This window comes from Bidens hawaiensis, unplaced genomic scaffold (assembly GCF_021521415.1).
Source record: "Bidens hawaiensis isolate Kalapana, Puna unplaced genomic scaffold, B.hawaiensis_p1.1 tig00025990_1, whole genome shotgun sequence".
NCBI lineage: Eukaryota > Viridiplantae > Streptophyta > Magnoliopsida > Asterales > Asteraceae > Bidens > Bidens hawaiensis.
In genome coordinates this window covers 89,673-150,620 of record NW_027494178.1, presented here as the reverse complement: position 1 = coordinate 150,620, position 60,948 = coordinate 89,673, and the positions used below count along the sequence as shown (strand labels likewise).

Sequence of the window (60,948 nt, the reverse complement as noted above, 5' to 3'; positions counted from 1 at the left end):
AATTAAATTATTATAATTGAAAAATATTAAGAACTTATTTATTTTTTAACTTATTTTTTGTGTCTTGAATTTTTATCCTACACAAGTACAATTTATCATACACAAGTACAATTTATTCATACATTAAAATTTCTTTCTATCCAAATTTCTTCCAACTCAATATATAAATATCCATTAACACGTAGTTACATTGTGATAAATAATATAAAAAACTATTTTACATGTGTTAGCATTAAATATCAACAAAAAAAATACAACATACACAAAAATATATAGCCTACACTTGTTCTGAGAATAAGAAAACATATAACATACACACAAAATTCATCATCAATAAAATATACATGTACACGAAAACGTATAACCTACACATGAAAACTGTATCATACACAAATACAATTTATTCATACATTAAAAAAATTTCTATTTAAAACCAATTTCTTCGAACTCAACTTATAAAACCAATTTCTTCGAACTCAACTTATCAATATCCGTCAACACGTGGTTACATTGTGATGATTAATACAAAAACCTATCTTACATATGTTTGCATTAAATGTGAAATATACATCATACACAATAACATATAACCCACACTTATTCTAAGAATAAGAAAACACAACCTACACACGTGTAGGATATGTGTATATTTGTGTAGTTTATATAATTGTTGATGTCGAATTTAATATGTAGGTTGTATGTTTTTTTGTATATGGTATGTTTTTATTGCTCAAAACAAGTTTAGGTTATATAATTTCGTGTAGGTTGTATATTTATTGTTTATATTTAATGGACACATTTGTATGATATTTTTTTATTATTTATGAAAACTAAATTAGTGTTTTTATCTTTTTAATTATTTTAGTTAAATTATATAGATATATTAATCAGAGAAGGATTTATTATGGTTATATTAGTTGTATTAATTGGAGAGAGAGTGTGCATTTACTGTTACATTTATATCTTTTTCATTTATATTTAAACTTTTAAAACATAAAATAAAACTAGTGACTCATATTCATTTTTCGCATTTCTCGCAGTAATTTCATTTCTTCCTTAAACTTAAACCTAATATATATATATATATGCACACACACCACACACACCACAATATAATAATATTCTTCAAAGGTTTGCCGCCGGCAAATCTTCATCACCCCCTATCGCGGGGGGGGGGGGGGGGTCATTTTGTAGCCCCAACCACCCCATTACTCGCCCCCATTACGCACACTCTTATTCACTCACTTTCTATGTTTCTCTCATATGTATACACATGTCAGTTATATGATGAATGCTAGACTAAATGAAGCATTGAAGGGTAGTCATAAGACTTTGGCCTCGGATCCCCTCTAACATGATCTAGATCTCTAATCACTAAGAAGACGAAGTGTGTTGGTCAATTTCTTGTAGCAACATCTTTGATTACACCACGTCACCAATTCGCTACGAGCCATAATCTTGATTGGCTACATTTAACATCTCCATTTGGCCACGGGCCACGTCTACATCAATTTAAACACAAAAGAACACTTTGACAAACCACAGTGATCCTATTAAATTTAGTTGAGTAAACACGATTGGACTCTCTGTCTAACCAAAGCGATCCCATTAAAACTAGTCGGGTAAACACCACTGGGCGTCACGACGTGCTAGAGCGACCATATAAAACGAAGTGTGATGTACTTGAGAAGTCATGTTTGCGAGACTAACTAACTAAATTTTATGGATAAACTATAAACCTCGCACTGAGTTCGTACTCAATCTCGTTTTTTTTTTGAACAGAGAATTTCATTAAACACAAAGGCCGGACCTCAAATGAAGGACCGAACCAGAACTTACAAACCATACAAAGGGTATTTAACCCAATCGTTCCAAACCACATTTTTGTACCTAGTTCGATGTTTAAACCAAAAAAAGGATAAAACTTTCGCCCTCGCCACCTTGTCCACAACCCGAGAGGACGAACCTTGAAACACCTTCTTATTTCGCTCGTTCCAAATAACCCAACAAGAAACCATCAAGATACCTCTTAAAGTCTTCATCTTCCACTTAGGACCCTTAGCCACAAAGTCCATATTCATAATATCCTTAATTGTTCGAAACATGCCTCCATTTATCCTACACCATTTCCAAATAAAGCTCCAAACTCCAAAAGAAGCACCGCAATCAACTAACAGATGCTGCAATGTTTTGTAGCCTGTGTCGCATAAGGGACAAGACATGTCCGAAATGTTAATCATCCTTCTAGCTAGCGCATCACGGGTCGGCAAACGATCCAGGATCATTCTCCAAACAAAGACATTAACTTTAATCGGGGCCCAAGACTCCCACTTGAAAACCGAATTAGGCCTTGTAGAACCGCCCTCTCCCAACCATTTTTTAACAGCCGCAACACTAAACAACCCATCTTTATCAGGTTCCCAAACCCACTTATCTTTCCCCCCAACGAATCTAACCTGAGAGAGCAAGAAGACAACCTCTTGCGCTTCAGAAATGGTCTGTACAGTGTTCGTTTCCATCACCCACGAGTCTGCCAGCACAGCTTTAGTATCGATCTGCATCAATCGCATGCCCACTTTATCATTTTTCTTCTTGTCCGATTCAAACAGCCCTGGCCATATGTCTTTTAACGGCACCGGGCCCAGCCATAAATCCAACCAGAAACGAAGAGAATCCCCATTCCCAAGCTTGCCCCTAATTTGGGATTTTAGCGAAATCCCGTTTATAACCACCTTATCCAAATGACTAACAATATTCTTCCAACATCCAGGGATAGAGTTTTTAATCGGAAGAAATACCCACCGATTCCTACCTCCATGAAGGCACTCAATCTCGTTTAATCTCAAACTTAGTTCAACTTTAAATAAAAGACGTCATGAATATAACATAAAATAACTCTAGGGACCTTAAAAACCACTAATGATATACCATGAGGTCATCTCCGTAATATCTCTTTACATCCTTCAACTTCAATCAACCATGTCGCTTGCTAACCTAAGCCATCAACACTTCCCATCCAAAGAGCACCTGCTAACCTAAGCCTGGGCGCATATTAGTAATAATTAGTCATCCGCACCATACGCCGAATCACCATGCCCTTAAACCTTCTCAAACTCACCTCATCTATTTACATCCACAACCACCACCACCACCATCATTTATGGCTTCGCCGGCCAATTACCATCGCAAAACATAAAACACCGTCTCCAACCTCCGGCTGGTGGAGATTAACCAGATTTGCACCTCAACCGCAGGCTATTAATAATAATAATAATAACAAATTAGGGTTTCGTGGCTCTAAAACATTCAGATATTATTGTTCTGTTAATATGGAATCGGTTAGCAGTGATAACAGAAATGGGAAACGGATAACGGAAACTGACCGTATGCCTACGGTGCCGTCGGACGATGACGGACATCTTAAACCTCCTCAACAGAATCCGTCTGCGAAGCTGCTTACATTGCCCACGATATTAACGATTGCTCGAGTCGCATCCGTTCCGATTTTGATTAGCAGTATGTTTATTTTATCCCGTGTTGATTGATCATTGAAAATGTTTGAATTGTAGCTCGATTATTGATGAATATTATAATATTATAGAATTGTTTCAATTAGGGGTCAGAAAACCTTTACCGTTAGCCGAAATTAACCGATAACATGAGATTAGCGAACCGTTATGGTCTAGGTTTTTTAGTTAACCAATCAATCGGTTATGGTCTAGGGCGTCTCATAACCGAACGTTAACTGAAACTGAACCGAAAAGAATTAAAGCATGCTTACGTCAAGAATCTCGAGATGAATATATGTATATATATGTGGATTGGTATATGTGATAATTTTGTAACGAAAAAACTTGAGAATATGTATAATTAACTTCATGCGACTGATTCTTTTCTCATGTTCATTTAGTCAAATTGTAGTTCAAACTTGGCTTGGTTAATCAACCGAAAATAACTGAATCCAAACCATATTGAGCTTTATAACTGATTAACAGAAACCGAAGTTTGGTTATGGTTAAGGAAATCTAGTAAGCGAAGCTAGCAGTTATGGTTTGGTTAACGGTAGAAACCGATCAGAACTGCAATTTGTACACCACTAGTTTGAATTGTGGACATGTTAATGTTAACACCTAGAAATTGGAGAATTTGGTTCAACAGATGAGTTTATTTATAATTTTGCTAGTTTCGTTGGCGCTACAATGAATTTTGTTAAAGCATGATGTGCAAGATGTAGTGGATTTAATGAAACTAACATATTATTATTTTTCTTTTTGGTTCTCTAGCTTTTTACATGGACAGTCGGTTAGGAGCAAATGCTACCACAGGTATTTTCATTGCTGCATCAGTTACAGATTGGCTCGATGGCTATTTAGCAAGAAGAGTATGCATTTTCATGTTCTTGAACTTTAAAGATTCACAAGATGGATCTTTTCATTTCACAAACTAATGATTCACGGTTTTATTGCAAATTGTAGATGAACTTGGGAACGGCATTTGGTGCATTTTTGGATCCGGTGGCTGATAAGGTACACCTTTGCTACTTTAGACATTAACTCATATATTATGTTTTGTAGGTTTATAAAGTTGTATGATTGTTTGTGGTTGCAGCTTATGGTTGCTGCTACATTGGTCATGTTATGTACAAGACCTCCAGAAGCTGCTATGTTTGGGCAGCTACCATGGTTGCTGATTGTACCCGCTATTGCGATAATTGGCAGAGAGGTAAATTCTTAACTTTAGCACATTGTTAACACAGATGCAAGATACTGATACTTGTTTTATGAGTATGGTTTATCAACTAGGGGGAGACATCAAAGCATAGTGTTTTGTCATTATATTGCCGTCTTTTTGTTTCACTAATTGATGTTTTAGCTCTTCTTCAATGGCACCTATCAAGTTTTGGTATTTACAAATCTTTGTAGATTTTTATTTGATTAGATGTGAATGCATGATATTAAGTACATAGTAGCTAGTACATACTCAGAAGCATATTCATGAAATTTAAATGAATTTATGAATATTAAATTCATTAATGATGTATGGCAGATAACAATGTCCGCGGTTAGAGAATGGGCTGCTTCTCAAGGGAGTAAACTTTCAGAGGTTTTATTTTAAACATTTTTCAAATCTCTATTCATATTTTATAGTTTTTGTTCATGTATTCAAGGATAATGCATGTTTTTCCAGGCAGTTGCTGTAAATAATTTGGGAAAGTGGAAAACAGCCACTCAAATGACTTCATTGACTATGCTTCTTGTTATCAGAGACAGCAGGTATGTTCCATTTGACTTTTTAGATACAAAAAAGTAATAAATTATTGTTTTGTTAAACTTAATGAGGGTTTTTGAATACCGAAAACTATCCAGTTTTAAAGACGCAGCGTTCATGGGTGCAACGGGTGTCGGTCTTCTTTACATATCAGCTATGTTAGCCGTATGGTCATTGGTAGTGTATATGAAGAAGATATGGAAAGTAATGCTGATGTAACACCTTTTATAGTTAGTGCTGACAAATATGCTGTTCTTGAAGCCCAAATGGCAAAAGCTACTTTTCTACCCAGCAATTACATGTAATTTTTTTGTTTGTTTGTTTGGAAGCTCAGTTGTTCACTAGTTTTATTGACGTAATACATAAAGAAACAATTTTGTGGTGCATATAGTTGTATTCTTGGTATACCTAGAAATTATTATTATTATTATTATTATTATTGTGAATTGCTAATTAAACCTGATTTCTGATCAATATCATTGCTTTTTATCACTAGTCTCATATAGACGTGCACAAAAAAACGGTTCCGGAACCTAACTGGTGGAACTGAACCGGAACCGGTTCCAGTTCCTACCCGATTTGGGTATTTTTGTACCCGAAAATCGTACCCGGTTCTCCTATTTGTATGTCCCCATCGGTTCCAACCCGGTTCCTACCCGGTTCTTAATTGTAACCGGTTCGGTTCGTACCCGAAAAAACTGGTTCCGGCGGGTTTTTTTGAAGAGTCAAACAAAAGTCAAAGTAGCCGTTGGAACCGGTTCCAACGGTAATATAGCCGTTGGAACCGGTTTTTGAGACACCAAATAGCCGTTGTAACCGGTTCCAACGGTAATATAGCCGTTGGAACCGGTTTTTGAGAGACAATAGAGCCGTTGTAACCGGTTCCAACGGTAATATAGCCGTTGGAACCGGTTTTTGATGCTCGAAACCTATATATATCTTGTTTTCCACCACTTGTTTCACCACCAAACTCAAAAACAAACTAAAATACTACTCATTTAGCAAACTCGTTCCGTTACCCGACCATCCAACTAAATATTATTATGGCACCCATCAAAAAAACTAACAAGAAGGCTAAGAAGAGTGTTTTTGTTGCCCCCGTTCCTGTTACGGAGGACCCAATGGTTGTTACGGTAGTCAACCATAACCGCAACGAAGACATATGGAAGAATTGGGATTTGATTGTGGATGACGAAGGTTATCAAAAGGCTCGTTGCAAACTATGTGGTTCAATATTAAAGCACGATTCCAACTCTACTTTGAGAAAGCACATCGAGAAGCCATATTGCAAGGCGTTGAAAGGGATTGGCGCGACCGATCAAATTGACTTGGGTAAAGATGGTACACTATTTCGTTACAACACGACTCAAGTTCAAGATAGAATGGCAAAGTTCGTTATTCAACGAGGTTTGCCGTTTAACCACTTTGATGACCCGGATTTGACGTCGTTGATTCGCGAAACTCTACAACCGAGATACACACATGTAAGTCGTACTACCTTAAGATGTCATTGTATCAGGTTGTGGGAGTGTGCTAAAAAAGAGTTAATCGAGTCTTTTCATTCTTTAGAAGCCATGGTTAGTTTAACTACCGATGTTTGGTCGGCACCACACGGGTTGCCCGAATCATACATATGTGTCACCGCTCATTGGGTTGATCCGGTGACATGGCAATTGATGAAACGCACCATCGCTTTTGAAAACTTCCCATTCCCACATACCGCCGAAAAATTGTTTGAATTACTTGATGAAGTTATAACGACTTACAACTTGAGAAATAAAATATTTTCGATTTCGTTTGACAACGCTTCAAACAATACTAAGGCGGCTGAAAAATTTATCATTAAATATTCACCACCTTGTTTCGGGGATTTTTTTCATGTTCGATGTGTTGCACATATCATCAACTTGGTTGTTCAAATAGGTCTTGACAATGAAAACATTTGTGATGATTTAAAATACTTTAGACTTATGTTACAAGATGTCTTCAAAAGTGGTAAAAGAAGACATCTTGAATATAAGAACTATTGCAAGTCGATTGAAAGAAAGTATTTGGGGCCGAATTGGGACGTTCCAACCCGTTGGAACTCAACTTGTCATATGTTAAAGTGTGTTTTGCCCAACGCCAAACTTTACAAGCTTTTCATAACAATCTTGTTGAAGAACGCGAGGCCGATATGTTTCCGGAAAGTGTTTGGGTCCAAGTCGGTTATTTGTTGAAGTATCTTGACGTGTTCAAAAAGTCAACAACAAAATTATCGGGAGTCTATTACCCTACTAGTTGTTGGGTTTTGCAAGAATTGTACTATATGTCTTGTGTTTTTAAAAGCTTTGCGGAGAAGAACAAACTCTTCAAGAATATTGTTGCGGTGATGAAAGAAAAGTTCATAAAATATTTTGAAAACATACCGCCGGTCTTTACTTGTGCCGCCGCATTAAACCCCTATTGGAATGTTAATGGGGTTAAAACAACGATTGAGGAAATATTCGACAACTTAGGTATGCACGAGATCGACCCGAAGTTGTCGACGGAAGAGAAGGACAAGTTCAACAAAACACTTCAAGACCTTTATGACCATTATTTTCAAATGTATGGTCCAAGCACGAGATCGTCTTTTGTGAAAAAAACAACTAGTAGGCCGTGCAATGACCCACTTATAAACTTGATGAATGGGATTCGTGAATCGGCATCTAAGAGGCAAAGAGGAAACACACCAACTAGCGAACTTGGTCGATACAGTGGAGCAAACTATGTTGAGGGCGCAACGGTCGACGAAATTCGCAATATTGATTTGTTGGCTTGGTGGAAAGGTAAACAAAACGAATTTCCCATTCTATCCGCCATGGCTCGTGATTTGCTTGCCGTACAAGCCTCAACGGTTGCTTTCGAATCGGTTTTTTCTCTTAGTGGGAGGGTGTTATCTATGCGAAGAACAAAATTAACTCCCGAGTCTCTAGAGGTTTGCATTTGCCTAAATGACCATTTGGATGCGGTGGATCGTGTACAACACAAGGCGAACTTTGAAGACGAAATATCAATAGAGCGTCATATTCATGATGAGGAGGCGGAGGACGGGGTTTCTTCCGATAACGAAGACGAGGGTGAAGACGAGAATGAAGACGAAGAAGAGTTGTAATTATTTGTTTTAGTAAAATTATTTGTAACTTGTTCAACTAATATTTAGTTTTGATTTGTTTTATTATAATTACTTTTGTTACTCATGATTAATTTTTTGTTACTTTTTTAATAACGACGAACATTTTATTTATTTAAACAATAACTATTACAAACATTATTAAAACATAAACGATACTAAACATAACAACTAAAACTTAAAAAACAAAGTCCGTCATTTTAATCCGGGAATACTTATTTTTGGGTTGTAGAGCCGGACGACTCTCCCACTTCCGTTTTTTTAGCATCCAAACTTCTTTTCTCTCGACAATACTTATTCGTATGTTTTCGTAATGTCGAGTTGGACCCTGCTTTAAGAAACTTCGAGCAATATTTGCAACGTGCCATCTCATGTGAGTCGGTCATGAGACACAAATCGTAATGAACCCAAACATTGGGGCATCTTGTTGTTTCGATCACCATAACAACGTCATCATTAGTTGCCATTTGTTGTCGGTTTAAGGTTAATTATGGTTTGGAGTGTGTTTTATAGTTTTGGAAGTGGTTTAACAAGTACACAAACAAACCTTGCTATTTAGAGTAAAAAAATAACCTATTTATAGTTAAAAAACCGGTTCCAACGGTCAAAAACGGCTATATAGCCGTTGGAACCGGTTCCTAACGGCTATAATATTTGAATTTCAAAAAAAACCGGTGGAACCGGTTTTTACGTAAAAACCGGTCCCGGTTCATACCCTACCCGGTTCCTAAAAGTTAGCATATCTGGGCATCGGTTCGGGTCGGGAACCGAACCGGTTCTTGACTGGAACCGGTGCCATTTTACAACCCGGTGTGAAAAAACCGGTTCCGCACCGGTTCGGGTATTCCAGGTGAACCCGATTTGTGCACGTCTAGTCTCACATCCAGCCAGGAACTAGTTACATAACCAGTCTGGTTGAGTCCATTTGAGCTGATGGTTTGGCCCGATTTTTGAATTTTTTCTAAAAAAATTTCATTTATTGATTTATTTTCTATTTATTCAAGGGTTTGTTATGTTCTAATGTTGTGTATTCTATAATCATATCATTTTAAAATTATTATTGATTTTATCAGATTTTAAAAAGACTGTCAGATGGTTTGATGACTGATCATTGTATTTTGTGGTGTTTTAAATCAAGGGTTTAGGAACAATGACGCTGTCTTTTTGCAGCCATGTGTGGCGTCCTTGGCTGCCTAGCCAGCCAATCTGTCTCACTTATGATCAAAATCACAGATTTCGTCTAGTCATGGACTTACACACCGGTGACGCATTTGATGTGCAAACACATCTAGGCATACATACACGTTTCTAACTGCCGAGTTGTCTATGATGAGATCCAAACTAACCACTAAACATCCTAATATAAAAATGATTAATAACTATTTAACTAATATTTATGACCCGCACGTTATGACAAAGTCATTAAACTATACCAAAAGCATATGTGAAAATGTTAAACCACGTACATGCATTGAATCCATTAACTCGCATGTAAAACATAAAAACAAAAAAGTTCTTATGATACTATAGGTGGTTTGGTGAAGTTTTACAAAATGAAAAGGTATAATAATATAGAAATGTATATTTCCTATAGTTAAAATTCTCATATTTATTTTGGTAAGAAAGCCGTTTTTTCGAGAAAAAAAAAGGTTGTATTATGTTATAAAGCAAAAATTAAATAGGAAAAGAGAAAATAATAAGGCAAACCAATCAAAAGTATTAAATTGAGTAAATTTATCAAACCAATCAAAAGTATTAGAATTGAATAATAAATTTGTTAAAGACACAAAATCTTGAAATTAATATATATAGTTTAATTTGTTAAGCAAGCCAATAATGGAGTATTCATGATCCTTGCAATTTTTTTAAATTACTGCGTTGCGACGTACGACGTCTTTGTGTGTTTACATGTTGGGAAAATTAGACCAAATTAATCCCGGAGGAGGGTTGGGTTGGTGGAGGTTGGGAGCGGTGGTGAACTTCTCCTCTATCTATGTGAAGAAAATGAATGACTAAATATGTTATGTGTAGGATAATTGCCAAAAACATATATGTTTAAGCCACTTGTATAATTAGCTTGAAAGCTTAGACAATTAATGAATAGTTAAATTTGTGAGAGGAGTAGATTTTGGTTTATAATATATATATATAACTAGTTTTTATCTCCTGTATTACGGTGGTTGTTTTATATTATTTGTTCTAATATTTATTTATTTATTTATTTATATTTTTTTATTGTATATAAGTTAATAATATACTTATGGTTTGGTGATAAATTGTTTTCACTAATAAATGAGATGTTATAACCCGATTTAAAAGCTATACGGTTTTTATGAGACCCAAGACCCGTTTATTTCTTTTACTATAAAATTGATTTTTTTAATTATAAATAATATTTATAAAGGTTAATAATATACTTATGGTTTGATGAGACCCAAAACCCGTTTATTTTTTTACTATAAAATTGGTTTTTTTAATTTAAATAATATATATATCTTTATTAAAATAAATAAGATATTAATTTTAGTATATCCTATTTTATAGGATTTTTACATCAATAATTTGGTGAGAGTAATTTTTAATTTAATGAGATGTTATAACCCGTTTAAGGGATATCTGGGTTTGGAAACCTCCATTCACAAATCAAGCAAATCTGGTGACTCCAAAAAAGGGGGAGCGAGCGCATCGCGACACATAGGATTTTTATGTTTTCGTTTATATATATTATAGATTATAATTAAGATAGTTAATTTTACTAAAAAAATAGTGTGACCACCTGACCACATAAATAGTTGTATGAGCAAAGTGGTTGACACAAAACACTAAGGCGAAGTGAAGTCATCGGAATATAATCAGATACGGTTGGTTTGTTACTGGTACAGCATCATCAAAATGTCTGCGTTGAATCTAAGTTGTTATTATTACTTAATATCTCATTCTCCACCACTATCATCAAAGAATATCACCTCTAATCGTAGTAATAATAATAATAATAATAATAATCTATCTTCTATCTCCACCACACACCCCTTAGCATTTCATCACAAAAGACCTCTTAATAATAATAATCATAATAATAATCTGTTACTAGTTCTAGCAACAACAATGGCTACTAGGTAACTCTATACTCTCAGTTATTATTGGGGAAATTTGGCCCAAAAGTTTTGTATTTGAACCATGATTGTGGATTATCTGTTGCTGATGTTTGTTTTGATTTTTATTGGTTGTTGACAGTGTGCAAGATGATCTTCCACCAGCTCTTGATTCTACTTCAAAACCACCTTCAGTTTTTTATGGAACCACTAGGTACGGTTATATGTCCATCACCTGTTTGATGAAATGCCTGAATGAAACTTGTTTAGGTGGTCTGGTCTCCTAAAACTAGGACCGGCAATCGGGTCGGGTCGGAATGTGTCGACTAAAAAGGGGTTTTGTTTAAAAAATATATAGTTTAAAAAAAAGTCGGTTACGTGTGTTTAAAAGTTGGTTACGCGCATTCCAGTGCCGGTTACATGTACCCGAGCTGAGAAACGGCCAAACGCGCGTAACCTGGCCATGTACACGCTTAAGCGGCATTGGTTACGCGTGTTTAAATGCCGGTTACGCGACCGGACCAGAAAATGCGCGTAGCACAGCCCCGGTACACGCTTCACTCAGCGCTTGATGTGTAACTGGCTCTGCACGAGTAACCAGCGCCATTTACGCTGGGGCCAAAACAATTCAAAGTTTTCTGTCGGTATTTGGAGCTCATTTTATTTAAATTCAAGCTCAATTTGCTCTGGTTACAGTTTTTTAGATATGGAGCTGACGTTCCCATATGCGTTCTAACCTAATTATCTGAAGTATGTTTACTTTTTTGTTAGGCTGTACATATCTTACACTTGCCCGTATGCACAACGTGCGTGGATTACCCGGAACTGCAAGGCTTTCCCTCTTTCTCTTACATTCACCATTACTTAAAAATTCACTTTGATCAAATTTATCATGTGGATTAATTACAAAAATTCAATTTTTTTGTTTAAAACGTGAACAGGGATTGCAGGAAACGATTAAACTAATTCCGATTGATCTAAAGAACAGACCGGATTGGTACAAGGAGAAAGTTTATCCACCAAACAAGGTGATTTTCTTGCAAAAGTTTTATGTTTTATAAGTGTTTCTTCATGATCATAATCATGCTACTTGTAATGTGTATATAAAATTTAGTTGCTTGTGGTGTGTTGTTATGTCATAGGTGCCAGCTTTAGAACACAATAATGAAGTTAAGGGAGAAAGTCTTGATCTCATCAAGTATATTGACGCTAACTTTGAAGGACCGTCACTCTATCCGGAGGTAAGCTTTCATCTTTTGGATTTAAGCTATATAGGATTAAATTCATTTAGTAGTTATAAGTTTATGACGATAAAACTGCAATATAGGATACTATCAAGCAAGAGTTTGGAGAGGAGTTGCTTTCATACACTGATACATTCTATAAATCCGCCACCACCTCATTTAAGGGAGGCGGGGTTGATGATGCCGGTATCTTATCCATCGTTTCTATATTTAAATACCTGTCAGTATAATAGTAAAATTAAAAACCACATATGGCGTGGTCTTTTGGAATTGCAACAGCTGCTGCATTTGATTATATCGAGAAGGCTCTTTCCAAGTTCGACGATGGACCGTTTTTCCTAGGTCAATTCAGCCTGGTGAGTAATTTATTTTCAACTTATGATGTTGGTCCATAGGGACCATGGTTATCTTAAATATATATTGTGTACAGGTAGATATAGCTTATGCTCCTTTCATTGAAAGATTTCAGCCATACTTGCTAGATGTAAAGAATTATGATATTAAAGTGGGCAGGCCAAAACTTGCAGCCTGGATCGAGGTACTATTCTCGCTTTCATGATTTCTACCTTACGCAAGATTTGTTGTACTTTCAAGTCTAGTGTTTCTGGTTTCTGTCCTCGCAGAAAATAAGACACTGAATCTACATTACTCAAGCAAATTTGGTTTCTCTTGCAGGAAATGAACAAAAACGATGATTTCAACCAAACCAGACGGGATCCAAAGGAACTTGTAGAGAGCTACAAAAAACGTTATCTGGTACCTATTAACAGTCTACTGTCTTAAGTTTCTGTGTTCACGAAGTCTATTTAAACTAAAATAACTAATTATGTTAGAAATATGTTTATTCTTGAGTATCGGGTGTTTGTGATCCATGCAGTCTCCAGCATAAGGTTCAGGTTCTGCCAATCAGTCACACAATGAGATGCAGGAACATTGCATGGACAAGGAAACCAGATTGTATCCTTTGTATGCTAACTGAGAATAATGTTACATAGGATATTTGTGCAAGGTACCGTTGGGAGAATAATGCTAAGTTATTGTGTTTAAACTATTTTCTAGCAGGCTACGATTTTTGGTCAGTACAATAATTAAGTTTTTACCATATTCTATAAAGCAACCCATCACAACAGAATAAGCAAAGTTTCAATCCATTGTGCATCAAGTTTCATTGTCATGTAAAGATTGTTCACAAACTATCACCACCATTCACCCCTTGTTCACAAAGGAAAAAAACAATCCAATCTCTTTACCCAAAAGAAGAGAAAATAAGGTTACACAAATGTAAGTAACATCAACGCTAATCGATTACCACAGCAAGAATCTTTCACTAGAAACCGGGCTAGAAAATCATATGGTTTCCCGAGTGCGACTAAATGTCTTAAGGGTTATCGCATCCACTACAAAAGATTACATGTGAGATGGTATATGTAAAATATAGGAATTTTCACACTTGATTTTAAATTCATGAAACTGATTTTTAACTAAGTAGTGAATAGTGATGAGATGAGGCTGATCTAGACAAACCTGGATCGAAACTCCAAGCCCGGAATATTCAGACAAAGGCTCAGGAATCGGCCCATTCTAGGTTCGATATTATTATACGGCCAATATGGAAAGAACATTACCGGACAAGGGAAGAAAATGCTCTTTGAATAGAAAGGCTTGGAGGTGAGGAAGGAAGCCGCGACATATGGTCGCATGTCCTGAAGACCTTGTGGATGGCCATGCGCAAAAAGCCTTTATAAAGTGACCAAACCATATTAACGAAAGTATGACATAATCTTCTCTTGGATATGAAGTATTTATAATTTATTGTAGAATAATGAAAATCACGTAAATTGTGTATAGAAGTACAATCACGTAAATACAAAGGAACCACAATCAAATATAAAAAAAAGTATAATAACACTAATAATATTTTTCTAATATTTATATTGTGATTGTGATATAAATAGGCAAAAGTGTGATGTGGAAGATGCGTGCGTGCAAGTGCAAGTGCAAGTGCAAGTGCAAGTGTAGATAAGTTTTGAATCTATTTGAGAATACTATTTGTAAACGCAATCCTGATTTAACTATTTAAGGACAAGCACGCGTGGCATGTCATCTATATCCATCCATCATCGTCAAGTGCCAACTAAAACCTATTAATAATATTTTATTAATTCATTCCCAAACAATATTAACAAAGACTCCTTCCGTTCCGATGATGCCTATGCTGAAGGTTTCAGTTTCAAATTCAACAATTAACAAAGTCTTCTTCTTGTCTTCTTCTCTACGATCAACAAATCATCATCTGTCATCCATCACTAACAACCTCTTCATGTCTCTCCCAACACTCAATCATCACAAACTTAAACTTTCCATTGCTGCCTCTCATGGATCCCAACAACATTACTATTATTCATCATCATCCCAGGTATATTATAATATAGCTGTATTCAAACATATATATATATATATATATATATATATATACTTGTAGTAATTATCAGCCAATAATTACTTTAAATGATCACACAGGAATTAGATGGTGGTGGTGGTGATCATTCATTCTTTAGGAGTGTGCTTTCAAATATGGAACAAGTATATCTCAATCGAAACCCGACTGCTACCAAAATATTGGAACTTGTCCACTCCACAGATGCTAACCAAATATGCTATGATCATCTTGCATTTCGCACATTCGGTGTAAGTATATATATTATATATATATATATATATATATTACTCATAACTGTGTGACATGTTATAATAATTTATTATATAGGTGAATGGTCATGGGATTGAGTCTATGTCAAAGCTGTTCCTAGATTTTGGTTATACCCAACGCGAAGAGTTAAGGTTTCCGAAAAAGAAGCTAAAAGCACTCTGGTTTTCTCCTCCTCCTGTTAGTAGTAGATCAAGTGGCAGCGGCAGTGGCTTTGATGGACCGCTGCCTAGAGTCTTCATCTCAGAGCTCCTTGTTGATCAAATGAGTCAACAAGCCCAGGTTTGCGTTGTTGATCATTAATAGTGCTTATCTGTGTTGTAGAACTCGCTAGGCACTAGTTGCGTTTAATCAGATTGGAATATATATGTAAAATTTCAAATATACATATATATACCAAATTTTGACCGATTTTGACTAAATAGCGATTAATTGATGACTAGTCGATATGGAGTTTATTTTGATTATGGTGACTTAGTCATTGTGTTGATAGGACATAATAAGAAAATACACGGGGCTATCGGGTGCTGGACATAAACACAGTGCCCTATCAAGTGCTCTAGGTTGTTTGACATGGCCGAAGCCATCACATAGCGAATTCCAGCAGTTAGCCAAGTTGGGTTGTTTACGATATATGTGTGTATATATATTGTTGTCTTGTTCATAATTAAACTGGTTCCAATCCATGTAGAGAAAGCGAGTATGCTGCGTGGACTCTGGTCAACGGATACGCATTGAATCATGTAACCATATCCATTCACAGGCTTAAACCCCCCTTGAACGACATCGACAACCTTAATCATTTCATTCAAGACAAAGGCTTCAAGTTGAACTCTGAAGGGGGTGTTCTTAAGGGTTAGTTTCGTTTTCCTTACGTTTTACAATATTGCAAAACAACGTCCAGAGTATGATTATAACATAGTTTGGATGCGGCTGTGACAGTGAGCCCAGACGGTCTGCTACTTCAAAGTTCGACGGTTGCAGATTCTGTACCATTTGAATTTTCTGATGGCTTCGAGGAACAAGTCCCTTGCTCGTACATAGAGTTTGCCCAACGTCTTGTACTGCCACAGTACAAAGACTTGCCTCAAGATAAGGTAATGTCGGGTCGGGTGGTCTTTCTTTCTGTCTTTCTTTATTTCTGCGTGTTGAATTCGTTTTGTGTTGTGTAGGTTGAGGAGGTTCATAGAAGAGATGGTTTTGAGGTGGGCAATGCTGACAAGATATTTGAAAGCACCTCACAAGATCAGTTAACAAGGAGAGCTTGATTTGGTGTTATGTGTTTTGTTTAGTTAATGTTTGATGTTACTAGAATAAACCAGATCAGATGTTAAGTTGTTTGGAACTAAACCTTATATTCGTCTGCCAGATGCGACCGGTTTTTACTTTAAGGGATTGGTTTCTAAGTCCTACCATTAGAAGATAAATTTTTGGCTAATCTAAAATTTATTTCTTAGTAGTAGTAGTACTAGTAGTAATACTAATAGTAATAATACTAATAATAATAATAATACTAATAATAGTAATAGTAATAGTAATAGTAATAATAATAATAATACTAATAATAATAATAGTAATAATAATAGTAATAGTAATAATAATAGTAATAGTAATACTAATAGTAATAGTAATAGTAATAGTAATAATAATAATAATAGTAATACTAATAATAATAATAGTAATAGTAATAATAGTAATAATACTAGTACTAGTAAGAGTAATAGTAACCACCACCACCACCACCACTATCAGTAATGAAGTAACCTCTTCAATTTAAGCCCTTCTGTCTCTGTTTTCAACTTATGATATTTGTGCAAGATATTGTTGTCAGTATAAATCTATTTCTTTGTCAAACTGGTCAACAACAAATGATCAATACAATAATTAAACCATCACAAGAGAATATAACACACCAAGCTTTCAAGTTTCAAGCATATTTCAAAAAAAATGAGCCAAGAATCAATCCATTGTGCATCAAGCTTCAAAGTATATGTAAAGATTGTTCACAAACTATCACCACAATTTACCCTTTGTTTACAAAGGAAAAAACATAATCAAACTCTTTACCCAAAAGAAAGAGAGAGAAAAAAATAGTCACACAAATGTAAGTAATATGGACACCAATCGATTACCGAAGCAAGAATTCTTCATTAGAAACCGGGCTAGATAGAAGATCAAACGGTTTCCCGAGTGCATCTTTCAAGATGGTAATCTGGCCTTCTTTCATCAACACGTCTTCGTCTAAAGCTTCTACTTTCTTCTTCAACATGATAATTTCAGACTTCAGCAGCATGTTATTCTCGCTGCATTGCTGAACATTTTCCCATAACATGTCTCGTTCTTCGGACACTTTTGGTAGTATCCCGTTGACCATCGATAACTCCTTTTTGAAATCTTGTAGATTGGTTTGCAGGTGATATATGTTTTCATCTTTCTTGATCACCTATTCAAAAACAAAAAATACCACAACTTATAAATATAATATTCTATTGTAAATGTTGTATTACCATCAACAATAAAAACATTATAATAACGACCATTACCTCGAGTTCAAGGTCTTTCATCTTGTGTGTAACGCAAGAAAGGTTATCCATGGCGTTTTGCACTTCACATCTCAGAACATCGTTTCCTCTGACGGCTGTTGCCAGCTCAGCCTCGAGTCGTTCCACATCGACTTCTTTTGAGTACAATTTCTCCCTCAGTAAACTCGTCATCAAAGCTTCGGCTTTCAAATCAGATTTCATAACGTCCTGAACAAGTTAAACAAAAGATTCAAAACTGAACTAAGAGCATCATTATTATACATACAATATATGCTTGACCTCAAGAAGCATAAAGTCAACTTTACCTCAGAACACTCCTTATCTGCGGTTGACTTTTCTTGCAGCACATCAGATACATTCTGCAGACTTCTTTTTAGGCTTTCGACTCCTCTTTTAAACCCTTGAACTTTCATATCTGATTCCATGATAAACTGGCTATCCAAGCCGTTCTGTAATCCCTTTTCTTTAATATTTTCAATCAACTTTGAACATAGGCTGACACTATCATGAATCATGGACATTCCTTTATTTTGCAAGCAATGAACTCGGCTCCACAATTCTTCATCAAGCTTAAAGGTTGAAAAGCAACCACCTTCTGAACTTGCTTTTAAACGGTGTAAAAGGTTTATATTCTCGTGTCGAAGAGAATCAACTTCAAGCCTATATGATTCCACTTCTTTCCTTAAACTTTGTTCCACCCCGGTTAACCTCAACTGCTCACTTTGCAACTTTGACCGTTGGTCTTGGTCAAAGATCCTTGCTTCTTTCTCGAGACTTTCACGCAACCCTTCAATGGTTTTATCTTGTTCATTGGAAGTTCTAACAAGTCTTGTGACAACTTTATGCAATTCTTTGCACTCTTTATCTTTAGCCTCAAAGTTTCTTTTGAATAGTTCTCTATCTTCTTCAGCCGCTTTATATTTATCTTTTAATTCTAAAAGATCTTGATGAAGGTTTTGTTTCTCTTTGACTGCTTCCTCCATCTTTATGGTCAAATCTTTGACTTGTTGACCCGAATGCACAACTTTGCTTTGATTATCCAATGCTTTTTCACCAAGTGTCGAGACTTCTCTTTGAAGAGACACGTTTTGTTCTGCAAGTTCCCGTACTCTTTCCCGAAGCCTTTGTTCTTCCAGTTTATACTTCTCGAGCTTCATTGACCACTCGGTTGACCTTCTATCTAACTCTTTCTCCAAAGTCAACTGCAACTCGTTTTTCTCTTTTTCAAGTTTTCGTGTACGAAAATCCAGTTCAGCTTTCAGTAATGTAACCTCATCAACATCTTCAGATTCTTCATAATCCAAAACCCTAGTACAATTATCATCAAGGCCACAATTCTTTTCACCAACACTCGGTACACAATTTTGGGACCCAGAGTAAACATCTTCAAGTGTGACGGGAATATCACGGTCAAACTCATTCGAGTCAACCCTAGGCAAAGCACGAGACTGAGAAAGTCTTTCGATAACATGTTTTGCTAGTTTTCTTGGGGACTCATGTGCAGCTGTGTTCTCGACCCACTCTCGTGTAGACCTATAGAGTTTAGACTCTTGACTCGAGTCTCTAAATGAATGTGATCTAGGCTTTTTAGTCAAACCACTATCAGCATACCGTGGCGGTTTTTTTCCACCTCCGGTTGGTTGACCAACATGGTTTCTTGTGTTGGCATTGATCTGTCTGGGAATCTGTTCCTGATGTTGTTCACCATCAATGTATCGGTCTAATACTTTGTTTGAGCAATACGATGATGTTTCGGATACATGATTATCAATTCTACCGAGATTCAGTTCCTCTAATCTTTGTGCAGTATCTGCTGCAGCATCTTGAAACCAATTTGATCTTATAGGCCTCTCGGGTGTAAGAGCACGACTGTCGAACAATAAAAAGGTTCAAACTTATTTTTAACTTAACATAGACAAGCATACTCCATTTTCATTAAACAACTAAATTTAATAAAACTGTTTACCTCGAAGGACGAGAAGCAGATGGCTTTCGAGAGATATTACTGCTGCTGCTACAAGGAGAGTCGGTTTGATTTCTTAGCAGTCCACCATCCGGAAAAGTAGCAGAAGAATATGATCGACTCCTTCTAAGAAACGGATTGTTTTGATTTTGATTATGATCTTCATACGCAGCAGCCTTTTTGGATCTGGATTGTCTCTCTTTTGATGGAGACGGCACTAGATTGTTCGATTCATTGTTAGATGCAGATGCCTTGAAAAAGAACAGTTTCTTCATCATTTTGACCCTCGTAAATTCTCAGTCAAAAACCAAATCACAAAACGATCTGAAATTATAACGAAATTGATTAGTAGGTTAGTCGAATACTCGAATCACGATATAAAGACCATATAAATATCTTTAAGTAACACACACACAAAAATTGAGTTTCTTGAAAAATGATTCAATATACAACCAAAAAACCAGAATTAATAAATTTCAAGACTTCAAATCTTGAATCCCCAAATTAATAACAAAAAACATGCTGACATTGACTTCAGAAAAAAACCCTTTTTATAAACATAAAAACAAACCCTAAAAGAATCAATCAACGTGTATTTGATGCAGAATTGAATATATCATGTGTCAGTCAGTAGCTTTTCTAATAATTTCTACATAATTAGTTAATTACCAAACAATTAATCTTGGAATAAAAAGACAAAACTTCCCTCATCTTCTCCACTCTAAAACCCTAAACCAGAATTCACTAAAACCCTAATATAATAATTCATATACCAATTACATCAAGAAACACAATAAACAGAGATTAAAAAGATTTAACGGTTACCTTAACGGAAAATTATGCATCAAGAATTAAAAAAGGTTTGAAATTTGAATCATCAACGGTTGATTAATACTCTTAATTTGTTTCCATAATTACCCAAATATTCAAAATCAAGTAATTAATTTAATAACAATAACAGTAATAATAATAATTATACACATTTATATAATTATATATATATATTGCAATGTCGTGAAGGGTATGAAGAGTTACCGGAGCAGGTGGCCGGCGGCGAGTGTTGTAGAGAGAGAAAGTGAAGAGAGAGAGAGTAAAGATGGAAGTGAAAGAGAAAAGATGATGACTGCTTTTGTGAAAAAGACAGGGACTGGAAATGGAGGGAGGGGTAAGTTGAGGGGGTGGTTTTGTAAGTTTTATATAGAATTTGAATGTTTGGAGCGTATACTTTTGGGGTGTGGTGATCGAGAGTGCACGGGTGCAGGAGGTGTTTTGGTGTACCTGCGTCTTGTGATTTTTTTTATTTCAAAATATTTTGTGATGTTTATGTCATAATTTTGGTTGCTAAATATTCAAAGAAATAATAAAAAAAGTCATGTTATACATATTGGACATCAAGTTATCATTTGTGAATTATAAAATAATATTATTTTATTGATAGTGAGATGACAAAATTCAAGACATACTTTAAATAAACTAAATAAACTCATGTATTATTATTTTTTCTCGTGTATACAAGGAGAAAATAACACGAGTATTCATCACTTCATGTATTATATCAGAAAGTTCTGTTATTGTAGTGTCTCAACGATTGTCAAGTGATAGTCGACATTATGATTTCACAGGAAAACGCCCAAGCCAACGTGGCCCTGAATAAGACAATATAGTCTGGCCATAATGGGGAATCGGGTCTCTCTAAAAAGTCTATTTTATTTAAAAAAGAGAGATCACAATTATTTGAAGTGTGGAATTTAGGCAATAAGTATCACCTATTAATAACTTACTTATCACGTATGATGTAAATTATTGTGTGTGTATTTTTTTTTATTTTATTCTTGATAAGTATTTTTATGTATAATTGTTGGATGTTGCAGAACATTTTCAACTTCAAAAAGTACTAATGATTATAGTGCAATTTTATAACATATTAATAAAAAGAAAAAGGCCAATAGACAATATAATTTTACTTAAATTATGGTGCTAGTTTATATTTTTATAAGAGTACAGTCTACCAAAAAGCAATGAAGCTTTATTTTGGATAACGAATGTCATGATTTATAGCTCTAAAGATTTCTCTCTCAAATATATTCATCATATGTCAATTTGGTGTTATCTTTATACATCAGAAAATTACAATATTTATATTACGTTATATGACTTATTGAATTTTGTTAACTGTTTAGATATACAAAAGGGTAAATATCATTCTTTTATGAATATACATGATTTTTCTTGTTGTCATAAAAACATGACATTCACTTTTTTGAAAGACATTTCATCTATGATAAATTGATATTTTCTAAATACTTGTATAACATTTAAGGAAAAATATTAAAAATTAAGTCAAATGACCACCTAAGATAACCACTTGGTCTTAGTGGCAATGCAGGTTATTTTCTCTTAAATATACCTGTTAGGCTGTTACAATTTAAGTATGGAAAGTATTTTATAATATAAACAAAATCAAATCCGATTTGAACATTATTTATTTTCCCAATCAATCATTTATTCTACTTAATGGCAGGAGCGGCTTATGACTTATGCATGTATTGTAAAAGCATTCAAACCCAAAAAGTATGGCATTTGGAACCATTATGTCTATCTTTGGCCATTATGTACGACCTTACTTGAACAGGATCTGTTCTATAGGCTCGTATCGTTGCCGGTTCCATCTTATGGGTCTAGGCGTTGTCACACGGTTGTCTGACAGACAAATATTATTTTTCGCCATCTCCACTTTGGTGGGATGTTAAAGGCTTAGGCCTTTGGGTGAGAGGTCCAGGGTTCGATCCCTGGCAATGGCGGTTTATTGTAAATAGTAGGAGGCAAGCTTAAACATTCAAAAAAAAAAAAAAAAAAAATGATGCAACATATCATCATCATCATCCATATGGGGTCCATGCATGGGTTTCATTTACCTTAAAGACATGAAGCCCATATTTAATGATTCTGATCCTCCCACTAATCATGGTTTTAAGGATCCACTTTTCATCATTACAAATACAGCCCTTCAACTATAAACATAAAACAAAAAAAGTCCTTTAATTTTTATTATCCCAATTTGTAATAAAAAAGTTTAGACCATTTACAAACTGCAAAAACATAATTTTTAAGTAAAAAACACTTCAAAGTTTACATCCAAATGACATTAATCAAATCAAAAACCATTAAAAAAACAAGATTGCATCATGATCAACAAACCTAATGTTTCCTTCGTTTAACATCCCTTGAAATCTCGCTCTTCGTCTTCAAATACTCTCTCAAATCTTAAGTAACACCACCAAGCCCGATAGACGTGAAAAAATTAATAGCAAACCGCGTGTTCTCAACATTATCTCGCGGGAAAACCGATTCAAAATCAACCTCCATTCTCGGATCCATTAGCCTCTCCTTCAACCCACAAATCCCAAGGATATCAGCCAACTCTTGGAACAAAAACTTAATAAAAATACGTGATGATGATGTCGTGTCTTCCTCTGTAAGCCGAATATAACACAATATGTCCCAACTCAAACTACCCGTAGCCAACAGGTGTGCGAAAAAATAAGCCAAATTTCTAATATTATTTGTTTGTAGCCTATGAACCAATGCATATTGCTTCACAAAGCATTCTTCAAAACCTTCTTCGTACACTTTATTTTTGTTACATAGCCTTTCTCCAAGAAGCCCGAAAAACCGCCTATATGTTTTCTCTTGACCGCAACATTCGATTATCATGACGCATGTTTCGGTTTCTTGACCGCGACACGGTTTGATATTTAAGAGCTTGTGACCGGCTTCTTCGTGACCAACATTATTCATTAGTGTTAGATATATTGTTCTTCTCAGGTTAACCATGTTTGTATCGTAATTGTTTACGATCGTTTCGTGTTTCGCGGGAAGTGGCTGAGTCATCTTCGATCGATATATGTTACTCGAACGAAAAAGTGTGGGGAGGGTTTAGGTTTATGTTTATGAATGTTTAATACCCGTGTGTGTATATATATATGAATGCCGTTAGAAAATAATATGGAAAGTTAGCTTAAGGCCCAAGAAATAATAAACAAAAGGATTAACCGACTAAGTAAATAATACATTAATACAAACAAAACTATGTCACCGACTATATTTTATTTTAAATTTTAGTTGTACAATGAATATTAAAAATACATTTTTTGTGGTTGAAAAGTTTTGAAAAATTTTTAAAAATAGGAAAATATTAAAGGGGTGTAATGGTTTATAGGAGAGAGAATCTTTTTTTGAGTTTCTAGGTGTTCCGCCATTTGAAATGGCGGAACCTACCATGATAGCATAACCTGTCAGAAACTGTCTAGTGACATGGACGTTAATTTTGTGTTCCGACATTTCAAATGGCGGAAGTGAAATAAAAACCACTTGTTCCGCCATTTGAAATGGCGGAACACAATTTTTACCCCTTACAGGCTGCCCCTATACATTTTTCTCACTTCCGCCATTTGAAATGGCGTAAGTGAACAGTATTATCCTGACACATCTGACGAGGGGCTGCTGACCAAAAAACTATTCACTTCCGTCATTTGAAATGGCGGATGTGAACAGTACCGACAAGTAATGACCTGACATTTTATTATGATATTTTAAATGCTTAAATTAACTACTTAAATTACCTATGATATTTTATTATAAAGTATTTGAATTATAGGTATGGCTACTAAACAAATTATACTCGTAAACACTCGCCTGAAGACGCATTAAAACACCGATTTGTCATATTTGTCATTTTCAAAAAAAAATTATAGGTATGGTTACTAAACAAATTAAAACACCTATTTAAAATATACTTTATTGAGTCTTAATTACGTATGATATTTTTATATATAAAGTAATAATACATTTTTATTTATAAATTTTACTGTTCAGTTACGCCATTTGAAATGACATGAGTGAATATTATATTAAAATAGTGTGTAAGTTTAAATATGTGGTCAAGAAAGCATGCATAAAAAGGTGTCATAAAGTCACTGTTCACTTTCGCCATTTGAAATGGCGGAAGTGAATAGTGTGGTCAAAAAGGTGCCAGAAAGGTCATGTCAGGTCATTACTTGTCGGTACTGTTCACATCCGCCATTTCAAATGACGGAAGTGAATAGTTTTTTGGTCAGCAGTCCCTCGTCAGATGTGTCAGGATAATATTGTTCACTTACGCCATTTCAAGTGACGGAAGTGAGAAAAATGTATAGGGGCAGCCTATAAGGGGTAAAAATTGTGTTCCGCCATTTCAAATGGCGGAACATGTGGTTTTTATTTCACTTCCGCCATTTGAAATGGCGGAACACAAAATTAACGTCCATGTCACCAGACAGTTTCTGACTGGTTATGCTATCATGGTCGGTTCCGCCATTTCAAATGGCGGAACACCTAAAAACCAAAAAAAAAATTCTCTCTCCTATAAACCATTACACCCCTATAATATTTCCTAATTTTAAAAATTTTTCAAAAGTTTAATGTGCAAAGTTATTACTTGAACTCTGTTTAAAAAGAGTACAGCTGATTCATAAAATGAATAAAAAAACTTGCCCAAAAATAGTATTTCGTAAAGAAAGTTGAGGGGTAGTGCACTCCTCAGCATATACTAGATCTACCTTTGCTCCGGTCAAACCAATTTTGTTTTCTTTTTTTTTAATTTAATTTTTTATTTGCAATCCGTGTATTCGACTTATATTTAGTGTACATTATATACCAATGGGACTTTTTTTTCTTTCTATTTGCAAGTCATAATTTGAACAAATGTTGTTAAAACATGACCGAGTCGATTGGAATGGAAACCAGACCTTAATCGGTTTAGTTGTATAGTTTTGAACTTATAAAAATGTATAAAAAAATGTTTTACCAAATAACGTTTTTATATTCCTAGCTGGCTAATTTCCTTTGAACGAAGTGGGTAAATTTGCAGTTTTGTCAATTAAGGATGGGTAAATATGCAATTAAAATTATGGTTTGGGTAAATATGGGAAAATGGTCACTATATAATCAATTACTAATAAAATAAATTAAAATGAGTAAATTTGCAATTTTTGTAGTAAAGGATGGGTAAATATGCAACTTTAGAGAAGGGAAAATATGTAATTATGAATTATCTGTTTTTTTAAGGATATAAATTTGGGTTAGGGTAATAATCAAGCCATCAAAGTAGGCAGCTGGTAAGAAAAACAAATTTTGGTAAAATGTGTGAATGGCCTTCTGATTCTAAAAGATTGATAGGTGATCCAACAGTATACAATGATCTAAATGCAACAGATTCATAGCTTTTTTAGCGAGTTCAAGGAATGTGAATTAATTTGTTGAACACCATACTTGAAACGGGTTATAAAGTTTAATTGCTATACACAAGTTAATCAATATACAACAAAAACAGTTCAATATATGAGATCTCTATAAATTACAAACTACTGTAATCAAACATGTTTTATTTGGATCAGGTAAGGTGTTGGTTTTGTTTATAAAGGGTGGTTCCTCCATGACACAAAATCTATCATTTAACAAATAACACACGCAAGGCAATTAAACACAAGATAAATCAAGTTGCTCAGTTATCTTCATTAACACAAAACACAACATCAAAATCAAGAAACTTATGGTTCACAATATTTCCTTTATCTTTCACAAGACTCAAATTTAAATTACTACTTCAAGGGTCCGGTCCATCCATATCAATGATCCCCCCATTTACCCAGACTCGCTGGGGTCAGGTGAACCATTGTTCACAACATCTTCATCCTCAATAGGAGTCCCATTGTCCCTAGCCACCGGGCTCGGGCTCCTGCTGTGCCCGTTTTCCTCAGCAGGGCTCCTATTATCTGGGCTGCGAACATCATCTTCTACAGGGCTCCTCCTTGGTGATGGTGACGGGCTATGTTTCCTTGCTTTGGGTGACTCTGGTGAAGCCCGGCTCCTCCTCGGGCTTCTTGACCTTCTTTCTGCACGTTCAACGCTACGTTCTCGTTTTGCAGGTGACCTAGATCGGCTAAAGAAATAAACAAAAGTTAACACATATAAAAGATACAATAAATCCCATATATAAAGTTTAAGATTAAGGAAAACTAACCTGCGGCTGCGGCTCCTGCTCCTGCTTACACTACGACTCTCATTTCTTCCACGCCGAGGTGGTGGGGACGGGGTGCGAGAGTAACTCCTTCCACGCCTGCATACAGTTCAGTAAAATAAATAATTCCATTAATAAAACGAAAATTATTTAAATAAAATAACTTACTTTACTTTCTTGGGACTGTTCTGACAATTCCTTTCTATATGACCCTGTTCTCCACAACGATAGCACTTATTCTTCCAATCACCAGCTTTGCAGTCCCGGGCCCAATGACCATCAAGTCCACAGTTGAAGCACCGGCCTGATCCTGGTGGAGGACCTCTGCCAAGAAACTCACGAGAGCCGCCATGGCCATGGCCGCCACCCCGCCGCCACCATCGCTTCCTCGAGGAAGCTATTACATATCAAAGAATGTAAACATGTCATGATATTATCGGGTATGTTTTTGTTATCGAGGCATAAAAAAATTCAGATATCATTACCCCTTTTGCAAATTCCACCACAATACGACTTCCATCAACATCACGACCGTTCAAGCTATATCTTGCATCATCAGCATCTCTAGGGTCTTTGAATTCCTATAAAACATATATACACCAAAAGCAAAAACAGCCGTGAAATCTATCAAAAGTACCCCAAAAAAAACATTTTCTCTAGAGCTACAGAAGTACATACCACAAAGGCGAAGTCACGCTTCATGTCCACGTCACGAATTCTGCGTTAAAGGGGTGGCAGAAACAGTAAGGCCATCAAGACATTAAGCACCAAAGGGCGGAAACTTCGCCCCTCAAAGATCAACTAAACACCACTTTCAGATTGAAGCCATTTTCCATCAAAAAAAACACGCAAAACATTTATAGAAAGAATCGCCAAAGTCTCCTACACAATCTGCGTGGATAACGACTCTTTCCACCAAAAGGCAACCTCTCACCATTTACCTTCAGAAATATCATTCGGGTTAAGTTTCCTATTTTCTATAAAAACAGAGTTTGTTGAGTATCAAAATTATGCCAATTATGGCAATGGTTTAGCTTCCTACACACCTTCTAGTAGAATATCCCCACCTAGGTCTAACTACTCGAAACCAAATATATGAACACTAAGCCAACTTTTAACAACCCAAAACGATAAACTTTCCATGAGGCAACGAGACATAAACATGAGAGACAACTTCATTTGACTATACCAGCAAGACTAATATCATAAGAATACCTTAAACAATTGGTAGTTGAATTGTTAACTTTCTTACCTTCCGTATCTGCTAAAGATGTCTTCCAAATCGCGTGATCTTGTACGTGAAGACAAGTGTCCAACATAAAGGCGGGTAGTTGCTTGGCGATCATTATAGCGATCGTTATAGCGATCATTATAGCGTGGCATATTCCCTAAAACAACGCAGCCTTTAAAAAAACAATAACCAAAAAAACATCAACTGAAAGCAAGGAAATTAAAAAACCACTTAGCAGCGCATATAATACAAGAATCTCACTTAATAGACAATTCACAGTGCATATAATCACCTATGATGTCTTCGGTTCACACTCTTCAACGAACAATTAGAGTATTAGACACAACAACACATCTTCTAATCACATCCTATAGCAACCAAATAAGCATACAATCCATGTAACAAACTATATGTATGCACTGCGCTCTACCACTCATGCACCAAACCAAAACAAAAACTGACAGTTTGGTTTTATTTTCTTGTACCAAAACCAAAAATACCGAACCGAACATATAAATTCTTATTTTAAAATTTAAATTTCCATAATTTATAACTAACAAAAACATTTAGATCCAAATTCATTATTTTTAAACTTTTTTTATAACTCCAAAACCACCATTTCGGGTTTTGGTTCGGTCTTAGCCCCAATAACCAAACCAACACATGGACACCCCTAGATTTAAAGACATCAAGAACCGTAACCATAACTCGATAAAGCCAAACTATTTATTCCTAACTATATACAAATGTTACAGATCCACCAAAATAAACACAAATTAAACTTAATAGGTCAATCAAACTACGCATATCAATTTCACATCACAAACAATCTAATCCTTTAATATAATCAACACATAACGTATTAATTCAATCAATAGCTACAAAAACAACACCGAAACCCTAACGGGTCCAGATCCGTACACAGCGAAGCAAAATCCCCAAATTGAATTGGATAAAATATTCAGATCTAAAATTAAAGTCACACATAAGTACATAAACATGAAGAATTAGATGCACGAACACATAGAAGTAGGTAACGGTAGGTTAGGTTACCTGATGTAGTCGAGTCGTACAACCCTAGATTTGATTCGTTGCTGGCTGTTCAGTTGACTCAACTTTTGTTTATATAGCGGCATAAGATCCGGATTCGGTATCCATGGGCCGTGGGTCGGTTATCACCCGAATTCGGTTTGTTTTCATTTTAATTAATACATTTTACAATTAATAATTATAATATATATTTTTTAATAATAATTATTATTATTATTATTAAGACTTTGCATCATACTCCGAGATCCTGGCCGGTCATTCCCCACAACAGAAGATTGAATGGAACATGGGATAAGATTGTAAAAATTGATAAATCGTTATCGGAAATACAGGTTTCATTAGCCAATTCCATAAAAGGCCATGTAGGAGATGGACATAAGGTTCGATTCTGGTTAGATGTGTGGCTCATCGACGACATTTTAAAAAACAAATTCCCAAAATTGTTTGCGTTAGAAGCGGTTAAGTCATGTAATGTAGCTATCGTTATGAGGTTATTGATGGTGTGTGTTCGATGAAATGGAATTGGAAACTCAGCCCGTTTATGGAGAGGTGATAGTAGAACTGATGGAGTTGTTACACTTGTTGTACTATTTCAGATTTAAAGGGGGTGAAGACTCTTGGGTGTGGGGTGGCGATGTTTCGGGAGTGTTTTTTGTTGCGGCAATGAAAAAGTTGGTATATAGAACAGAGCCGATTTCATCTAGTCATATTTTAGAGTGGAATAATTGGGTCCCGTTGAAAGTGAACGCAATTGTTTGGCGGGCCATGTTGAACCGGCTTCCAACGTGTGATAATTTGAAAAAAAGGAAAATCATGATTAGTCCGGACATGTGTAGTAATTGTTTGGCAGCGGGGAATCGGTGGACCATGTTTTTTCGTCATGTTATGTAGCGACGACGGTGTGGCATGGAGTTGGTAGATGGTGCATCATACAACCCTTTCATTCTAATGGGCTTAAAGACATTTTTTAGGCTGTGGAACAGATAACAGAAATGGGTTATAAGAGGAAAATGGTGTCCGCTATTGTTATGGTAGTGATTTGGTGTTTATGGAAAGTTAGAAATGAGTGCATATTCGAAAACAAGCCGATAAAGATTGATAAGTAGCTTGGAGATATTAAGGTGCTGAGTTTCTTATGGATAAAAAATAGAGCAAATTGTTTAGATTTGGATTGGAACAAATGGAAATCATTGGTTGTGTAAGGTTTTGTGGTCTTGTTTGTTGTCGGCCCTTACTATCTTCTCGGTAGGAATGGTTTCGGCTTTGTTTTAATGAAATTTATTGTTAAAAAAAAATAATGCACAATTGGGTTAAAGCTTAAACAAATAAATCCGTTGAGTAGTGAGAGATAACGTAACTAGAAATTGCATGCTCTGATCTTCACTAATGATTTTTTTTAAGTGTTAAAAAGAATCTTATAATCATTGCCTAAGCTTATCCAACCTTCTCACAGAGTCACAACCCACCTCATGCATAGGCGGAGTGGTATACACGTGAATGTATGTCGGCGTGCGTTGGATCCCATCACGCTCACGGTTATAATATGCACCCTTATAGCATATACTTGTCATAGTAATTAATTACTTTAAACCTTCATTTTGCTTACTTTCTATATGTCTGGGTATATATGTAAAATTATAGTTTTAACATTTAAGTATGTATAGAGAATAATAGTTTTAAATCTTATAAGAAAGTGTTAGATAACATTAAACAATAGAATAAATTTATTATGCTACACATTATATTATCTCTTAAACTGTATGGGATACATGAGAGCAGTGTTCTTTTAGCAAATCGAAAATTGCGACTACACAACTGGTCCATTGATTACTCTTCATACATCTTTAGTTGGACATGTCGATCTGAAGCCAGCCGGTTAAACCATAAATATTTTGACAAATTAATGACAAAGTTTTAAAAAGAACTTAATTTATGATACCATCTTGTTTTTTTTTTTAAATTTGTTTGACCAGTGAGCCTATAAGATGACTAGTTTAATGATCTGTCATGTTACTTATTGAGTGTAAAAAGTAGCGGATCTAATTTGGCACAATGATACACAGGTTTTTTGCTATTAGACAAAATTGACTTCACAATCACAAGTCTCGAGTTCTATCGACCCCGAGTCAAACTGAGTAATGACCTTTCACTAAGCTAAAAATCAAACAATCTACGACCTGGTTACGTGTAGTTCAAACAGTAGTCAAAAGTTGGCCAAACAAGGTTTCAAGTCTAGAACAAGACCCAGAACCAAACTTAATCAAATTCTTACCTTGCTACCTGTTTCAGTTTACCTTGTTTACACCACATCAACATTAACCTCACATCACAAAATAAAATCATTGTTCAAATTTGGAAACTTTGTCAAATTTTTCAAGTTTTTGAAAACTTAACTCAAACTACGGCCTAGACTTCGCTAAACAAAGTTTCAAGTCTAGAACCAGACCCAGAACCAAGCATGGCAAAATAACCCCTCAACATTAATCCCACATAACAATATAAAATGATTGTTTAACTTTTACAAGCTTAAGTAACCTAATGCATATAAAATTTGGAAACTCATATATTTTTCACTTCTATTTAGACTGATCCTCCCCAGGCCCTACTAATAGCTTTGTTATTAGTAGGATTTCACTGGATATGGTTGTTCGTGTTGTTGTTTAGATATTAGACTGATCGTGTTTGTTTCAAAGTTTGGCAATAGTTTCTCAGCCATGTGGAAGCAGATTCAAGGATCCGAAGCTCCCCAGTGAGTAAATCTCGAGCCAGCTGCATCCTTTGTGTGTTTTGCTCAGAACTGTAGTGAGTTAGAGACTGCAAAATAGTTATAGCAACGAAAATTACCAATTAAGCATGCAACAAAACAGGTGCATTTTAAACTGGTAACTGATATACCAATGATTTATCATCCATTAACATGAACACAAAAACTATATTGACTAATATTCAGAACAAAATCATGTCAACTGCAATTCTTTGGAATAAAAGCTATGGGATTAATTTACCTCAAGAGCTGCATTATAATTTTCAATCATGTGACTGAATCTTGAATGCAATAACCGATGCGCTTCCACTTCTCTATCCCTGTTCTTCAAAAGAATTCTAGCCAAACGGCCATCATTTTGTGTTGCTTCCGTAGCCAATTCTTGCAACTCTGTAGAGCACACAAGCATTTTCATATTTTTTTTAATTTGTATGAAATAATATCTTCAGATATTGGGTTGATATTTGACTAACAGTATATCAATATCAGCAGACATAATGAAAATAGAGCAGAATAAAGTAACATTTCAGTCAAACTAACGAAATAACATTTGGGAAAAATAAATTCAGCAATGTAGATAATTACTGTTTAATTTAAAAAACACAATTTTTAACATATATACATATCTGAGACCTTGGGGAGAAGTGCAAGATAGAACACGAGCAAGTGCACGAAGTGACTGTGGGATTCCCCTCCCTTTGCCACTTGAAGACTTCACTTCCCTGTAATATAACAAGGACCAAATTTGTAAATATGTCACTACTCGCTAGCATACAATATTAACATGAACAGATACCTACATCACCATGAAGCCATTTTCCTGCGAGCTTAAATCATTAGCATCTTTCAAAGATGGTGTTGTGTATCTATGCAAAAGATCCAACTTCAATGCATGCAGGTGGTCATGCTGACGTGCATTGACCTCAACTTTGACCTGATCATATTTGTTGTGAGGAATTATAAATCCAAAGTCCAATAAAAGTCTGGCATTGGAAAACTTCCCATATCTTATAAGAACCTCATCACCAGGAGCATAATTTTCATCAGCAATAACCTGTAGAATGCACACTGATTAGTGATTTAATTATTTATGGATATTAAAGACATCGGTTTGCCGGTGATTACCTCTGAGACTTGTTTGAAGTCATCACTCAAGACATCTGTTTCTGAACATGCATCATGGTTAAAGAAATCTGCAAACGGAATCTAAAAAAGTGTTTATTCACTGAAGAGTTTCTACAGTATGACAATATTTAGAAAGAAATGGAACTTTAAAAGAAATTATAAACAGTTACAAAATGTTAAAGAGAGATCACATTAGGATACCATTGAAACACCCCGTGTGCTGATCCAAGCTCGAGATTCAACTGAATGATTTACAAGAAGTATCAAAAAACAGCATACATGCATGTATGCTTATATTAGGATACCATGAATATATTGGGCATAAAAAGGGAATATGATAAGATGTTATACCTAGATTATATGCATGCTTAAATTTGTGCAATGTGACACCTTCAAAGTATTCAGGAAATTGGTCAAGAACCTGCATTAAAGTAATAAGAGTATTAAAACCAATTGTTTAGTTCTTAAGCGTCTAGTGATTGGTTATTATAAAAAAAATTTCAATGAATAATTAGTGAGCTCTTTAACGGACATACATGTTTTAAGGAGGAGAAGTCCTTTTCAATTTGAGCTTTATGCTTCAATGTTTCATAATATAGAGAACTTATCTTTATCATTTCCAGTTCCTCATCACTCCAAAATATCTACAAGTGTTCATAATAAATAACAAACAAGAACGACAAAAAACAGAAGTAAAACATGGTTATTAAGTGTGTGACTAAGCCAAAAGGAAAGAAGAAAATACCGTGCTATGCATATCCGCAAGACGCGGCAAAGAGCTTATGTAAGGGGCCCATTCAGAAGCCTGCAGTAGGAAAAAGAAGATAAACAAGGAACCGCTTTTGTCAGACGCGTAATAGCATGCTATATATAAATAAAAACATGTAATAATAAAAGGACATTACACACAAGATCTTATTACCTGACCAAGACTTTGATGTAGTAAGTTGAGCAAAGCAAGCTTTGCAACATTGCTGACTTCCTCCCCCAACAAAGAACTTATTGAAGGATGTAGATTATCTGGAGCCAATTGCTACAAAAAAAATATAAAAATCACAGACAATATAGTACTGGGATGTTAAAAAAAATCATAAAATCATACCACACTGTAAGGAACCTTCAATATACAATCACCCGCTTGTACCGGTTTACAGGCAAACAATGACCTGTCAATTAGGGGCGTGCAGAAAACTGAATTAACCGACCCATAAGTCCATAACCAAAATAACCGATGAAACCGAGGATATAATTGAACCGTAGCAAAAATTTGTGCGCCGGTTTAATGATTTTATGAAAAACCAATAATAATGGGTACCCGCCAAAACCGAACCGATTATATGTATTTTTTTAAATGCTATGTAATATACTAAAGATAAATATGTGTAATAACAATATATGCCATTAATAAAAAACTTCAAGCCAAACGCTCACGCCCAATATATTGTTTTTAGCTAGGCCCGAATTCATGGTTAACAAACCTGCTGTAGCCATAACCAAGCGGTCATGGTTATGGTTGGTTATCCATTATCCGACATCTCGGTTATGGTTATCGGCAAAACCGACCCATGCACACCCCTATCGTCAATTACCTGCCATAAACTGACTTCCCAATGGAAAGAACGGACGAAATTTCCGCCCCGGACTTTTGCCTTAACCACGGCAAGAAACCGGCACACTCCTCATCTACATTCTGGAGTGCCTGAATTAAGTTAACTCATTGAGTCATTTTATCAAACAGTTGGTGTGCATGGAATAATAAGAGCCCTCTATGGCTTCAATGGTTGAGTTAACTACAAACCTTATGTGGATAAGATGAACTGGAGGAGTTGCACCTGACGCGAATGCAGTACCGGCTTGGCGCCAAAAGTGGCCGTTGAATTCGAACACTAACTAGAGTTAGCATTGAGGTGTCAGTTGACTAGTTGAGGCTATTTCTGGTAAATGGCTCCAGGGCTATTTTGCATAAACCCTGACCCGGGTTGTGTTTGCGGGTTAATTGTGTAGCCGAATTTTGTGATTCGTGATCGGGTGGTTATGAGCCTGTCACCCGATCGGTTAGTTGATAAGCAAAATTAATGAAATTTAATTTCGAAATCTCATTTATGTTGTTGAACACTTGACGTTCTATTATTTGATAAAGATGTTAAATTTCACTTTTATTTTAGACTTTCAAAACTTCACTTTCAAAAACAGGCAATTCGGGCTATGGACGCCCAGCCCACACTTTAACAAGTGTATTGTGAGTTAATTAGGTTTAACTAGATATTAAAAAAAGTCACGTCATAGACATTGGACTTTAACCAGCCCACACTTTAACAAGTGTATTGTGAGTTAATTAGGTTTAACTAGATATTAAAAAAAAAAGAAGATATGATTGGTTGTTAGTAGGTGTGGATCCCATGATTCATATCTTTTGAGCTCTTGGATGCTAACAAGTTAACAGGAAAGGAGGGGAAAGAGGGGTGGTGCCCAAGTTCTTTTCGAGCGTGGTGTAGCAGGTGTTAACATACCTATGTGGCATGTTTGGCGCCCCACTTCTTATTCCACAACAAACGGTCTTAGTTAGTAATTTAGGACTGTTCAAAGGGTAAGACCCGACCCTTTTACCTAATACCTTACCCAGACCCTTTACCCTTTTAGGAAGAAACGTGGACCCGAGACCCTACCCTCTAACCAATAAAAGGGTCGGGTATAAATAAGGGTTTTAAGGGTCCAACTATTTACCCTTTAAGACAATAATCACATCTAATTTTCCGCATTACTAGTGGCATATCTCATAAATGACTTTAATATATGAATCCCAAAAGAATTATACTTTCATTTAATAACATAGTAAAGTCTAATTTCGAAATTTTAAATATCATTTAAACTTATGCAAATAATATTTACATTCACAAATTACGTGTAGAGAACAATTCAGTAATTTCTTTATATATGTTTCCATTTAGTAGTATGATCATTCATTTTTATTTTTCTTAGTAGTTGGAAAATTTTTAATGAATCATATATGAAATACAAGCGTCTCATAAATTTCAGATTAATCGTCAATCTGATGTATATCCATCTAGTAAACGGGTCAAGGGTTTGAAAAGGGGTCGGACCCTTGAAACCTTTTTACCCTTTACCCGACCCATATTATTTATTCAGGTCTAATTAAGGGCTTTAAGAGTCAGGTAACCAGATTTCAAGGGTCTAACCCTTATCTTGATCACCCCTAGTTAGTATTCTCCAAGTAATGTTTAAGCTACTCTTTATCCTTACACAGGAACCATGCCAACCTTCACTAATAGTTTTAATTTTATCGGATGTCCCCGTTGGGATTTAAGCTCCTCGTGTATTGATTCTTATAATAATGGCCTATGCAATAAAATCTCTAAATCTTTTAGCCCAAACTTTATAATCATAAATCATAACATACACAAACACACGTAAAACATATTATCATAAAAATATATGAATAAAACGTGTCAAGATAGCTCGAGCCAAAGTGCCAAACTACCCCACCAAGACACATATTAACATGTACCGAAACAACTCGTTTGTTTTCTTCAAATGGTCTAAAACGACTCGTTAACATGTCGAGATATGGACCTTTACTAGAATAACAAACATATTTCAAAATTCAAATGCAGAAAAAGATATCATTATTTACCACCTCAAATATTACAACTTTCTCTTATTTTGTACAAATAATTCATCTGTCACAAAAACAAATTACAGAACACAACTGTATCAGTATCATCAGTCTAGTAACTTGTTTCATGAGGACGGCCAAATGCTAACCTTTTCCTTCTCAACCTTACAGTATATCGCCGTAGCCGCGGCCACAAAATACACCTGAATAAATATAATCGATGGCGTATGGTATTTTATCACACTCTCTCCAGTAGCCAGTTCCACCAACACCAACGCTGCCAACCCGAGTGCCGCAACACGCCCGTTCATCCTCTCCGAATACGGGCTGAACCCGAAATCCACCTTCAGTCCACCTGATGTCGGCTCCTTCAACGGCACCGGCGGGAGAAACAAGTTTCCCCCGCCCGAAGATTTCTTCCCGGTTTTCTTGCTTTTTCGGGCGTCGGCTTTCTTCCCGGTCCCACTACGGTAACGCAAGCGAACCTGCGAGTAAGAGGAGCAATTACCGAACCGTTAACCCAAAAGCAACCACAATGAACCGAATTAATCAAAAATCAGTTATCGTTTTCTTTATTACCCTTGGTTAGCCAAAATTAACTAATCGAAATTAACCAAACCAAATCATTCATACTTGTATATGGTTTTAGCTTTTATACATTCGTTTCATGTAACTCATGTTATATACCATTTCATGTAATTCTACTTCGGATTGAGAAAACGGTAACGGGTACTTTTGGTATCAATTCGGTACCCATTTTTTAAATTTAAGGATTGGTAGTACTAACATTTTACCCATTTTGGTTCGTACCGGACTACAGGTACTGTACAGCACCGAACATTTTCAATAACCGTACGCATATTTGATGATTTTTCAGTATTGGTATTTTCGGCATTGGAAGCCTTGAGGGTGGGCAATATGGACGCCCTGCGGGGCAGGTGTTTTTGGGGCACGAAAATTTTAAAACACAATATTATATATATTTAGAATGCTCGAACTCTTTACACCCACTATTTTATATACTCAAACACTTTATAGTCTCTTTATAACTTTAATTGTTATTTAAATAAAATAGTTTAAATTATTTAGTACACTTAGACAAAAATTTCCGGTTGGCCGGCCCTGATTTTCGGCATCAGTAATTTCGGTGTCCTTAATTTCTACTTTCATTTTATATATTTATATCTCCATTTCATTTCATATATTTCTAAACAAAAATAATTATTCAAGCAACTTATTACTCTTAACAAATTTAAAAATGGTGAATTTAACAACTTATTACGACACATAATTAACTTGTAGAATATAGGCTAATCCAAACACTTAAAAAGAGCTTAATAATAGAAAATAAGCTATAAACTACTTTAAAATTTAAGCATAAGCAAAAAATTAAAAGCTAGACCAAACACCCCCTAATTTTGTAATTTAACCGAAATGAACCGAAAACCGAGAACTAACTTAATAAAACAAACCAATTGGTTAATTCAGTTGAGGCTATTAACCAAACCGTACACACCGGACACCCCTACCTGCGAGAGACGGTCATCGAAGCTCCCAGGCTCGGATGATTCAGTAGTAGGTTCGGAGGAGTCTTCAGGAGTTGCTTTGGTGGTGAATAAGAGGGTTTGGGGCGGTGGCGCGTGACGTTTAAGTGTGGAAAGAGCGAGTGGTGATGAGAGTAGAGGGTTTGAGGAAGCCATTGCTGCCAATTGTTTGTGTGTGGAGTGTGGACCGTGTGGTTGCTTTCGGTGTGGATAATAAGACTTGTTTATTTAGTCTTCTTGTTTTTTATTTATTTATGTTTTTTGTGTACACAAAAATTTAAAAACTGGATTTGGGCTTTTGTCTATAATAGTATTGTGAACTTGTATTGGCCCATATGTAGTATGTGAAATAAGTGTTTATCAAGTGAGGGTAGTTTGAAACATATTATTTGTAAGGTCCTGAACCCGGTAGCCCTACTTTAACATCGGATTTACTCATAAACACAGTTCTTACAATCATAGTTAATTAAAACTTTACGCGAAAACGTTAATTTAAATCATTCGTTACAAAACATTAAATCTTTTCTTTGATAACATAACACAAAACATTATATTTAACATCATTTCTTCCGTCTTCAGATGCCAGCCGTTCAATCCATACCATGTGCCATCCTCATGCTAACTCTTTGGTCAAATCACCTGCGTGCATACTAAAAGTCAGCTACGCTGAGTGAGTTCTAGTTAATCAGGCAACATACAATTCTTTCTCGTACATTTCTACACGTATCCGAAGACACGTATTAATACTGTAACCTTGTATAAATATCCATAAGATGGACGCCACATAACATCTAACAAAAAGAACTATTACTTTTACTATGCTATCCATTAAAGTAACATTATGCTTTCCATTAGAGAAACACTAAGCTTTCAATTTGAGGAACACCATGCTTTCCATTAGAGGAACACTAAGCTTTCAATTTGAGGAACACTATGTTTTCCATTAGAGGAACACTAAGCTTTCCATTTGAGGAACACTATGTTTTCCATTTGATGAACACTATGCTTTCCATTTGAGGAACATTATGATTTCCATTAGAGGAACACAATATATATTATCCGTAGAGGGAACTCTCTACATACTTTATTATTTAGTATCCATATAAGGAGACGATCATTATTCTTGGCAATATGTGCAATATCCGCATATCGTTCACATACCAACAAGTTTTCATCCATAATGCTCATACATACTCCATACATTATATATACCATTAATATCTTTATTTATAACCTGACGGTACGCGCAATATCCGAAGATCGTTCACATACCGATAAGCAATCATTCATATCTATCACATATATCATATATGGCATACACTTACCACTTAAGGTAAGTGTATTAACTAATCACATCGAGTATGCGCACAGCCCCGAAAACATAACAAGGAATGGGGCTAGAAACTCATCTGAACTATGTTTCTTTGCTACGTTAATTGTTAATCCTTTCTTTAGTTAAGCTCTGCTAATTGTATATAAGTTACACATATCAATACTCGTCTGATCTAATCTAATGGCCTTGTATTAGATATTTTTACTTAGCATAGTTATGGCTTTCCTTTATTTTAACATTCTAGTATTTCATCTCCTTAGGTCCTTACGAGCATGCCATCAAGTGTATACACGTATATGTATACATTTTCAGGTCGCCATGTATCCGGGTCTCAATATAAGCGAACTTAGATATAAGCGGACTTAGATATAAGCAAACTTGTATATAAGAGAACTTAGATATAAGCGAACTTAGATATAGGCGAACTTGTATATAAGCGAACTTGTATATAAGCGAAGTTAGATATAAGCGAACTTGTATATAAGCGAACTTGTATATAAGCGAACTTAGATATAAGCGAACTTGTATATAAGCGAGCTTGTCATCAGGCGAACTTATATGTGACGAACTTAACCAGCAGGCGAACTTATCCAGCAAGCGAACTTAACGTGCAGCAGCTACGGGTTTGGTTTTAACAACATTTAAACCTTCGATATGATATTAACCATTCCCATAAACGTTCCCACAGCCATTTCCGGATAAGTCTTGACCCGGGGAACCATAGAGTTTGGACCTTTAGTCTTAAAACGTTCAAAACTAGATTTAAGGTTTATTTTAAACGAGCCGTGCATAGCCATGGATTCGTCAGGTTCATTTTAACATCAAGTTTGCTACTTTAATACCCGATCATACCCGATCTATTCTAGGTTCAAGTTTCATAACAACCGTTCATAAAAACCGTTCATAAAAACATAACCTTTAACGATAAAGAACGTACCTTTACCCGTTTTTAGGTCACGGTTTAGCTTGGTTATGAACTACAATCTTGTATCTTGATTGCATATCAAATATTTATGCTAGAATCGATCTCGGATCTTCTTCTTCTTCTCACGGCCGTAGGGAGGCTTGTGTGTGTGTGTGTGTGTAGAGAATAAGATGAATGGAAATGGAAAGGATTATGGTATAAGGGGTATTTATACTCCCTTAAACCCATGGACCTAAGACCCATCTTTCCTTTTTGGTCCATACTTAACTCCATCTAATTAGCCTGTTTGAACCACCTTTATTATTTTATTACATATCTACTAACTCAAGTAAACTTTTCCTTCATAAATAAATAATATTTTACTATCATTTTTCTAGAAATTTCGAGATGTTACATTATTTACAAAAATGATAAGAAATTATAGGTAAAGGAAAAGCCCAAGTCTTTTTTTAATGGCCTAACCAACAATTTGCATGAAGTTTACCATGAGAACATATCTTGATTGGTTAACAAATATTTTACTTATTAAGCCTTAAAATGATGTTGAATAAAAAATTCCTTTATTATCCATTCACACGTGTTTATAACTCTTAGTACTCGGGAGAGGGGCTACTTACATGACGCCGAAACCCATAATGCCCAAGGGGGTGGTGTTGGGGGCTAGGGGCGGATCTACGTAGTTGAGAGCGGGTTCATGAAAACCCACTGAGTTTCGAATTCTATATAGATCGCCTATATAAAACATGAGAGTGAACCCACATATATTTTATGAGTGAACACATACAAAAAGTGGAACACTGGTCTAGTGGTAAACATGCATGCTTCTTCATCTAAGAACCCAGGTTCGATTCTTGCTTGCAACGCTTTTTTTATTTTTTTTTCTTTTCCCCAACCCTCTCTACATATCAAATATACATGGAACAACCCTATTACAATTATGTAAGTTATTTAGTGAAAATGAACCAATGTGCAGGTATACAAAAAGGAAACTACATATATCTTACAATTATTTGCAATACAAATTTTTGTTAAACATTAATAACAAAGTAACAATTCTTATTAATCGATAATATGTTGTTAGAACAAAATATTGGATAGTTATTATGTTTTTGTTAAATAAGTTATTAGGTTACGATCCTAACCCGTTGGCTGATCCATGAGAACCAGTAGTAGGGATAAACCTTAACCGATCCGAACCGTGGAAATGACCCAAAACCGTCAAAAGACCCGAACCGTCAAGTCAACCCGAACAGTGAACCCACGAGAAAAAAATCCTGGATCCGCCACTATAGAGGGCGTTATGAAGCCCCCGTATTATCTCATTACACATAGTCTTACAAAATTTATTTTGTTTAAAATATATTGCATTTTAACTTTATTCTTAATTAATTTTTATTTTGTAACACCCTAACTTTTACTATGAACTCGTTAACTTTATTTAAATGCAGAAATTTGGTCCCGGAAATTTTCTTTTTGTTTATAACCTTTTTAAACTTATTTTCATTCTTAGAGTCATGTACTAAATTTGCAATACAAGATGTAATCTTACAATTTACATTCATTAACTGATACTTCAACAAAACGTCATCGAAAACTATACAAAATGACATTTCAAATCCATGATGCATTAGTTGTATTTCGTCTCGAACACTTGATCTCCAAATCCAATATCCTCCATGATACTTATATTTGGTATTATCTAAAGTATTACAACGCCACAAATTAGATGTGTAATATATAAGATTTAATGCATTAAAATCTGCATTAAAACGTAACAAAATGGCTAAGAAAAAATAGAGTTGGTGTAGGTTACGTCGGGCGATTGGGCAGCGCCCTGCAGCTTGATATAGATATCGTGCTCTAATAAAAAACAAATATTTATTAACTTAAATACTTATAACTTGTACAGATAAGTAAGATTGTCTTCACAGTAAATCAGTGGAAAGTGCATGTTAAACTTGTGACTTATATAATTAATTAACTAGGCGGATAGACAATGTCAAACAGTTTAAAAGATTTGATTATGAATACACAATTACTTTAGTTGTAAAACAATTCAAGAAAAGGGTAACACACTTTAGGTTTTAGGTTATGCAATCAACTAAACAACTATGAATCTTATCAATTGGATAAACACGTAGACATAAAAATCATCAATTAAGATTGATAAGAAATTACTATACATAGTAATTTGGTCGTGCTGATACACAGAACCTAATCCGATTAATTGGCACAACTGAACGTGGTCTACCTAATGACCAGTTTGTTAATATAAGATTTTAGGTGAATCAATGATCAATGGTAACAATTAAATGACTGCACGAACTTAATACTAAATGTTGATTAACACAACCTATCGATTGATGATAAACCCTAGTCCCAGACTAACAAATATTTAAGCAATCGAAACAAACATAAAGATAGATTAATTATAAAAATCAATCAAACAAAACTTAGAAAACACAGATACATTCAGTTTCATACAAAACCCTACAACTAAAGTGGTCAGAATGGATTTAGCCTTGCCTCTACATGATGATCAGCTCGCTTACGTGTTGAATTGATGAAGACATGGACAAATGGACGAACCAGGAGCTCCGAGATGGTGCAAAATCTCCCTCTAGGTCGTCTATGGCTGCTTGAACGAAGGATAAGTCGAATGGGGGCTAAAACTAATTATTTTCCGTCTTTTAAATCATCCGAATAGCGCGAAGGATTTATCACCATGTCTTGGCGTAGCGCAAGCTAAGAAAACCCCATAATCATATTCATCTTGTCGAGAAACCAAAATTTCATATAGGTCCCACAAGTCATTTTCCGAACTCCCTCAAACTTCAAAGCAAGCATGTAAAAGACTCCAATTGGTATATTTAATGCTCACACACCTGAAATACAAAAGCAAGCTTAAAGTACCACAATTCACACTAAAATTTTAATAAAACTAACCAGTTAACATGATATAATGCCCGATTTAGACCCAACCAACACAGTTTTAAACCACCAATTTTATGAATCCAAATACCAATTTGATCCCGTCCTATCTCATTTGTTGCCTTTGTGATCTTATTGCACAATGACTATACAATTTCTTCGCTTGTTTATTTTAGTTAATATATTATACTAATACAACTTACATTAATTTTTTAGAAAATTAGGTATATACATAAAATACCAAAAACATTTATGTTGAGGAATGTTCTCTCGATATTTCAAAACATATATAAATCAAAAAATGATCTTTTTATAAACGTGTCAATATGCTACGATGTACCGCGTATATAGAGGATTATAACCTCTATGAGTAACGCTCTACATATTAATGCAATACCCCAAACGAAAAAAGTATATACTTGGTTGTTAGTCTCGTTACCCTAAAATGAAGTTTATTTCTTTGCTAACGATTCTATTAAATTTTATCGTTTGTCATACAATCAAGTTATTTTTTCATTCTCAGAAACAGTAGTCTTTTTCTTTCTTCATACAAATACGATCAAAGTTCGTTGTTGTCCGTCGTCCAAATGAGGACTCCAAGGACGCCTACTTTATATCGACATGGTAAATCGAAATGACTCGAATTCATCTCTCATTCAGGTTATCAATCTCTTCTTTGTATACGTTACATTACATGCATACAAAAAATTTGTTGCAGTTATGTTATATTTGCCGTTTACATATGTATACTTTTAGAAGACTACCGTAATCTAGATTCACATTTTACCTTTTGTTTTTTGTTCAAAATAAATCAAAGCTACGAGTACTTTCCTAGATTAACGTAGAGGTGAAAAAACCGGTTTTTAACCCTAAGTGTTTCAGGTTGAAACCGGTTCGGTTTGGTTAACAAAAGTCAAAATCGGTTTTGGTTGGATTTTAAACCGATTTCTTGACCAGTTTACGATCGGGTTTTACTAGTTCTTGACCCGTTTTGGCTGGTTTTGGGTTCGGTTAACCGGCTTCGGTAGAGAGAATTACAAACCGGTTCCAAACCTACGGTTCCAGTTGGTTCCGAACCTACGGTTATAGTCGATTTCAAACCGGTTCCAAACCTACGGTTCCAGTTGGTTCCGAACCTACAGTTACAGTCGGTTTCAAACCGGTTTGATTTTATAGTCGGTTCGGTTAACTAGTTTTTTCCCTAATGGCTATTCTTTAGGGGGGAGGGGTGGCTTCGTTTCCATCACCCATCACACCCAATGGGATGGTGACACCTCACCCCAACCAAATCCATCACATGTGATGGAATTTAGTAGGGGTGGTGGTGTGGTGTGATAAGATTTTTGTTTTGTTTTGATTTTTTTGCAACTTAAAAAATAAAAACAATATTTTACTATAACATAATACAACTTAAAAATTATAATTAAAAAATAAAAGTTACAATAAACGTCTACTCCTTGTCTGAATCAGGAAATTCCAAACCTAAAGAACCTGTAAGTTCAACTAGATCCCATCTCAACCGATGGTGAATATTGTCATCCCGCAAGTCTAATTGCACATCATCAGGAACGGGAACTTGAGTAGGAGGATCTGGTACCCAATCTGAAGAAATTGCATGCCCATATTCTTTTATTAACATATTGTGTAATATGATGCATTCATACACGTAGCTAGAGATCGTGGGTTTTTTCATTGCACGAACCGGTCGACTGAGTATGCACCATTTACCCTTTAAGACACCGAAAGCTCTCTCGACATCTTTTCTTGCCGATTCTTGCAACTTCTTGAACGCTTTTTCATTGTCCTCGACAGGAAACGAAAAGGCTTTTATAAAAACAGACCATTGCGGGTAGATACCATTGACAAGATAATAGCCACGTTTGTAATATCTCCCGTTGACAAAATACGGACAGAAAGGTGCAGTACCGTATGTTACGCTCTGAAACAACGGTGATGTGTACAGAACAGTGATGTCGTTGTTTGAGCCGAGAACACCAAAATAAGAATGTCAAAACCATAAATCATTTGACGCAACTGCTTCAAGTGAGATGGTCGGTCGTTTGATATCACCCCTAACATACGCCCCTCGAAACTCCCGTGGAAAATTCCTCCATTCGATATGTACAATCGATGCTACCGAGCATCCCTGGAAAATGTCATCTAGCCTCATGTGCGGCGTAAAGACGTGTAATGTCGTGTCTTGTTGGTTTTCGTAGAAACTCTTTGCTCGGAACCAAGTTGTTCGGAAATTCCATATTTTTTTTTGTTTTGAATGAAGTGGAAGATTGAGAGTGTTTTGAGTTAGATTGAAATGGTTGTTTATTTATATTGTTTAATCTTTTGAAAAAACAAAGTCTCCAATACTTTGGTACCACTCAGCTAAATACCCTTGGCCTGGTACCAACAAATTGTCAAATTCTTCGATGATTAATAATTTAACATCCATATATTGTAAAAACTATAGTATGTGATACTGTTTTACAAGCAGTTAAGTATTTGGGCTAACATTCGTATATTTAGTTGTTTTTACATCTTATTTACAACTCATTCTTGTTGAAATGTAACTCTTTTATGAATAATATTTCTTGTCAAGATGACAAATGTAAAAGTAAACCAATAATATTATATACTAGTTTGAGGCCCGTGTATTACACGGGTAATTGATGAAAATTTTAAACTTTAACTATTAAGTAAAACTCAGTTAACAAAATGATTATATATTGTTAATACAATTACAATTTGTATTAAAATTGTAAAGATTACATAAATAAGGTTACACAAATATGTTATAAATAAGTAAAATTTCTCTTTCCACTGCATTTGTTGTATTGGTTGGTATACACTGTTTATCAAAAATAAAAATCTTTAGTCCATTTTTGCTTATAACTCTTGATAAGGTAACATATAAGTTTGCTTGTACCTATTGATGTAGCCACATATAGTTGCCCGTGTGACAAATAAAGTTTTTTCAAGTACATACCAAATTGCCAACCCTAAACAATGATAAATATATCCATGAAACTAACAAAACAATATGCATACACGTAAAATAGCATACTTTTTAAACAATTAATATTATGTCATTTGAGATCATCAATTCATGATTATCCAAAAATAGATTACTTGAACTTTGATGATATAACCATCCTTAAAATCTTTAGAAACTGAAATTGATTGATCATGATAAATTTATTGTCATTAATATTCAGTGTATGACAAATTTTTAATTGATTTTATATTTTACAATTAAAAGTTGTATACTCAAGCAACATATATAACCGAAAATTAAAATATAATAAAATGATTTTTTTCATTTCATATGAATGCAATTCACAGAAAAATGACAAAGACATACTAATCTTAAAATCATTGTTCAAATAATAGTGAGTATTCTGAGTTAGTAAAATATTATAATATTTAAAGTTGTATAAAATGAAGGTAATGATTATTATTTAAAATATTCAAAGTATTGGATAAAGAATGTATTAGTTTTGAATACTAATATCGTGTTATTACTTATTAGTTAATATTATAGAAAGTTGTTAGAATACTTAATTAATTGATATATATATTTTAACAACTTATAAAGAAAAAAAAAGAAAGAAGAAGAAGTAAAGATTTCTGATTTTATGAAAGCATGGTAAATGACTTTTAACCTAATTAACTATATTTTTTACAATTATACTTGAAATGTAATGAGGAACATGATCATTACAAATAATAAGAAAAATAATAAATATTTCTATTAAGTTACATTATAGTAGGTGTGAATCTTAATGAATTTTTACAACATATTTGAATAATAAATGTTATGACTGTAATTTTTTAAAAATTTTGCTCATAGCTTTATCATTTTGAATATAAACCATAATAAACACTTTAATTATGTAATAACCAACAAAAAACACTAACATAACCCCAATTTGTTGTATTTGTATAAATATAAAATTAATAAGTTAATATAATATTGAAATTTTGTAAAAACCTAATAAAAACGATATTATATGAATCTAGGTTTCTATATCCTATATATTTTTATAGAAAGCGAAAATAGTGGGATTATGAAACAGAATTTTTGGTTCAATATATTGAATTTGAATGCTTCTAATTAAGTAATGTGTAATATAAGGAATATTAAATTAAATATATTTAAATGTATAAAACCGTATAAATCAAGTCATAAAATATATGTTTTGAAACATTTTGGTATGAGTTATGGAACTAAATATTGAAAGCTAAATAGTAATTTTTGTTATTGCCAAACCCTTTATATTACACAAAAATTCAAAGCATTAATTAAAACTAAACACCAAGATTTATGTAATAGGTATTCTCTATGTATGCAATATTTATATAAAATGTTCGGAGAAAATAAAAAAAATACACATTTTCCTGAGTTAAATGCATATGAGAAAATTTTAAATCAAAATCTGAAACCAATCTTATACAAAATATTATGCACTATTGCTCGAATACCAATTTAAAACGATTTGTAGTTTATTACCATACAAATTCAAATTCTTAGACAATAATACGCCTTTATTTTCTTTAATTTGCAATTACATGTGACTGAAAATTTTATTCTAACAGACCTGCAAATTCAATGTTGCAATTTTTTTTTATTTCACCATTAATGTTAATGAATGAATAGATTGGAATTTACCTTTAATAAAAATAAACATGAATTCATATATTGAAATTGCTTAAAGTTAAGGGACCATATATTGAAAATAGGTTGAAAAAATGATGAGGAAGGCTATGAGATTGACAACTAGCAAAATTAAATAGTCTTTTATTAGAATAGATTAATTATACAAAGTCAACTTGTAAAAAAAAATTAATCAATGAAATATTTAGGTTGCAACAACTTTTAAGAAAAACATTTTTATTTGTGGTAAAATAATAAAAGTACAAATCAATATGTTTACTTTTTTGTTTAAACAACTATTTGTTTACATCTAATAACTTAAATGATAAAATATAATGCATATCTGTAGCATCTTAATAATATTTTTGATAAGACGATAAAGGTAAAAATTCAATATCATCATGTAATAAAATAGGAAAAAAATGTACTGATGTGAAATATATTGTTATTTTTTTTTTCTATTTCCTAATTGTAATAATAGATTTTCCATTTATATAGTTAATAACTATATACTATTTCATATTTTCATTTAATTATGAATCCAACATATCATGCTTAGTAATGTACGTTATTACTCAAAGATCAGCCAATGTAAGTTTTAAAAGACCGAGTTTTGCAATTCAAAAGGAGGTAGTGTCACAACTTGCAACTCGCCTTCTGTTTTGATGTAATAACTACTTTTCATTTTAAAATTATGTGAAGTAGTAATTAAAAAAATAATTATAGTGACACAAACGACTGTATTCTTTATCCATTTAAGTAAAATTTAACAAAAAATAAGAAGCCTAAGTTAAAGAAAATTTGACTAGATACATAAATTCAATAGTCATATTATAATAGGTATTAGAGAATAGCATTAATGTAACAAAAATATAGTTAGAAATAATTTTATTTTGGTATATAACTAATGTAGAGATTTGTTTCACATTTAAATGTTTAAAGCGATTCTATGAAATGAGATGTAAATGAAAAATCTAGAAAAATCTTAAATTTAAAGATAGAAAAAGATTAAAAACATTTTCAACATATTTCAATTTTACACCCCTTCGTGTGTGTATATATATACAAGTCTCCTCTCTTCACATCACTTACAAAATTCATCTTGTTTGTTAAAAGAATTCTGAAGAAAGCTATTTCGTTGTATAACTATCAACAAGTGATAATGTATTGTCTTATATGTTCTTTTTTTGTATTTGTAACCATGTATTTTTTTTTCTTTTGTTACAGTTTTTGAGTTCAAGTTTTGACGAAAATGATTTTTTACGTTCAAATTTGTCATTGTATTAAAGTTGCATAACTTACCAACTATACTCTAAGTTTGTGTTTTTGTTGTTATGAAACACACAACATTATTAATAGGTTGTAATGAGTGTCAATTTGCCACATTGAACTCAAAAAATCAAAATCCATGGGTTCGTTTTTGGTTTTTCATTAGAATTGATATTTCGTTTCGTTGTCCATATCAAATTACGAAATTTTGAGCTTGATCGAACTTGCTCAACCTAATCCAAATTACTATAAATAATATATATTCTATATTTTATACATTTTTGTTATGACGGGTACCGCCATTTTAGAACATACTAACCCTCTCGAGTCTCAAGCTTGAGATATCAACTTAGGGGTGTTAAGGAAATCCGAAAGAAAGCGAAACCCGAATAATTTGATCCGAATAACTAATTCAGATTCGAATAGAGATTTTAAAAAAATTTGGATAGTTCGGATTATTCGGATCCGAATAATCCGAATAAATAACATGTGTTTTACTTATTTGAATTTTGACTTTATTCGTGCACTGTTTTAATTTCTAGAATTATGATAGATAATTGATTTAATTAGATTAGATTTTTGTTTGAATTTTAACTTTTATTTGTGGACATTTTATTTTAATTTTCCGGTTTTGTATTTTTATTAAATTAAACGTTTGTTTGAATGTTTGTTTTACGGTTTATTTCGGGTTATTCGAATTATTTCGGAGTATCCGAATCCGATTCGATTCCATCTGAAATCAATTTGGACCGGATTCGGATTGGATATGAACAACCCTAATTCGGATCGGATCGAATTTCGGACATGGTCCTAAAATTTTCAAATCCGAACAATTTGAACCGAATAATCCGTTATCCTATCCGATGAACACCTTAGATATCGTCGCTGGATTTTATGTATTTTTTTCTCTTGATACAGTTTGTTCTAGTTAACCCGAATTCAAATCTCGAATGAGTTTTTAAATCACTAAGCATTGATCCCCTGCCTGTAGCTTGTTTAGTTGTTTTTATTTTTATCGCTAGTTATTATAAATCTTTCACCCCATGTCGCATGATAATTAACAATTGAGGTTTTATGACAATTGAAATGAAATAAATGTATCAAAAGATTGTCTTATTTTATTGATTTTGTAGTTAAATGAAAAAAAAACATAACTTTTTCATTCCATTTATAACCGAAAAGTTATTCACTAGAAAATTTTCAACGACACAATTCCTTCAAAGAATTTCCAAGATTGAATTATATTAAAAAAAAGTAAAAAAATTAAAAACCATATTATATGTTGCTGTCTTGTTCTTTTTGTGAAGCTTTTGTTAATATTATTTATGGATTTTAAATGTTGCATTTTGTTTGCTGGATTTCATTTAACACACATTATGATTTTGCAGACTAAAGCAAAAAATGGCAGGACGATTTAATTCTTCACAGCAAAGAGTTGAAGGAAATGATAATCAAAGGGCTAGGGAAGAAGTGCCCGCGACAACACCAAATGAACACGATAATTTAGAAATATCGTCTAGTGACGAACAGGAAATCCATCGTGGCGTTGCTTCTTCGAGTTCAAGAAGGGTGCACTATTCTCGTCATACACCACATCAAATTGCAGAACTCGAAAAGTAATACTCGCATTTCCTTTCAGTTATTGGCCAGAGTTTGAGTTCATGCATGCATGTATATCTATACATTATTCTTTTTTTGTTTTATATTTTTGGTGGTAATAGATACTTCAAGAAAAACGATCACCCTAACGAAAAAGAAAGGAGGGAAATTGGAAGAAATCTCAACATAGAGCTGAAAAAGGTCAAATTTTGGTTCCAAAATAAAAGAACTCAACTCAAGGTAATGTTTAATAGTATAATAATTATCGTTAAATACTTAAGTTTCACCATATCTATATATAAACATCCAACTGGTACTAAGAATATTAACTTCATTTGTGTAGGCTCAAACGGAGCGTCATGAAAATACAAATCTAAGGCAACAAAACGAGCTACTGAGGCTCGAGGTTCTAGCACTAAAAGAAGTTGTAAAGAACCCTCTTTGCGTCAAATGTGGTGCGGAAGCGACAATATCAGGCAGATCCATTGATGATCGCAAAGTCTTGTTAGAAAATGCCCGAATGAAAAAGGAGCTTAACAGAATGACTAATCTCTTCAATCAATTCTTCGGCAAACAACTCGCTAGCCCATTGCTAAACAATGTTACATATGTTGGTGAGACAAGCAGGGAAGAACAAGAAGGTACCAAATACAAAACTAATAATTTTATAAACTTTTCTAGTCATGTTACTAACAAATTCTAACTTGGAACTCGCAGGAGGAAGCTACGACTATGGCTCAGTAAACCCAATCGAGGTTCAATCACATACGGGCATTGACATGTCCATTCAGACGAATGCATATATTGAGCAAGCGTTAAGTGCCATGGAAGAGCTATTCAAGTCCGGGCTAGTTAATGCACCGTTATGGATTAGAAACGCGGAGGGTGGAGGAGAAACCCTTAATTTTGAAGAATATGCGAAGTCTTTTCCTCCTTGCCTTGGTGAAAAACCACTTGGATTCGTATCTGATGCTACAAGGGCTAGCAGTGTGGTACCGATGAGTAGCTCAACCCTTGTCGAAGCATTGCTTGATGCGGTAACTTATCTTTTTGTTCTTGTTAGTTTACAAAAAACAAAAGTTATATTAACATATAAAAAACATGATTTTGAATATATTATAGGATCAATGGAGAGAAATGTTTACGAGCATGATCGGAAGTTGTACTACAATGCAAGTGATTTCTAATGGTATAGGAGGTTCAAGAAACGGTGCTCTTCAACTTGTAAGCCTTCTTGAATCTTGGATTTATTTTTCTATTTATCTCCTCTTTTATTTAATATTTTTTAGATAAGGAAATGCTAAAATATCAAAACTTTATGCAGATGAAAGCCGAAATTCAACTCATTTCACCTGAGGTGCCAGTTAGAGTCCTTAAGTTCCTTCGATTCGCCAAACAACAAGCTAAGGGGCTATGGATTGTAGTTGATTTATTCGTTGATTACGGACTAGAAGGAGGCTTAACAAGAAGGTGTCCTTCCGGATGTATCCTAGGTGACATGCCAAATGGTTTCACAATGGTATGGTATATAATTATATATATTTTTTTATTGCATAATGTCTAACTACGATATAACTTCTAATTAATATGTGCAGGTTACATGGATCGAACATGTTGAATATGATGAACAACTAGTCTCCTATGAGTATCGTCAGTTAATCAGATCTGGTATCGGCTTTGGTGCACAAAGATGGATTGGTGCGCTTTTGCGACACTGTGAGGGCTTAAGAGCCACCACTTCACCCACCCTTCACCCAAACTTGTATCAAAACATGAAAATTAGCTTAAAAGGCCTAGCACGACGCATGACGAGCACTTTTTGTGCTGGCGTTTGTTTAACTGGCGATCAACGATGGGAACCAGTTGTGGTTGCATTGGGAAGACCAAGGATCATGGCACGACAATGCATACACGGTCTTGGTGAACCATTTGGAATAGTCACAAGTGCGACATATTCAGTCTGGATACCAGCAAACCATCAACACTTGTACGGTTTGTTGCTAACAAAAGACTTGAGGTGCATGTGGGATGCGGTATGCCATACGATCGCTACCGATAACATGATCCATTTCCCGTTGAGCCAAGATGAAAGTAGTCCTAATTGCATCTCAATTTTGAACTCAATTGTAAGTATACATAGCTACTATTAAAGCATATGCATGGTCTTAATAATAATAATAATAATAATAATAATAATAATAATAATAATAATAATAATAATAATATTGTTTTCTAACTTTATTGTTTTTTCGCTTATAAAGACATCCGTGGAAGAGAATAATCAAGTTATGGTGTTGCAAGAGACTTTAAGTGATATGACGGGGTCACTGATTGTTTATGCAGCTGCGGATTCCCAAACAGTGTATGCGGTGATGAGTGGCGACGACACTTCTTTGGCGGCTCTCTTGCCATCGGGGATAGGTATTGTCCCAGGCTATGGTGAAGGTGGTATTGTTGCACCGGATGGCGAACGCGGATCCATGGTGACTATTGGGTACCAAATATTGCACCCAAATGTAACTACGTCGGACCTCACGATGGAAATCATCAACTCGATCAATAATATAGTGTCACGAACGGTTCTAGGTATCAAAGAAATTGTTAGTTCTAGTCAATAATGAAAGTAGACAAGTGGCTCAACCATGTATAGCAGTATAGTATAGAGTTTGTAACTTTTTATATTATAAAACATCTTGGGTTTTTGTGAAAGAGAAATAAGTTTTGTCAAGAGTTACATTCGTTATTATTATATATGTATTACAGTTTATATAACTTGTTTTGATTAAGACAATTTTCAACGTTTACCATTTAAAACTTTCATATATAGTGGGAAGCTTGGACGAAGATACCAGGGAGGGCGAACTCAAAATTAATTAAAAAATTCACAGACGAGAGGGCCGGGCTCAAATTTTCATCGAAAACGGATAAAATTAAACTACGTATAAAATATTTCAGACGAAAACGAGTTAATTTACACTACTGCGCAAAAAAAACAGGGAGACCGGGGGCCACCCCGGGCCCTAAGTATACTTCGCCCATGCATATACTCCTAACAAACAAGCCAATTAATCTCAATTCTTTGGTTCTGTTCCGGAGTTTAGTTAACGAAAGAATGAAAAAAAAAAGAGATCATTTTCATTCCTTTTCTTTTTCTCCCCATTTTATTTTCTTTTCCTTTCTATCTAATTACTTTTATTTTTGAAGGAAACGATATTCTCTTCTTTTTCTCTCTTTCCTTTCTCTTCTCCCTTTTAGTGAAACTCTGGAATACACCATCATCGACTTTTCTTTCACTTCTTTTCCTAGAAAACACTAGGAACACAACCCTCTTTTTCTTTCTCCCCCTTTCATTTCCTTTCTTTCCTTTAACTTGAACTCGGGAACACAACGTAAACTGGTGCTCATCTATGTTGGCAGTGACAAGTTTCCTAGCTGCATTATGTAACACAAAACCACCATAATTCAGTCGATGATCTATGAGGTTTCAAGAAAAAAATTGTAGCGGTGGTAAAAAGAGTGGGTCAGGTAACGAGTAAATTTGAAACTATCAAGAAGCTAGAGTATATATATAAATTTCTCTCTAATGAGTTAAGTAATTGGTAGGTATCAAACATGATTTCCATCTACTTTAAGCTATTTTTTCATTCGAACAGTTAGAAATAAATCAAAACATGAATCGTCCTAATCAAAATTAAACAGTTGAAATTTACCACCACGTGCATGTGCTATCCTTACCCATTTACCTTCTCAAAGAGTAACATAATATTGTCTTGGTTATCAGATTTAACTAGACAACATATAACATGTTATTCTTTTGATTTTTATGTACTTTTATATATTCTTATTGTAGAATTATGATATCGCAAAATCCTCTGCCCTTCTTCATTATTTGTCTCAATATATATTTATAATAAGATGACTAATTTAGGAGATAAGATCTCTACAAATCACACAAGATATTATCAAAGCACATCTATACACGTTTACTAATTTAATTATGATTAGAACCACAAAACATACATATGCACTTAAAGTGATTTGGTGACGGAATGACAACGGTGGATAACGGTTGTTGTAATGAATTAAAGTGGAGACAATATCAGATTCACATTTATAATTCGAAAGCTTAATGTATCTAGTTTGTTAGATTTCAATATCAAATTTACATTTCTTTTCTATTAATTAAAAATTGACACTTAATTTATAGCCAAAGTGGGTAGGCAGGCTACCTCTCACCTATCAACCATATATACTATTTCCATTAATACTTAGGCTGAGGGTAGTGGGGGACTGGGGGTGAGCGGGGGGTGCGGTGGTCAGCTGTGGCTGGGACCGCGGGGCGCAAAAGAGAGAGAGAGAGAGAGAGAGGAGTGTGTGTATGTTTTGAGAGAGAGAGAGAGAGAGAGGAGTGTGTGGTGGTGGTGTGATTTGTGGTGGTGGTCCGGTGGTCCAGTGATCGGTGGTGGTGGTCCGGTGAAGAAGAAGCCGTGATCTGTGAAGAAGAATATATATGGTCCGGTGGTCCGGTGATTGGTGGTGGTGTACGTCCGGTGAAGAAGAAGCCGTGATCTGTGAAGAAGAATATATATGGATCAAGAATATATATTAATATTAAAATTAATATTTAAAATAAATAAATAAATAACCGGATCACCTGGACCACTATACCCTCCGGGGCTTGGTTGAGGGGCTTAATCCAGTGCCATGTCATCGCCTACGTGTCGGGTTTTGATTAGATCACTTGGGGCTCAACCAAGCTCCATTACCCTTAGACTATCCACTATCACAACCCAAACCAACCCAACCATTTATTAAAAAACTAATTTCTCTCTCTTCCACCTATACAAACCAACCCAATCCAATATTTTACTCACTATCACAACCCAACCTAAACCAATATTTTATTAAATGAAAATGTTTCATTTTTTATAAAATTTATATCAAAATGTTCAGTAAATTTTTATAAATAAAACCGTATTTTTTACATTTTTTAGAAAAGGTTAAAAGTTGTAATTTTCATGAAAAAACCAAGTTAGATATAAAAGTTTGGTTGCAAACTTGGGTTGCTGGAACAACCAAGGTTGCAACCGGTTGTGGACAAAAAAGAATTTCCAATTTTTTAATTAAAATGTTTTTTTGTCATTTTGTGTCACTGAAGAAACACTAAGTGAACCCACGGGCAGATTATAGATAATCTGGGGGTTAAGTAATGTTTCCCACGAGGATGAGGTCCAGCAGAGAAGGTGGTTCTTCTGGAGACCTGCAAAACAGACACCGTAAGCTCGTCACTGAGAAGGGGGGGGGTTCCTTCTTGTGACCACCCTCCGGCGTGAGAATCAGACTAGATTGCTCTGAATATAAGTGTATATTAAGAGATTGCTAGATAAGATTGAGATATCAGATGATGTCCTTACCATTCCAAGGTGTTGGAGTATTTATAGCCGAAGGTAGGTTTCCCAGAAGGTACAGCCGGCTGAATAGTATTCCTGTTCTACCAACAGTGGACTACGCACAGGCCATGCTGGTTGGTGGATAGGCTACGGCCAACAGTAAAGGTCGGCTGTATACTGTTCCTTTACTGCCGGCTACGCACTGTTCCACCAACTGTAGGCTGCGCACGTCCCATCGTAAGGGTTGGTGAGTAGGTAGCGGCTAATAGTGACAAACAGTACTAGAGGGTGCTCCTCCTCGTATTGTTGTCGGTGAGCTGTCACCCTGTGATTGGTTCATGGGCTGCTCTGGTCAAATTGTCTGTTCCGCCCATACCTTAGTAGGTATAGTACGAAAGACCTTCCAGAAGCATACGGACTGGCTCATTTAGGCGGGAGTATTCCCGCCTTGCTCATTCCTTCATGTGACTACTGAAGTAGCGAATGCCTTGTGCGTGTAGCCTTGCTGTTAGTGAGTGTAGCCTTCCCTGATGGCTTGTATCCGCAGCTGCGGGAACAGGCGGGGTACTTCGCCATTGGGAGGCTTTCCCTGCGGGTACAGCTGGCGTACTGCGCGTAAGGTTCCCTGAGCATGGTGGGTCCTGCTGGAGCAGTTGGTCATTGCGCAGACGTCCCTATTCAAGGTGAGTCTTGCGGGTCCAACTAGGCTCTGCTGGGACCTACCTCTTCAAGTCCCCCCAGTCCAATGTTCTTCTCATGAATTATTAATAAGTGAGGTGAGCTTTTGGACTTAGCAAGGGGTTTTTGAAAAGGGTTTAGTTTTTAGGTTTTCCGTGGTGATTCTTCCCGCGGTTTTCCTGATGTCACGCAGAAATTCCCGACTTTTCTGCTTGATCTTTGGGTGTGAAGCGGGTAGGTTTGTAACCTCCTCGTACGTCAGGAGCGTTGAGTCCCACTTGTGTGGATTCTCCGTGGGGTTTTGGTAGTTTTCAACATACTGATCAATTATGCTAAAACCACCAATCCCATCATGGAGTTTCGAACAATATAGTTCTCGACGTTCCCGTGATGCGGGGATGTTATTCCCGTTTCCGCCAGCATGGCCCAGAAGATCCTTCTTGGTTTGAATTCCCTGCAGAGTGCTAAGTATGTGAAGGGTTTTGCCTTGACACTGTACCCGCACTTGTCTTACGGTTACTTTACTTCCAAGGTATTCCTGGCGTCAATTCCTTGCAGGTGCTAAGTATGTGAAGGGTTTTGCCTTAACACTGTACCCGCACCCGTCTTATGGTTATTTGGTTGCCGAGGAATTCTTGGCTTCAATTCCTTGCAGGTGCTAAGTATGTGAAGGGTTTTGCCTTAACACTGTACCCGCACCTGTCTTACAGTTACTTGGTTGCCAAGGTAAGGGGTATTTTCCCGCTTACTTTTGAATCTTTTTGAATTTTGAATTTTGAAATTCGAAGAGTTGGTGGAAGGATAAGAACAGTCCAAACCTCTGACACGTCGTGCGACGGTTTCTTCTGACTGTGTCAGGACGTGCAGGAAGTTATGGTGACGTGACAGTACATGGTCATTCCAGACGCTTTTTCAGGCGCGTGGGCGCGATTTTTCGGGCGCGTGGCCGCGAAATTAATGGTATGCGTCCTGTCAACAGCTGTTGCCAGCTTGCTTTTTGCCACGTGTCATAGTTTCATTGCACCTTCGTTTTCTCTCTCTTCCGCATTAATTTCATCGCATTAATTGCGATTAGTATATAAAGGGGGAGAGGGTTCTTTGTAATCCACACTTTCACTCTTCTCTTCATCTTCTTTGCGATTTCCGGCGAATACTCACCTTTTCAGGCAAGCATTCTCCCGAAATCGTTTTCTTCTTCTTTTACAAGATGTCTCGTGATCTCGAATCTACAGCTGATGACAAGAGTACTGCTGGCGAGTGCAGTGTGCTCTGCCTGGCGATCTGTATCGGTACGTCGTCAGGAAGTTCATGCTCGAGTCTCTCGAGCCTGAGTTTCCTGAACCCCATCAGACGGTGTACGATGCCCCCAGAGGCAAGATCGGGGTTTATGCTGCATTCTTTGTTTATGGGAATCTTAGGTTCCCATTGACAAAGTTTGTTTACCGTGTCCTTGAGAGGCACGGTGTTCATTTGACCGAGTTGCACCCCATGGCGATTGCCAAGATTCGCCACTTCGAGTGGGTGTGCCGGATTTTGGGCATTGAGCCCTATGTTGACCGCCTGATGACCTTCTACACTTGGAGGTGCAAACAGGGGTGGTACACGTTGATAACCCGGATCAAGGGTTTGAAGATTTGCGCAACCGAGCGCAGTCTTCGCGCGTGGAAGCGGGAGTTCTTCTACATCTCCGCTCGCGCCATCCCCCTTGCCCTGAAGTTTAAGAATGGGCAAGTACTTCCCAGCCTTCACGCCTCCAACTACGAGGAGGCGGAATGGTTTTCGAAGATATCCCGAGTCCAATCTCCGGTTTACCGGTTTGCGGAGTCCGGGATGGTGATGCTGGGGATGAGCCGGGTGTGGAAGGCTGCGGATGCGCATAAGATCCCAATCGTCCTCGAATACGGTTCGAACTCTGTTCCTTACGGTATGCTTTCTTTCTTTTTGTTGATTTAGAATCTCTTCTAACTTTTTTCCTGTTTATTTCAGAGGGGAACGACTTGCAGTCGCTCTTGAACCCGCGGGAGGCTGACGGTCCCGCTCGGATGGGTACTCGCGCTCTAGACGAGAACGAGTTGCCCATCCTAGAACAAACGGCGGATCGGTTCGTGGAGGTCTATCCGCTAGGCCATGAGATCCTTAGCGCCCGTCGGCCAGGTAAGGCGCTATTCGACCCTCGACCCCTCAATGTTGAAACCTCTGCTGGAATTCCTCTAATCGTATGTTCTGATGAGGAATCCGCAGATGGTCCTCCGTTGGTGCGGAAGAAGAAGGCTGCCGGCGGGAAGGGGAAGGAGAAGGTGGCCTCCACTGCCGATCCAGCGCCTCGGTCTGACTCGGAGACCGAGAGCGAAGAGGTGGCGGGGAATCCCGGTGGTGATAAGATCACCATTCCGGAGGCTGTGACAACTGTCACCGAAGAGCCCAGGATGACGACGGTGACCGGCGTGAAGAGACCGGCTCCATCGGGTTCGTCCCCGCCTCTCCGTACCTTTAGGCTCAAGAAAACCCGTAAGTACAAACTTCCTTTATCTTTAGCTTCATAGTTTAATGTCGTTTTAACACTTATCTTCTTTACGCAGGCGTGGATGTTGACGCATTCCAGGGTGGAGCGCAGAGGAGTACCTCTCCGCCAATGACGGTAGGCTTGGTCAGCCTACCTGAGGCGTCGACCCAGGCGCCTGCGCCTGCTCCCGCTGGTTCAGTTGCTCACTCCTTTGAGCCGACTGTTCCAGCTGTGATGACGTCACCGCCGGCTGTGAGTGCTATTTTTACAGCATCCTTCACCGAGCCGGCGGTTACTATTGCTGCGGATTCCGCGGCGGCGACCGCGGCGGCTGCTACCATGCCCCCGTCATCGGCAACGACGGCCGATCCATCAGGTACGCATGGGGCTTCTCGCCAATCTCTGCCACCTTCCCATCTGCCTGACCTCTTGGATGGATTTCCCTTGGGTTCAGGTGATGGGTTTGGCGGCTATCGGCCTGTTATTGACCCTGCAGGTGCGTAGGGTTCTTTTGGCCCGTTTTTTTATATATATTTTTTTATCATCTTTTCCTAACTGCTTTATGTTTTTTGCAGTGTCGGATTCCAATGAAGTGTATGTTCCACGATGGAACATTCGCCGAGGAACAACCCTTCGCACCCCTGTGGAGTGCGTGGAATGGGCTCGTCACGCTGCTCCCAGTGGTGCGTTGGGGGAAGCCATGGCTAGCTACCAGGAGGGTAGGCTAACCAATGAGCTTCGGGTTCTCCTGGCCCGGATGCAGCCGCGCGTCGAGCTGCTTTGTCGTGAAAACGACAAGTTAAAAGCAGCTCGCCTTAAAGAAGTGGCTCAGGCGCGGGCTGTCCGGGAGGAGAACCAAAGGCTTTCCGCAGTGGCTGCGGAAAAGGAGAAGGCCTTCAAGGCCCTCGAGGTTGAAGTTCAGGCTCGACTCGAGGCCCGTTCCAAGGCTGCCCAAGCTGTTAATGAACAGCTTCGGTTGGCTAAGGAAACTGCAAGGAACGCAACCGAGAGGGCCACCAAGGCTGAAGCTGTTGCTGAGCCTCTACGCGTGGAGAATGAGGAGCTTAAAGCCAAATTAGAGGCTCTCCAGCAGGCTCATGATGCCTTGGCGATGGAAGACGCCAAAAAGCTCCAAGAAATCCTGGACCAGAGGGGGGTGCTTGACCATGCTGAGCGTAAGCTGAAGGGCGTCGAAGAGGCTGCGGCTAAAGAAGTGTTGCTTGCCAACCTCAACAAGAGTGAAGCCGATCGCGCCCGTAACGAAGCTCAAGCTGCCCTCCAAGAAGCCCTGGTTGC

General features: G+C 35.9%; 7 protein-coding genes and 2 pseudogenes across 8 annotated transcripts; 4 read left to right on the top strand and 5 right to left on the bottom strand.

The window, feature by feature from the left end:
- Positions 1-2,911: 2,911 nt before the first annotated feature.
- Positions 2,912-9,382, top strand: LOC143572685 (CDP-diacylglycerol--glycerol-3-phosphate 3-phosphatidyltransferase 2-like). The gene is made up of 8 exons (XM_077057770.1): positions 2,912-3,516; positions 4,284-4,381; positions 4,476-4,526; positions 4,609-4,722; positions 5,047-5,103; positions 5,188-5,273; positions 5,367-5,776; positions 9,310-9,382. The coding sequence occupies exons 1-7, from the start codon at positions 3,093-3,095 to the stop codon at positions 5,485-5,487; spliced, it is 951 nt and encodes a 316-aa protein (XP_076913885.1). The 5' UTR covers positions 2,912-3,092; the 3' UTR covers positions 5,488-5,776; positions 9,310-9,382.
- A 1,932-nt stretch (positions 9,383-11,314) lies between these two features.
- On the top strand, positions 11,315-13,852 carry LOC143572683 (glutathione S-transferase L3-like). The gene is made up of 10 exons (XM_077057769.1): positions 11,315-11,538; positions 11,657-11,728; positions 12,286-12,360; positions 12,449-12,542; positions 12,657-12,755; positions 12,842-12,944; positions 13,038-13,114; positions 13,189-13,296; positions 13,434-13,514; positions 13,636-13,852. Exons 1-10 carry the CDS (start codon positions 11,315-11,317, stop codon positions 13,645-13,647), a joined length of 945 nt encoding a protein of 314 aa, XP_076913884.1. The 3' UTR covers positions 13,648-13,852.
- Positions 13,853-15,078: 1,226 nt separating this feature from the next.
- On the top strand, positions 15,079-16,860 carry LOC143572694 (2-oxoadipate dioxygenase/decarboxylase, chloroplastic-like). The gene is made up of 7 exons (XM_077057776.1): positions 15,079-15,174; positions 15,279-15,446; positions 15,526-15,747; positions 15,959-16,080; positions 16,157-16,320; positions 16,408-16,562; positions 16,638-16,860. The coding sequence occupies exons 1-7, from the start codon at positions 15,079-15,081 to the stop codon at positions 16,731-16,733; spliced, it is 1,023 nt and encodes a 340-aa protein (XP_076913891.1). The 3' UTR covers positions 16,734-16,860.
- Positions 16,861-17,425: 565 nt separating this feature from the next.
- On the bottom strand, positions 17,426-20,295 carry LOC143572682 (uncharacterized). Its single transcript, XM_077057768.1, has 4 exons — positions 19,975-20,295; positions 18,314-19,877; positions 18,009-18,215; positions 17,426-17,908 (listed from the first exon to the last, which is right to left on the bottom strand). Exons 1-4 carry the CDS (start codon positions 20,247-20,249, stop codon positions 17,594-17,596), a joined length of 2,361 nt encoding a protein of 786 aa, XP_076913883.1. The 5' UTR covers positions 20,250-20,295; the 3' UTR covers positions 17,426-17,593.
- Positions 20,296-23,235: 2,940 nt separating this feature from the next.
- LOC143572693 (uncharacterized) lies at positions 23,236-23,769 on the bottom strand (annotated as a pseudogene).
- A 2,717-nt stretch (positions 23,770-26,486) lies between these two features.
- Positions 26,487-29,341, bottom strand: LOC143572681 (serine/arginine-rich splicing factor RS2Z33-like; annotated as a pseudogene). The gene is made up of 7 exons (XR_013142304.1): positions 29,313-29,341; positions 28,281-28,416; positions 27,707-27,746; positions 27,514-27,609; positions 27,197-27,425; positions 27,032-27,127; positions 26,487-26,950 (listed from the first exon to the last, which is right to left on the bottom strand). The product of XR_013142304.1 is annotated as a serine/arginine-rich splicing factor RS2Z33-like (transcript).
- Positions 29,342-31,810: 2,469 nt separating this feature from the next.
- On the bottom strand, positions 31,811-35,101 carry LOC143572667 (fructose-bisphosphate aldolase-lysine N-methyltransferase, chloroplastic-like). Its single transcript, XM_077057756.1, has 13 exons — positions 34,997-35,101; positions 34,788-34,897; positions 34,301-34,364; positions 34,121-34,231; positions 33,944-34,003; positions 33,735-33,842; positions 33,550-33,619; positions 33,400-33,440; positions 33,199-33,279; positions 32,874-33,127; positions 32,707-32,795; positions 32,315-32,463; positions 31,811-32,123 (listed from the first exon to the last, which is right to left on the bottom strand). Exons 1-13 carry the CDS (start codon positions 35,099-35,101, stop codon positions 31,977-31,979), a joined length of 1,389 nt encoding a protein of 462 aa, XP_076913871.1. The 3' UTR covers positions 31,811-31,976.
- Positions 35,102-36,811: 1,710 nt separating this feature from the next.
- On the bottom strand, positions 36,812-38,549 carry LOC143572666 (uncharacterized). Its single transcript, XM_077057755.1, has 2 exons — positions 38,362-38,549; positions 36,812-37,317 (listed from the first exon to the last, which is right to left on the bottom strand). Exons 1-2 carry the CDS (start codon positions 38,530-38,532, stop codon positions 36,958-36,960), a joined length of 531 nt encoding a protein of 176 aa, XP_076913870.1. The 5' UTR covers positions 38,533-38,549; the 3' UTR covers positions 36,812-36,957.
- A 12,334-nt stretch (positions 38,550-50,883) lies between these two features.
- On the top strand, positions 50,884-53,699 carry LOC143572692 (homeobox-leucine zipper protein ANTHOCYANINLESS 2-like). Its single transcript, XM_077057775.1, has 8 exons — positions 50,884-51,098; positions 51,204-51,321; positions 51,425-51,722; positions 51,799-52,118; positions 52,204-52,305; positions 52,406-52,600; positions 52,677-53,207; positions 53,343-53,699. Exons 1-8 carry the CDS (start codon positions 50,884-50,886, stop codon positions 53,697-53,699), a joined length of 2,136 nt encoding a protein of 711 aa, XP_076913890.1.
- The last annotated feature ends 7,249 nt before the right edge of the window (positions 53,700-60,948 follow it).

What these genes read in the sequence shown, in the direction of transcription:
- LOC143572694 (XM_077057776.1), top strand. Translation starts at nt 15,079, where the DNA reads ATGTCTCTCCCAACACTCAATCATCACAAACTTAAACTTTCCATTGCT. An exon ending in ATTATTCATCATCATCCCAG is followed by an intron (nt 15,175 to 15,278) that starts GTATATTATAAT and finishes ATGATCACACAG; the next exon opens with GAATTAGATGGTGGTGGTGG. An exon ending in TGAAGGGGGTGTTCTTAAGG is followed by an intron (nt 16,321 to 16,407) that starts GTTAGTTTCGTT and finishes CGGCTGTGACAG; the next exon opens with TGAGCCCAGACGGTCTGCTA.
- LOC143572666 (XM_077057755.1), bottom strand. Translation starts at nt 38,532, where the DNA reads ATGGCTTCCTCAAACCCTCTACTCTCATCACCACTCGCTCTTTCCACA. An exon ending in TCGATGACCGTCTCTCGCAG is followed by an intron (nt 37,318 to 38,361) that starts GTAGGGGTGTCC and finishes TCTTACTCGCAG; the next exon opens with GTTCGCTTGCGTTACCGTAG.
- LOC143572683 (XM_077057769.1), top strand. Translation starts at nt 11,315, where the DNA reads ATGTCTGCGTTGAATCTAAGTTGTTATTATTACTTAATATCTCATTCT. An exon ending in GCAACAACAATGGCTACTAG is followed by an intron (nt 11,539 to 11,656) that starts GTAACTCTATAC and finishes GGTTGTTGACAG; the next exon opens with TGTGCAAGATGATCTTCCAC. An exon ending in TCCTAGGTCAATTCAGCCTG is followed by an intron (nt 13,115 to 13,188) that starts GTGAGTAATTTA and finishes TATTGTGTACAG; the next exon opens with GTAGATATAGCTTATGCTCC.
- LOC143572667 (XM_077057756.1), bottom strand. Translation starts at nt 35,101, where the DNA reads ATGCTAACTCTAGTTAGTGTTCGAATTCAACGGCCACTTTTGGCGCCA. An exon ending in TGAAGGTTCCTTACAGTGTG is followed by an intron (nt 34,232 to 34,300) that starts GTATGATTTTAT and finishes TTTTTTTTGTAG; the next exon opens with CAATTGGCTCCAGATAATCT. An exon ending in GAAAATGGCTTCATGGTGAT is followed by an intron (nt 32,796 to 32,873) that starts GTAGGTATCTGT and finishes GTTATATTACAG; the next exon opens with GGAAGTGAAGTCTTCAAGTG.
- LOC143572682 (XM_077057768.1), bottom strand. Translation starts at nt 20,249, where the DNA reads ATGATGAAGAAACTGTTCTTTTTCAAGGCATCTGCATCTAACAATGAA. An exon ending in TCTGCTTCTCGTCCTTCGAG is followed by an intron (nt 19,878 to 19,974) that starts GTAAACAGTTTT and finishes ATTGTTCGACAG; the next exon opens with TCGTGCTCTTACACCCGAGA. An exon ending in CAGATAAGGAGTGTTCTGAG is followed by an intron (nt 18,216 to 18,313) that starts GTAAAGTTGACT and finishes TAACTTGTTCAG; the next exon opens with GACGTTATGAAATCTGATTT.
- LOC143572685 (XM_077057770.1), top strand. Translation starts at nt 3,093, where the DNA reads ATGCCCTTAAACCTTCTCAAACTCACCTCATCTATTTACATCCACAAC. An exon ending in ATGGCTATTTAGCAAGAAGA is followed by an intron (nt 4,382 to 4,475) that starts GTATGCATTTTC and finishes TGCAAATTGTAG; the next exon opens with ATGAACTTGGGAACGGCATT. An exon ending in TTGCGATAATTGGCAGAGAG is followed by an intron (nt 4,723 to 5,046) that starts GTAAATTCTTAA and finishes GATGTATGGCAG; the next exon opens with ATAACAATGTCCGCGGTTAG.
- LOC143572692 (XM_077057775.1), top strand. Translation starts at nt 50,884, where the DNA reads ATGGCAGGACGATTTAATTCTTCACAGCAAAGAGTTGAAGGAAATGAT. An exon ending in CAAATTGCAGAACTCGAAAA is followed by an intron (nt 51,099 to 51,203) that starts GTAATACTCGCA and finishes TGGTGGTAATAG; the next exon opens with ATACTTCAAGAAAAACGATC. An exon ending in AAGCAGGGAAGAACAAGAAG is followed by an intron (nt 51,723 to 51,798) that starts GTACCAAATACA and finishes TGGAACTCGCAG; the next exon opens with GAGGAAGCTACGACTATGGC.